This window comes from Camponotus vicinus, unplaced genomic scaffold (assembly GCF_025532165.1).
Source record: "Camponotus vicinus isolate PSW18456_S1 unplaced genomic scaffold, iyCamVici1.0 SCAF_3, whole genome shotgun sequence".
NCBI lineage: Eukaryota > Metazoa > Arthropoda > Insecta > Hymenoptera > Formicidae > Camponotus > Camponotus vicinus.
The window spans coordinates 13,064,910-13,136,998 of record NW_028141967.1 but is presented as its reverse complement, the minus strand read 5'-3'; the positions used below and the strand labels follow the sequence as shown (position 1 = coordinate 13,136,998).

General features: G+C 43.2%; 6 protein-coding genes and 1 pseudogene across 6 annotated transcripts in view; 4 read left to right on the top strand and 3 right to left on the bottom strand.

Annotated features, from left to right (window-relative positions):
* Window positions 1-627, bottom strand: part of LOC145969084 (uncharacterized) — a 1,254-nt gene extending 627 nt beyond the window's left edge. The window contains exon 1 of the mRNA XM_083094942.1: window positions 1-627. This exon is cut by the window's left edge and continues 627 nt beyond it. Within this exon, the coding sequence (XP_082951068.1) occupies window positions 1-627 (627 nt within the window).
* A 6,034-nt stretch (window positions 628-6,661) lies between these two features.
* LOC145969083 (uncharacterized) lies at window positions 6,662-6,979 on the top strand. The gene has a single exon (XM_083094941.1). It carries the CDS (start codon window positions 6,662-6,664, stop codon window positions 6,977-6,979), a length of 318 nt encoding a protein of 105 aa, XP_082951067.1.
* A 197-nt stretch (window positions 6,980-7,176) lies between these two features.
* LOC145969082 (uncharacterized) lies at window positions 7,177-11,030 on the bottom strand. Its single transcript, XM_083094940.1, has 2 exons — window positions 9,868-11,030; window positions 7,177-9,784 (listed from the first exon to the last, which is right to left on the bottom strand). The coding sequence occupies exons 1-2, from the start codon at window positions 11,028-11,030 to the stop codon at window positions 7,177-7,179; spliced, it is 3,771 nt and encodes a 1,256-aa protein (XP_082951066.1).
* A 24,340-nt stretch (window positions 11,031-35,370) lies between these two features.
* LOC145969080 (uncharacterized) lies at window positions 35,371-35,937 on the top strand. The gene has a single exon (XM_083094939.1). The coding sequence runs from the start codon at window positions 35,371-35,373 to the stop codon at window positions 35,935-35,937; it is 567 nt and encodes a 188-aa protein (XP_082951065.1).
* Window positions 35,938-42,894: 6,957 nt separating this feature from the next.
* Window positions 42,895-48,717, top strand: LOC145969079 (uncharacterized). Its single transcript, XM_083094938.1, has 4 exons — window positions 42,895-42,968; window positions 43,105-43,324; window positions 44,887-47,919; window positions 47,971-48,717. Exons 1-4 carry the CDS (start codon window positions 42,895-42,897, stop codon window positions 48,715-48,717), a joined length of 4,074 nt encoding a protein of 1,357 aa, XP_082951064.1.
* A 374-nt stretch (window positions 48,718-49,091) lies between these two features.
* Window positions 49,092-50,072, top strand: LOC145969078 (uncharacterized). Its single transcript, XM_083094937.1, has one exon. The coding sequence runs from the start codon at window positions 49,092-49,094 to the stop codon at window positions 50,070-50,072; it is 981 nt and encodes a 326-aa protein (XP_082951063.1).
* A 13,917-nt stretch (window positions 50,073-63,989) lies between these two features.
* LOC145969077 (uncharacterized) lies at window positions 63,990-67,467 on the bottom strand (annotated as a pseudogene).
* Window positions 67,468-72,089: the final 4,622 nt, after the last annotated feature.

Here is a 72,089-nt window from a genome sequence, read left to right as displayed (position 1 = left end):
CTTCGTCAGTTCCACTCTTGGCTCGTTTTCCTCGTGCGATATCAGACAATTGTGGTCATTTCGCGCTCGTATCAAAATCAATTCGTGACGCGCATTAATAACAATACGTTTGTAATCCTCGCAGAAACCTAATAGCGTGTTGAGAGGAACACAGAAGTTGAAGTCGTCCGTTGCTGCGACGCCGCTTGATCCGATTGCGAAATCCCATCCGGCATTCTTCAATATATTTCCTCGTTCGCTTGTCAATGACTCGTAATTCTTAATTGTACTTGTTATTCCGACATTGCGACTACGGTCAATTTCCACGCCGTCGAGTTCGTAGCGTATTTCTTCGAACATAAAGGCCACGCAGTTGTTTACCAACCGTGGCGGTATCGAGGGGATGACCGATTTACCCGATGCCGGCGGTTGTCGATCCGATGGAGCATTTTTCGTTAGTAGTCTGCCTTCAATATAGAGAAAACTCTCGCACGGCAACGTATACAGATCCTGTTGTTGAATGGGTATTCGTATCTCGTCACTGTATCCGAAAGTGGTGTTGGCGTACGGATTATACGTGTGACTCTCAATCTTCACGATGCGATCGTCGAAGATGGGTTCTCCGCCGATATTCAAAATGTCACGCATAATGTCGAACTATCGCGCGATTTTCGGTACAATAAAACCCATAGATCGTAGAAAAGCGATATTGGAGGCGGACAATCCTTTAACATTCTTCTCCCCCGAACGTTCGATTCGAGTTTCGACGATACGATTATGGTTACCGATGCCGCGACGCGCCTTTACAGCATTAAATTCACTCACGACGAGCATCGCGCGAATCGTTATCTCTCTCTCTCTCCCCTCCTTTCCCGTTTTCACATCTTACTCGCTCGCGTTCGTTTTATCGTCTGCGCCGTACGTGCAGACGAATCGTGATCTCTTCACCGCGAAAATCAATCGATCATTCTGATCGACGACGCGCAACGATATATCGGTTATGAGTCGCGCAATAACCGGTAGATAAATGATCTGCGTTGGAATCTCCGACACTTTATACCCCGGTGGAACGTTCGGCGCGAATTCGTGTATCGTATGCGCAGATTTTCCATTTACATACGCGCCCGTCGTCAAGTTGCATTCAACGCGAATCGTGTTAACCGCAATAATGCTCACAGGCTTATCGGACGCGTACCATTTATTCGGCTGTAATACGCGAGACGAGGAAAACCTAATAACGAGCCGATATTATTCGGTTTGTCGAAATTAACTCGATACGCGCATTTAATTTCACTTCTCATGGTATTGTCGTTACCGCGTAGCGAGAAAATGCGCTCGCTTCCGCCGCCATCGCCACCGTCGACACTCTCATTCTCCTCTTCGTACTCGATATCATACAGATATTCGCTGTCGCTGTCACTGTCGCTGTCGTTTTTTCTCTTAAACTTATCGTCCGGTCGTCGTTGTCGTCGTTTGTGAAGAATTGCCACTTTCAAATACGCGCCTATGTCGCGCAACTCGTATGATCCTACGGAAATCGAGATCATTTCGTCGTTATCGTCGAAATAAAATTTATTATTCGAGACATTCACATTCGGTATTGTATTGTAGGTTTCAAAATTAGTTAAACCGAGCTCGTAATCGTTGTCACTTAAATCTAAAGGTGGAAAGTAGTTCGCCGTGAGAACGCTGCTTCTCCCAGTTAATGTAAGAATCAACGACATAGTGACGCACGTTATTATAATTAGATACCGAAAGGTTTTTTTTCTCCCCTCCAATCGATTTGTCGGAGAAAACGCAGGCACAATTGTCCGCAAACACTCTGATCATAAGTTTGTTGAGAGTCACGATTATATGCGATACGCGTATCGCATCCGAGATAACGTTCTAGTTCTCGCGGCGGTCGAAGATTGCCGAAAGCGTCGAAGTAGATCGCCTCTTTTCCCTTTTTAGCATACGCCACCCAATGTGTACCTGGTCCCGAAGTGTCGTCCAGATTCACAATACCGCTCTCATTGCGACGAACTCGCGCGGGCAGTGCGTCACGCATAAATACACCTCTGAAGTGACGCACACGAACGCGCAAGGCCGCGCGATTCAATTGTTCATTCGTCGTAACGCCAATTGGAATTACAACGTTACTCAATGTTTGCGCGATTTTTTTTTTTCTTAACCACGCGTTTTCTCCTTCTCATGACGCTTCCGCCACGCTTGTAAGGCGCGAGATATAAACCGCGACCTTCCATTGCTCGATTGTGTCGTTGCAGTTCCTTCAATTGTCGACGCGACGCTTTGCCGTCGCTCACCATTTTCGCCACACCGGCCGCTCCACCGATTAACGATCCTAACGCCCCGAGTGCGGGTAACAGCGGTAAGAAGCCGCCGCGTTTTGCTATAGGGAGAATTCGGCTCCTCGTTCTCTTTCTCGTACTCGTTTTCCTCTTGCCGCCACTTCTTCGCGTTCCAGTCATACCCATTCCTAATTTCGTTTTCGCCTTCATAGCTGCCCATACGGCCGATGCCGCTAATCTTTCTCCGAAAGTCGAATCTCCGGCTCGGATACGCTCGAATGCTCTCGCTCCGAGCGCTCGATCCGCGATGTGCCGATCGACAAGATCGTCGCTTTGCGAATAAGCGATATCGTGCTCGCGACAAGTCGCGTCCAACGGATTAATTCCTCGATCGCCTCGCGCGAGCCGCTTCGCGAGACGAGTACCGGGACCGCAAAACTGATATCCAGGTATATGTAGTTCGAATGGAAGAGTATTTATAGCTTTATTGAGTAAACCTCTACCACCGATGTCCTCCGCGTAATTCATACGATCGTCGTCTTATTTTCTATGCACGCGTAACAATCTTTAATCATCGGTGGCGGACCATCAATGTGATCTCGTTGCCACGGTTGATTATGATGTTTATGACAAAGACGATATTGCTCCATATCGGGGTCGTTCTTCAAATGTACAGGCAATTTTTCCCACAGTTGATCGACGAAACGGCCATATTTATCTAGTAAGAGTTTTTTCGGAACGTATTGTAACTGATCGACACTGAGTCCGAGAATATCGGAATCGTTCACCAATAGAATAAACATATCGATTCGTTGTGCGCAGATAACGAATAAATCTATATACTGTTAGTATACCGTTTCACAATTCGTCGAGCGCGGACGTCAAAAGTGCGCGATTTTATCACGTCATCGCTGCCGTCATCAATCGAACTAACAACGCGACCGTTCTTCTCTCTTTTTTATCCGTTGTGCGCGCGCGAGTCTGCGCACTGGAGTCGCTCGCGACAACGGATGAAGAATCGTAAAAGAGAGAGAGAGAGAAACGATGCGTTTCGTGCGTCAATCGATCGCGATAAGAGTGTCGAATATCGACGGTAAAACGAGTTCGATGAATGAGAAACAACGGAAACACGGTTATTTATTACCAACCGCAATTCGTTGCGTAATCTGCGGTCCGTCTAATTGCGGTAAAACAAACGTGTTGATAAGTCTTCTGGAGAGTCCTCACGGCGTGAGATTCGAGAATGTATATGTTTACTCAAAATCGTTACATCAGCCCAAGTATCGATATTTAGAAAAATTATTGAAACCGATGGAAGATATCGGTTATTTTACGTATTCGAACAATACCGACGTCATTTTACCGAGCGATGCGCTACCGAATTCGATATTCGTGTTCGACGACGTGGCTTGTGATAAACAGGACGCTGTAAGGGAATACTTTGCTATGGGGCGACATGCCAACGTTGATTGTTTCTATCTGTGCCAGTCGTATGCTAAAATACCGAAACATTTGATACGCAATAACGCGAATCTGTTAATACTTTTTAAACAAGATGGCACTAATCTTAAACACATATATAACGATCACGTAAATACCGATATGTCGTATGATGATTTTTACGCGCTGTGTCGCGCGTGTTGGAAATACCGATACGGTTTTCTAGTGATCGACAAAGATAGCGCGTTACGTAACGGTAGATACAGGCGAGGATTCAATGATTACATCGTGCCGTAAGACGTTATAATTATCGCCGTTGTCGTCGCGGCTATCATAGAGAGGGAAAGGGAAAGGGAAAGAGAGAGAAAGAAGGCGAGACGTTGACGAACAACGCGCGATGACGGATGTGGATAGGCGTGAGAAAACCGCGAAAGAGATAGCGAGAACGCGCGCGTCAATTCGCAAGAAGCACAGAGCATTGAAGACCGGTAAAATGGAGAGTGAGACGGCTTTAGAAACGCGATTCAAACCGATTATCGAACCGTTGCGTCATATCGCCGAGCGTATGGGAGACGATTCCGCGCGAAAGGAATTGGTGAAACGCGAAATTGTGAGGAAGAACGAGATTGATAACGACAATGGCGAATATGACGATGACGCATTTGCGCGAAGTGTCGGGAAAACGACGATGCGAGAGGAAGAGGAGAACGAAGAAGAAACGGAAAGAGACGCATTACCGTTGCTATCCGCGAAAAATTTGAAGGCTAAACGATTTCAATGTTTGGGCGGTACGTTGGATTCGCCTGTGGCGACTTCCACACCCGCAGGAGCGTCAAATATATCGCCTGCAAAACGGCTTAAGTTCGCAGGAGAAGAATCTTTCGCGGAGCCGCTCGTCGAAGAGACGTTCGAGACGAGCGACGACGTCTTCGATTCACCCCCCGCAGTATTCGAAACGTCAATCAGACAGTCTCTGCGATCTCCTCGAGGACGGGATCTCTTACGCAGTCAATTAGGTCCGTTGGCGCGAAGATACGTAGGTACACTTCTCAGCGGTATATCGAGCGAATTCGATCACGTTTACGGGGTTTACTTTTCCGACACCGGCACTATGCTTGGAAATAAACGATTCGACGTAGGCGCGGACGATGCGATATTTATAGATGGAGTCAAATATGTCGGTACTCTTGGTCTGTTCGAATTGATCTTCAAGAGAATTCCCGACGATCTCAAGCCGGTATTAGGAAATAAGGGATACAAATACAAGCATGTTATAGCGCCGATTTTACAAATGGACAATCCGAGAAAAAGAATCGGCGGAGATCGCGTACCATCCGTCATGCGCGTGACCGTGGATTATGTTCATTGGGACAATCCGAATGAATTGGTGGATCGTCTTCGATTGCTAGACGCTTCTCGTCGAGCTGGCAACAACGCTCACGACAACGAAATCTTATCGATAATCGAGGAGCTTCGCGAAGCGGGCGCGATACTGTGAGATATCACGTCGAGACAGCGGCAAGCGCGCACGCGTACAACAACGAAATCTTATCGATAATCGAGGAGCTTCGCGAAGCGGGTGCGATACTGTGAGATATCACGTCGAGACAGCGGCAAGCGCGCACGCGTTATTCGACCGCGCGATGCCTGTAAACAAATTCGGCGTATCATTACAAAAAAAACGCGAACACGGTTATAGCGGTAAATTACGCGCGAGTGTAGAATCTCTACGAAATTACGTGCGCAATAACGCGCTGTGTCTGAGCATTTCCGACAACGACGCCTCTTCCTCCACGCATTACGACGCTCGAAATTTCAAGATACAGCGAGTAGCCTGGCCGATCGATGACGACGACGTGACGAGCAAGAAATACGTCGCGCGTATTATACGCGACGCGCAAACGGAAGAAGGAAAACAGCGCGAGAATATAAGATTTCTAATAACGAAACTAGAGAACAGCGCGAACTCGTTAACGAAGGATCTGTACGCGAAGATCGACACTGTTCAGAATGCCGCGAATGAAAGTACGCGTTCTCTGAAAAACGAAATTTCTCAAATTTTCACGAAAGAGAACGTTCTCGAGAGTCGACTACAAACGCTCGAGAATTTGCAGGCGCTCGTCGCGACGAAAATCGAGGTCGCTAAGCGAATAAGCGATTTAGAAAAGTTTGTCGAGACGACTAAAAACTCGTTAAATAAAGCATCGCAGGATCTGAAGATTTCGACGACGCAAATGGTGCGGAACGAAGTATTGCATCTAAAGAAAAACATAAACGAATTAGCGCGAAAAATAACTACGACGACGACGACGATTCCTAAAACGAGCAAATCAAGCGCGATAGTTATTAAAGAGGATGATAACATTGCGAATAAACGTCAACAGTCTAAAAAAGGGTAACAAAAAAAGAGAGAGAGAGTTAATGAAATGAGTGCCGCGAAACGAAAACTCGTAAATGAACTGCACGCACCTGCGAGAAAGAACTTCCCCCGCCGACGCGTCATCGTACGCGGATACGATGATTTGTGGCAAGCGGATGTCGTCGAAATGCGTCCTTACGCTAGACACAATAGAGGTTACAATTACATACTCACTATTATCGACGTTCTAAGTAAATATGCGTGGGCGATACCACTTAAGAAAAAAAGCGGCATCGAAGTTACTCGAGCTCTCTCAAGTGTAACACGTGCTTCCAAACGCTATCCGAGAAACCTGCAAACTGACAAAGGAAAGGAGTTCTATAACGCTGAGATGCGCGGATTCGTAGAAAAACATGGAATCAATCACTACTCAACGTATTCGGTGCTAAAAGCCTCGATCGTCGAACGTTTCAATCGCACACTCAAAAATTCCATGTGGAAGTATTTCACGTTGAACGGAACGTACAAGTGGCTCAACGCGCTACCGCATCTAATATCTGAGTACAACGCTCGTAAACATCGAACTATTGGGATGCGTCCAATCGACGTGACGCCCGCTCGAGTGTCGAAACTCCTATCGGTGTACAGCCGCCCGAAGATCGCCGCTCCAGGAAAATTTCGACCGAACGATCCCGTGCGCGTGAGCAAATACAAAACACTTTTCGAGAAGGGATACACGCCGAACTGGACCACGGAGATCTTTCGCGTAGCTGAAGTTCGAAAGATGAATCCCGTGACGTACATGCTGACAGATTCGCGCGGCGAACCGATAGCCGGAGGATTCTACGAGTACGAATTGCAACGAGTTTCCGATCCCGACGTGTATCTCGTCGAGAGAATATTACGTTAGAAGGGTAATATGGCGCTCGTAAAGTGGTTGGGAATGGACAAATCGCATAATTCTTGGATAAATAAAACTAACATATTGTAATACGTTATAATAATAAATATATTTTATGTGCAAATAGTGAAATAAAAGAAAAAAATACATTGTGTATATATTTACAAACTATCAACTCGCTCGCTCGCTCGCGATCATTTTTTTTCTTACAGAGGTATCTTATAATGTCTCCACGGTAAAGTGTCGACTGAATCGGGTATAACATAACGTTTATCGTCATACGGGCTGAGCGCAATTTTCGTCTCGCGGACAGTATACATCTCGTGTAATTTCGATCTCAAACACGATTGTTCGCGAATCATTTCGATCTCGCGTTTCAAACAGCGCGTATAATCGTCAAATGTCAACGTTTTCGCAACGACGCCTCTCTTCACTCCTTTATTCTTTTTAGTATCGCTTTTACCCTCGACTCGCAACGCATACATTTTCGCTCTGAGTCCTACGAATTCTAACATGAGAGCGCCGTTATTCTCATCTTTCATCAAACCGAGAACCTTCTTATTCGCGCGCGGCATACCGTAAGGATTGTCGTCGACATAATCGCTCGTATCGAATTTATCAATGTCGTATCTCATTTGTTCGTACGCGTCTTCGCATTCGATACTATACACGAAACTATCCGTATCGGTATATAATATTCTACACTTATCGCCGTAGAGCGGCAACATGTATTCGTAGTGAAAAGCATACAAGCGAATCTTAGATATATCGAGAATAGACATGCCGACGTAAATCGGTTTGTTAATTTTCGCATCCAATTTACGCAATTCCACAGCCATGAGAGTCTCCGAGAATACGCTTCTACTGTGAAAATTCGGTTTAGAGATCAACGCTTCGGCTCCATATCGCCCATCCCATTTAGTCACAAGTCTAACATCCACGCGATTACGCACGTTCTCCATAGTTTTACCGAAGACGGCGTTGTTCATCAACTTGTATAAATTTTTCTCAAAATCGTTACTCGCATTAGTACGTAAACGCGTATTAAATTCCACGTATCCGCGTAACCACGGCGACTGTAAAAAACGCAACGCTCGATGAATCTTTGTCAAATGCAGACCGTGACGAATGCACTGCTGCAAATTACGATAATGCGTGACGTATCGACGCTTATCGTATAGCGTAGTTAGAAGCTTGCTCTGCCGCTTTCCGGGCGGCGTGTCGCGTATCGGACAAAACGGTAAATCGGCATGGGTGTCGTGCGCATTAGTCGGATAATCTAGATCGACCTCCAGAATATAACCAACGGGCGAATCCTCCGCTATAGAGTTTACATCGAGATTCTCAAAATCTCTAACCCACTCGAATTGCTTATAGGGTAACGATTGACACATCGCCCAACCGTACAAATTATTAATATCTAAATACATCAGATAGATCGACGGTTGCGACGAATCGAACGCGCTCATGTATTTGTTGTTCGCGCGAGCGTATCTATTCGAACACTGACTGAGACCGCCGCGTATTCCGCGCTCCACAAACATCATCATGTCAATATCGGTGAGTAGCTCGAAACGGATTCCGCTGTATTTCAGCATCGCATCCCACGTGTATCCCGGCAACGTGAAATAATACGCGGGATCTAAACCGTAACTCTCCAGACAAGCGGCGCGAAAATTTTCGAACACGTCTGCGAGTAAAAGAACATCGGTCTTTAGATAGAGATCGCTGTAATCGCCCAACGTTTCGATGCGAAATCGCTCCCAAACGCGAATCGCGTGGGCATAATCGTTTTCAGATACAATGTCGTCAATCAACGAGCTGTAGAAGGAATCGCGCGGCGGAAGACGCGTCTCTCGCAATCTCTCGATGCTATCGATATACTCGTACGGAAACACGCCCTTGCGCGTGAGAAGTTTAAAGTCGTCGTCGACGAGACGGTGAAATTCGCCTCGCGTGATCGTCAACTTACTCTCGTCGAGATACGACGTTAGTTTTTCGAGACTAGCGTCTAAAAATTTGAACGAATCCACAAATCGTAATTTAACGCATCTAGAACGTATAGAGCTTCCGTCGCTTCGCTTATCGGTCGTCGTCGCGGTATCTTGAACGTTCTTCGTGAAAGCTATATATGATTCCTTCGTTACCGGCAACAACTGGACGCTACCGGGATAAGCATTAGCCACATCTCTAATAATAAAATGCGCGTCGTAACCCGACAGATTATGAAAAAACACGGGTATAACGTGAGAATCCTTGTAATTCAAATTACAATTAGAATGCGCCGGACCTCTGAAACGGCCGGTCAAATGACAATGATCGCGCACGCGAATGTCTCCCACCTCAAACGATCTATCGCACACGTGACAGCGTGTCGCGCTCGCGAATCTCTCGCATTCTTCGGGTGTAAGATCCACCATCGGTACCGCGGTATCGAGAATGATCTTCGCGCGCTGCGCCAATTCGTGCAATTCGCGCACGAACCACGCGACGCATCTCTCGCCGCGATAAGATCTGTACGCCGACGCGGCATCATCGAAGGAGCAGCGCGTGTAATAACCTACGCTGTGAACTTTATGATGTTGAGTGATAATCGTGTTCGCGGTTCTCCTCCTCTCACTTCCATCTTTCTTCTCCAGCACGCATTCCAAATCGGCATACACTACGAACGGAATTCGTTCCTTTCTCGAAAAATTATCGAACATCAACCACTTATCGTCCTCGCTGGGAAGAACGATCGCGCAATCGTTCAGTTTCTCGCAGTCCGCGCTATGCGCAATCAACTTCTCGTTCGTGTAAAAATAATGCATGCACCTACGAAAGAAAAAAATACAATGAAATAGACATTAGATCGATATTTCATTACCGAACTATTTTTTTACAATCAAAAAACTCACCTATCGCACACGTACGTCTTGTTTCGTCGTCCGCTCACTTGCGCGCCGACTAAACGAGAGAGATTCTTAACGCAAGCGAAATGTCCAATCTCATTGTCTTCGCGCGTCGTATCGCTCAAATACAGCAGATTAACGTGTCTCTCCCTCTTTCGATTCGTCAAACGAAGAGGAACGATACAAATTCTGCTGTCACCGTTCTTCCCGCGTCTTCTCTCTCCGACGGTATACACGTTCACCGATATCTCGTTCAATCGTTCAAATCGTCCGATTCCATTTAAAGTCATAGGTAACTCGCAATCCTCCAGTTTCAACACCGTGGAATAATGCGGATATCGCGAACTTCTCTCACTATTTCGATTAACGGGATACAAAGCGGCGATCACCGACCACGCGAAACACGCCTCATCGTTAGTTCGGACGTTAACCACCGCTCTCTTCATCTGAATTTCCCGCGGAACTCGCACGTAACAACCCGCGCGCATAGGATTATATCTATTCACGTTCACCGTTAAATCGAGTATGCGCGACAAGGCCCATCCGCTATCGCGTTCTTGAAATTCCTCCAAAGACGTCATAATATCGTCGATGACGCGATTGTCGTACCACTCGCGCAAATCCGTCGCGGGCAAAAGCGAATGATTTCTCGTGGCGATAGTCTTAACGGCGATAGTCTTATCACCCGATACGAATTCTCCGTTAAAAATCGTATTCACTTTAACGCTATGACATCGACCCATAACGTCTCGCACGCGACGAAGCACGATATCCCTAGCGTCCTCGAGAAATCGTAAAGGTTCAATATAATCTAGATTAATCACCGCGCCGGTCAACACGCGTCTCTTGAAAGCCGTATCGACTTCGGTCCACGTGAATCCCGCGCGCGACTCGACTTCACCACCATCCCCGTCTTCGCTCTCGCGTCTCTCGACACCCGCGCCCTCGCGCTCGAAGCGTCTCCGCAAATGATTCCTCGCACCGATCACTCGTAGAATTCGAGCGACCAAGGAAAAAATCGCCCCCGTCGAAACTCGCCGTCGCGCATCTCGACATCTCTCGCGCAATGTCGCGAGACACTCGTCACATCGTCTCACCCACGCGCGATAATCGTCCGTCGTAGCGACTTCGCGCGCGCTCTCGAGCACTCGACGTTCTTCTTCGCGCATGGCTGCGTCCTCTCCCGCAAAAATCGTCGCGTTTATTTTATACGTTCGTTCGAACGATAAAGATGACACTCGGAACCGCGAAAAAAACGGAGCAAATCACTCGGAACCGCGAAAAAAAAGAACGGAACAAATCAGCGCTACGTATCCAAAGGAAAAAACGACTAATCTATCGACGATACCGCATTCGTCCGGGATTCACTCGTTATCGCGCACGCACGCGTATCTCGAGGAAAAAAAACAAACGGTGAATTTCAGGATGTAAAATGCATACGCGATATGATATTACTAAGAATAAGCTATATAAAGCTTAACGATAATAATTTCTAATTAGTAACATATGAATAACGAAAAGTGCCACTACTATTAAAGGCATGTCAATTACTTCTGAGACGGATTCCGAAAAAGACCCGTTCGACGAACATTGTACGCATATGCATACGACGAAATTTCCATTAACCGATTTAAGCAAAAACGCGATAGGTAAAAAATTAATGGAATCTTGTTCCACGAAAACAGCATGTCGTCCTCTCGAGAGATTAATAATACCGAAGAGAATTTGCAATGTAACGAAGTATTACCTGCATCGTCAATATCAGGATCGTCGCAACATAACGACCGAACGGATACTCGAAACGTGCATAAGCACGCACGCGAGAGCGGCGAATTACAACTTCATGCTATTGATAGATCGTCCATATATAAGCGAGAAAAAATACGAAAATGTCGAAATTCCGTACCTACCGGAGTACGAGGACGGCGCATGGTTGTCGTGCCAGTGGGACAACAGGAAGAGCTGTATAAAAATTTAAACGTCGATCGTGAAAATCACACAGGTAAAGTAGCGCATTATTATAAAATTAACTAAAACTGTAAATACTCATATAGAGTGTTTAGATGCGGACATCGACAGCGACGACGAACCGTGGATAGATTGGACGACGAATCAAATCGCGCTGTGCGAAGAAAAAAAGTTGCAATGTGACGAAGTATTACCCGCATCGCCGATACTGGGACCGTCGCAACATAACGATCGAACGAATACTCGAGACGAGCGTAAGTGCGCGCGCGAGAATGGCGAATTACAACTTCGTGCTAATGATAGATCGTCCGTATATATAAGCGAAAAAAAAGTACGGAAAGGTAAAGTAACGCATTATTATAAAATAAGTAGATTACGCACGCAATGTCGTTTATTAACTAAAACTGTAGATACTCATACGGAGTGTTTAGACGCGGATATCGACAGCGATGACGAACCGTGGATAGATTGGACGACGAATCAAATGGTGTGGAAAAGACGTTTTCAACCATTAAACACGCTGTGCGAATTAGCGATCCACACTTTTTTCAAAAACCGCATTGTTTTGGACGATTCGGATATCAATACTTTACCCACAATCTTACAACGAGATATATGGAACGCTTGGCGGAAGCTGCTAAACGCGGAGGTCGTACTCATGCGTACGCGAGGTTACGCTACAAATTGGGAAAGGTGGTACCGCAACATCGTTCAATCGTCATTCAGGACAACGTGAAAAGACGTCTTTATTCGACAAACACGCTATGCGAATTAGCGATCCGCACTTTTTTCAAGAACCGTATTAAATAGCTAAGAAACCGAAAGATAAAGCGAGCATTGATCTAATAAAATAATAAAAAAATAAAAAATATTTTACTCGAAATTCGTCATTCTTCTCGTATTATTATTGTCCTCTTCCATCTCTCTCCCGCTCTCAACGCGCATAAAAAAATATAATACGCACGATTCGTATCTAAGACCTAAAAAATATACTTATTGTCGAATAAATACGCCGTATTGTTATCGGCTTCCGTCTCTCTCTCTCTCTCCCTTCCTCTTACAGAGGTCTCTCTCGCATGCGCTAACGAACCGGCGGCGGCGGGAACTCGCCGCTCGTCGTCTCCCCCTCGCCCCACCCTTCGCCGCGCGCCCGTCCTCTCGCGCGAACCGTTCGCCCGTACCCGCCGGCTACGTAAAATTTCACTTTTTTTCTTAGGCGACAACCACGACGATGTTGGACGGGTTGCGTCCGGGCGGCGCGAACGAGAGAGGGGACGGAGCGCGCGCCCGTCGTCCTCTCGCGCGCGACGTCACGGCGTTTACCCACCCGACGGCTACGTAGAATTTTGCATTTTTATTACCAACATAGTGGATAGAGAGAAATTCCCCCCCGCGCGGCGCATGCGCCGCACGGTTCCCCAGCTTCGCGCTGGGGAAATCTATTTTTAGAATTAAATAAGTTAGAACCAACATAGCCCCCCTACTAATACGCAATCTTTTTATTTCTACATCTATCAGGACATTCTCCCACATCTGGATTTTGATTTGCTGGAGGCGCTACTCACTTAGGAGGCCCACAGCCAGATTGAAAAAGAAGAAGCCGAAAAAACAGTCTTACTAATTATGTTAAAAATACTGCGAACGCCGAACAATTTGCCAACTTGGCATGCTGTATCGGTGCTCGAGAGAGTGCGAAAGCTATATTTAAGTTACATCGTTACATTGCAAAAGCAGGAAAATATGAGAAAGAAACGAAAATTCTGAGTACGACCAATGTTTATGCACGACATAAGGTATTTACAAGGTGTAAGTAACAATTTAATCGTTGAGATGCAAATAACCGATTGTGAAAAGTTCCACTCAGTCCAAAAAAAAGCGGTAAAACTTAAAATTTGGGAAAAAATTATCAAATTTCAAATGACGATAACTTCGTAAATAATAAAGATAAAAAAGTCTGTAAAAAATGAAAATGAAGCTTGGAATCTCTACTTTAAGAATCGATTTATTTCAATGTTGCGAGATAAATTTATTTAAAATGGCGGATAACAAAGCAAGAGCATGCGAAATTGAAAAATAATGGTCCGAGTTTGCCACGGCACATGGCGTGAGCCAAATGTCGCAACTCAATGGGATAAAAAGCATATGATAGTACAGAGTTTCTTCCTTAAAATGCTTTTTTATTCATCTCGATATGATGATTTTTCGCCGAGACATTCGCATTTTAATAAAAAGGCAGCGTTTTACTTTAAATGCGAATAACTCTCCAAAAAATCATTGTATGGAGACGAACAAAAAAGCACTTTAAAAGGGAGACTGTACTATCATATGCGTTTTATCTCATTGAGCTGCGACATCAAACTTTCGCCATATACCGTGGCGAACTCGAGCCATTTTTTTCAATTTTACATGCTTTCGTTTTGTCATCCGCCATTTTCAGAAAAATTGTACAAAATTGCGATATAAAATTTCGAAAACTAGAAATACGATCCTTTAAAATGCTTTTTATAAAATCCATCTAGCTGTATTAGGTGCTGAGATATTCAATTTTGAATTTTTAGCAACGCCGAACTGCAAGAATAAAAATTCCATGGTTTCGCTAGTACCGCGGTATCTTAAGACTCCAAACGGTACTCGTGGTTGTGTGCGTATGTGTGTTAGTGAGTGTGCCTGCTCACTAACACACATACGCACACAACCACGAGTACGGTTTGGAGTCTTAAGATACCGCGGTACTAGCGAAACCATGGAATTTTTATTCTTGCAATTCGGCGTTGCTAAAAATTCAAAATTGAATATCTCAGCACCTAATACAGCTAGATGGATTTTATAAAAAGCATTTTCAAGGATCGTATTTCAAGTTTTCGAAATTTTATATCGCAATTTTGTACGACAATTTTTCTGAAAATGGCGGATGACAAAACGAAAGCATGTAAAATTGAAAAAAAATGGCCCGAGTTCGCCACGGTACATGGCGAAAGTTTGATGTCGCAGCTCAATGAGATAAAACGCATATGATAGTACAGAGTCTCCTTTTTAAAATGCTTTTTTGTTCGTCTCCATACAATGATTTTTTGGAGAGTTATTCGCATTTAAAGTAAAAAGCTGCCTTTTTATTAAAATGCGAATGTCTCGGCGAAAAATCATCGTATCGAGATGAATAAAAAAGTATTTTAAGGAAGAAACTCTGTACTATCATATGCTTTTTATCCCAATGAGTTCCGACATTTGGCTCACGCCATGTGCCGTGGCAAACTCGGGCCATTACTTTTCAATTTCGCATATTCTTGCTTTGTTACCCGCCATTTTAAATAAATTTATCTCGCAACATTGAAATAAATCGATTCTTAAAGTAGAGATTCCAAGCTTCATTTTCATTTTTTACAGACTTTTCTATCTTTATTATTTACGAAGTTATCGTCATTTGAAATTTGATAATTTTTTCCCAAATTTTAAGTTTTACCGCTTTTTTTGGACTGAGTGTATTTCAAGAACTGCTTAATTGAATCACAGATTTAGAAAAAAGAAGTTTGCCGAATCCCAATTTCACCTCGTACAAGATTGCAGCTGACTTTATGCTGATTAGCATCCGGTGACAGTTTAGCAACTTATTCGTATAGATTTCGTATTGCAGGCAATACAGCATCCAAAATCGTAAGGGAGACTTGTGCTGCATTGTGGGAAATCTTGAAAGATAAAGTTTTTCTGCAACCCACTGCTGAAAATTGACAGCAGGTTGCTGACGAATTTCAGGAAATCTGTCAATTTCCAAACTGCATTGGATCTATAGATAGGAAGCACATTATCGTTCTGGTACGTATCTGATGCAACCATTTTTCGTACATTTTTTAATAAATCTGACATTATTGTATTCTTGTTAATTGTAGGCACCACCGAATAGTGACTCGTCCTGCTATAATTACAAAGATAACCATCAACTTACTTGCCGTGAGTGATACGAATTGTTGCTTCAGCATCGTGGATATCGGAGCGGAAGGGAGGCATAACGATGCTGGTGTGTTTGCTAGCAGTGACCTTGCTCGTCTATTGCATACGAATTCACTTCACTGCCTCCGGACAGACATTTGGATAGTAGCGGATTCAAATTTCCATATGTCCTAGTAGGGGACGAAGCATTTCTATTAACATCTTATATAATTTCTATAATTTGTAACGGCTCTGCCGTTACTAGAGCCAAATTTACGAACACGCTCGCGCCAAGCTGGCGCTGAGCGCCGCCGATTGAGCACCTCGGCCGAGCCACGGATTAAGAGCCGCCGATTGAGAATCGCGGCCTACCCCACTTCAACACGCATGACCGTGTGGGGGTAACGCGTGGGGATACCCAGCCGGGTATATAAGGCGGCCGCTCCGGCAGACCGGCACCTATTCCTGTCCCGACTCTCGGGACACTCGAAGCCTCAGGGCGTACTCAAGGCATCCGAAGTCTACCGAGTTCCTATCCTTGCCTCTGGTCCAGAGCACGGTCGTTGCCGTGCCCGGTCGGTTGTAACCGATGTCCAGTGGTATCCCGCCGAGCCACGGAAGACCCGGTCCAGGGTACGGGCGTTCTCGTACTCGGTCGGTCGTAACCGACGTCCGGAACTATCCGACTCATCCTCGAAGACCGAATAGCCGTTCTCACAGCTCCCTGACCGAATAGCCGTTTCCACGGCTCCTGGACGACAGCCGTTTCCACGGCTCCTGGACGATAGCCGTTTCCACGGCTCCTGGACGACAGTCGTTTCCACGGCTCCTGGACGACAGCCGTTTCCACGGCTCCTGGACGACAGCCGTTTCCACGGCTCTTGGACGACAGCCGTTTCCACAGCCGTTTCCACGGCTCCTGGACACCAGCCGTTGCTACGACTTCTGGGATAACAGCCGTTTTCACGGCTCGGAGGAACAACAGCCGTTTTCACGGCTCCTGGAACGAATAAAGGACAACCACCTTCGCAACCTCACTTCCTAGCCGTACTCCTTCCCTGTCGGCAACACCCGCATTCTCCGACCAAACCGACCGTTTCTTCGGCCCCACGTCACGTTAGTTCATACTCGTTACTTGTATTTCGGTGACCTGTCTTAACTCCCCTGGTCTAGAGCCCGGTTGTTACCGGGCCCGGTCGGTTGTAACCGACGTCCAGTATCCTGGTGTACTACGGGTGTTCTCGTGTACACCACCCGGAGGACGGGTGTTCCCGTCCTCAGCCGACCACGGTTGGCAGACCCTGTTAGACCCGTGTCCGTGCCTCGTGGCACGCGACCACCCTGTAGGTCTTTTGCGCCCGCATCCGCGACTAGGTTCGCGCGACCACCCTGTAAATATTTTCCATTCACGTCCGCATCTAGTCTATACTTAATGATTCTGTAAATATCTCGCGTCACTAGATTAAGGTTTGTATTCGTCAGTAAGTCGCGTCCAATTCACGATCACTCTGTGTACATCCGCGTCACTAGATTAAGGTTTGTGTTCGTAAGTAAGACGCGTCCGATTCACGATCACTCTGTGTACATCCGCGTCACTAGATTAAGGTTTGTGTTCGTAAGTAAGACGTGTCCGATTCACGATCACTCTGTATTCATCCGCGTCACTAGATTTAAGTTTGTGTTCATAGATTCGTCGCGCTCGAACCGCGGCGTGTTGTACGCGACCAATCCGCGCACGCTCGTTGCGAGAAATTCGTGTCCGTCACAAACCTTACGCGACCAGCGTGTAAAGATCTTGCGTCCGCTTAGAAATACACCTGTTTGTGAAACTTAGTTTTAAGGATTACGGAATAAAGGTTGTGTTCATAATTAACACGTGTAGTTCTGCGAGCCTGAGCCTCCCCTTCTCCCGAACCCTGACTCCGGCGAGCCGATCCGCGGCGTCGGGAAAGGTGCTCCGTTACATGCGCCCGAACAGGGACTCGACCGTTAGAGGCTCCGACTCGCAAGCTACGTCCGTCCGGCTCCATGCTCTCGGAAATTTACCGACTCAACAAGACCGAGATTATCGCGAGATTATCCGCGGCCGGATTAGAGACTACCGGGAACTTTGAGACCATACGCCAGCGACTTCGAGATCATATCATCACGGAAAACGCCGAGATGGCTAAGTCCGGAGGTGATAGATTCCAGAGCATACCCAGTACCCCGGAACCTCCGTTAGAGGATCTAGCACCAATCTTAAATCAGATGAGAAAATGGGGCTTACATTTTGACGGGAAAGATCCCCTTTCGTTCCTTGAACGTGTAGAAGAACTTAGTGCTGCATACGGCTATGAGGGCTCACGCTTGTTAACGGGCTTGCCCGAATTACTACGAGGCGATGCTTTACTATGATATCGAAATTGTCGAACCACCTGGCAAACTTGGGAACAGTTTTGCGAAGATCTAAAAGATCATTATCTACCCCGTGGCTACCAACGCCAGTTACGGCGAGAAATTCAACGCCAGAAACAATAACCAAACGAGTCCTTTAAAAGGTACGCTACGACCGTTCTGACGATGATGCGTAGAGCTGGTGGTTATACCGCCCAAGAACAGATTGATCAACTGTATGAAAATTCCGATCCGGATTTCCAACTCTACGCCCGAATTAGCGAAATAACTACCCTGCCCGAGCTATTCCGCCGGGCCGCAGAATACGAGACCATCAACCAGCGGCGCAAAGATTACCCGAAGGAGGTTAAGAAAACCCCCGAAGCCAACCTTACCACCGTTCAGTACGACCGCAGCACGTGTTGCTGGCGTTGTAAACAGCGAGGACACACCCGCCTCGATTGTAGGCGCCCACCTCGAAAGTTTTATTCGCGATGCGGAAAAGACGGCGTCCTAACTCGAGACTGCCATCCGCCGTCGGGAAACGACCCACGGGTCGGCGACAAGGCGACCGAGCCCCGACCCGCTTCCGAATAAGATACACACCACGGCCGCATATCCAGGTACACGCTCATGGCGTCGCTGTATGGGCACTCATCGACTCCGGGTCCGAAGTTTCGTTCATAAACGTCGAAACCGCTGAAAGAATGGAGACGGCAGGGCGACCGTCGCGAAGCGCGGAAGAGCCAATAATCCTGGCAGACGGCACTGAGGCCACGGTGAGGGCTACTATCGATCTCACGATTAGAGTCGAAGGGACCAGGGTTGATCATTGGTTCGGAGTCGTACCCACGGCAAGAAGCACCATGGTCACTGGCACCGATCTAGGGCTAAGTTGGGGATTGCCGTACCAGCCCCACCGCTTAGCCAGGATACATTCGCGCCTCAAGTAGCTACTCTCACCGGTGATATATCTACGGGGATTACCCCTCGATCCCACACGGAAGACCGACGTTTCCGTCAATTCCTAGAGGAAGAACTGTTAAAATTTGAGTCCATCCGAGGCCCCACTGACCGTATCACACATACAATCCGTTTAAAACCCGGGCCACCAATTAAACAAAGATACCGACCCAGGAACCCGGCGATGCAGGCCGTGATCAACACCGAAGTAGATAAGATGTTGGAAGCCAGAGTCATAGAACCTTCCAACAGCGCATGGAGTTCTCCCGTGGTTCTCGTAAAGAAAAAGACGGGACTTATCGATTTTGTATCGACTTTCGAAAGCTAAACCAGGCCTCGGAGAAGGACGCTTATCCTCTTCCACATATCACCGCGACGCTAGATAAGCTAAGGGGGGCTAAATATCTCTCCACGCTCGATCTAAAAGATGGGTATTGGCAAGTACCCCTCGAACCAGCTAGCCGACCCGCGACCGCATTTACGATACCTGGCCGAGGCCTCCTACAATTTCGTATAATGCCGTTCGGCCTTCACTCCGCACCAGCTACCTTCCAGCGACTCCTCGATAGCGTTATAGGCCCGGAGCTAGAGCCTCACGTCCTAGTGTACCTGGACGATATCATCGTCGTCAGCCACACCTTTGAAGAACACTTGGCGCATCTAGAGGAAGTCTTCCGTCGACTACCCGTTTACGATTGAACGTCGCCAAGTGTCATTTCTGTAGGGATCACTTAAAATACTTAGGCCACATTGTAGACCGAGAAGGGATTCGTACCGACCCTGAGAAAGTAAGCGCTATTAACAATTGGCCTGCACCGACCACCGTTCGCCAAGTCCGGCAATTCCTGGGAATGGCCTCATGGTACCGCCGATTCGTACCGAACTTCTCTACTATCGCGGCCCCACTAACGCGGCTCACGCGGAAAAACGCCCGATTCATCTGGGCCAATGAGGAGAAAGAAACTTTCGAACGACTAAAAGAAACGCTCACTACGGCTCCGGTCCTGGCCTGTCCCGATTTTAACCGGCCGTTTATCTTGCAAACCGACGCTAGCGCATATGGCTTAGGCGCCGTCCTCACCCATAACCTAGAACACGAGGAACGGGTGATTGCTTACGCGAGTCGGACGTTAAATCAGGCCGAACAAAACTATAGCGCTACCGAATTAGAGTGTCTTGCCGTAGTCTGGGCAATCCGCCGTATGCGAGACTACCTTGAAGGTTATCGGTTCACGGTAGTCACTGATCATCAATCTTTGAAGTGGCTACAGCGACTCGAATCTCCTACCGGTCGTCTAGGGAGATGGGTGTTCGAATTACAACAGTTCGACTTCGACATCTGGTATCGAAAGGGGGCTCTAAATAAAGTAGCCGATGCCCTGTCTCGACGGCCAGAAAGTAGTGCCATCCAAAGAACTAGAAAGTGCCCGTGGTACCAGCAAGTTTACAAAGGCGGAAAAATCCAATAGACTACCCAGACTTTCGGCTACAGGAAGGCAAGCTCTACCGACACGTCTTCCATAGCCTGGATTTTCAGGAAACTCCCGTACACGAGCAGTGGAAACGGTGCGTAGCTACTCCAGACCGACCAGAAATATTGCGCCGTTTTCACGACGACCCAACCGCCGGCCATCTAGGGATTTCAAAAACGATCGCACGGATAGCCCGTTTATATTATTGGACCGGGATATAGCCCGTTACGTACGTAACTGCTCAGGCTGTGCTATACAGGGTGACCCATTTTAACTTAGGCAGCCAAATAACTCGAAAAATAAGCAAGATAGAGAAAAATGTTTTAGACAAAAGTTGTATGGTTTCGAGGGGGCCATAAGATGGTATCATTGGTTTGACCTTGAAGAGTCATTTGAAGGTCACGTGAAGGACACTTCAATTTTTTTAAATGGAATACCCTATATATTTTTGTACATTCTTGTAGCTTATTTCGAGAGCTTTCCAAAACACTATAATTAAGTACCTTTCCGTTAAGTACTTTTTGAGTTATGATGCTTGAAATAATTTCTTAATTTTACATAAACCGTAAAATATCTTGTAAAATATTCATTTTTCGATTATCTTACCTTAATACTTTTATGTACAAAATAATGAGAGGAATCAATTGGTGTAAAGAAAACACATAGTTGTTTTTAAGAAAAAATATGGAATTGTTAATTGCAAATTACATATTTTTTCTTCGAAACAACTATGTTTTCTTTACACCAATTGATTCCTCTCATTATTTTGTACATAAAACTATTAAGGTAAGGTAATCGAAAAATGAATATTTTACAAAATATTTTACGGTTTATGTAAAATTAAGAAATTATTTCAAGCCTCATAACTCAAAAAGTACTTAACGAAAATGTACTTAATTATAGTGTTTTGGAAAGCTCTCGAGATGAGCTACAAGAATGTACAAAAATATATAGGATGTTCCATTTAAAAAAATTGAAGTGACCTTCACGTGACCTTCAAATGACTCTTCAAGGTCAAACCAATGATACCATCTTATGGCCCCCTCGAAACCATACAACTTTTGTCTAAAACATTTTTCTCTATTTTGCTTATTTTTCGAGTTATTTGGCTGCCTAAGTTAAAATGGGTCACCCTGTATATAAGGCCTCCCAATAACTACCAGCGGATCGGTTGCACGCCACCAACATAACCGCCCCTTGGCAGCAAGTTTCCATAGACTTAATAGGCCCATTGCCGCGTTCCACGCGAGGGCATACTTGGCTGCTCTCAATGCAGGACCGTTTTTCTAAGTGGCTCGAGTTAGCCCCGTTGCGCCAAGCTACCGCTGACAGCGTCGAAAGGGAGTTCGCAAACCAGATAATATACCGTCACGGGTGTCCGGACGTACTAGAGATACTATAAGAGAGATCCGCGGATCCGTTAACGATTTCTGATTGGCTCCCGTCGCTTGGGGTATAACCAGAAGTGTGAGAGAGAAAGATAGATATAACTGACAGAGAAAGCCTAGCCGACCTAACCTGTCACCTGTCAAAAGAAAACAGAGTGTCAAAAAAACCTTCTATCTAAGTACAGAGGTTGACAGCGCGGAAAATACCAAATAGAATATAAAATAGAAAAAAAAGAAAACCTTGGGTAATTAATTGTATTCTGTTTTATAAAAAGTAATTTATATATAATTTTTATTTTTACTTATATAAAGTGAAAGTATATAAAAGTGTTAACACTTGCGTATTTCCAATGTAATTTCAAAAATAATTTTTTTTTTGTTTAAAATAAAATAGGTGAATGAATCAGAAATGCCTAATAGTTGCTGTGCCGGTTATTGCACTAATACGAATAAAAAAGGTTATCAATGTGTCGATTTCCAAAAGATTCGGAAAGAAAAAAAATATGGATCCAGAATATGAACCGTACAGATTGGATTCCAACTTCAGATGCAAGATTGTGTGATGTAAGTTATAATCAAAAGCAAACTGTTATACCAAACTGTTTTAATTTTTGCTGAAATAAGTTTTGTAAAAATATTTTAAATTTAGAAAAAAAGTTCAAAACTGTTTAAATATACTACATCGAGACTAAATTGACTCTGAATATGATGAGAAAAATATAATTGCACATTCAAAAAGTTATATATATTTTCTGTGCAGGTCCATTTTGCCTCTGATATGTGGATGACAAGAAAAGATGGCTCACGCAGAGTGAAATCTGATGCAATACCAACAATATTCGGTGAGAATTTGGCAACATCCACAACAAGGCAGAACACAATGACCGAAGCTGCAGAGACTGATGTGTTTGAAAATATTTCAAATGAAATGGAAGAAGAAATGGAAATCAATGAAGATATTACCGAAGAAGAAAAATACAATGTATTAGGCATGTCATCTAATAGAACAGAAACTTCAGATCCATATGTTTTACAACGTTTGGAGCAATTGGAAATGCTTTGGAAAAAAAGTGAACGTTTAAGACTGCAAATGAAGAAAAAATTACAACAGGCGAAAAGGAAAATCAAGAGACTTCAAGTTGAAGTACGTAATAATAAAGTAGTTTCTAATATAAATAAGATTTTCAATGAAGATCAGTTAAACTTGTTGTCTGGAAAGTATAAAAAAATACCAAAATGGTGCAATAGTACGTTGATAAAAGCTTATAAATTAAAATTTGCATGTGGCACTGCGGGTTATGAGGAATTGTTAAAAGCAAATTTCCCTCTTCCTTCTATGCGCACTTTAAGTGAAAAGTTAGAAAATCTTAAATTCAAAAGTGGGATAATTAATGAAGTTTTAGAATTTATGGAAATTAAAATTTCAGGATTCGAGAAGGAGATTGATAAAGATTGTACATTAGTGCTCGATGAGATGAGCATTACCGCTGGTACTTTTTATGATGCATCAACAAACACGATCATTGGCAACGTTACATTGCCAGATCATGATACAAGTATTATTGCTACTCATGGTCTTGTGTTTATGTTAGCCGGAATTGCTTCAAGATGGAAACAAATGGTTGCGTATTATTTAACTGGTAATAAAGTAAACGGCGAAAAATTTAAACCTATAATTGTGAAACAATTATAAAAAAAGCTGAGGAAATTGGTTTAATTGTTCATAATGTCACTTCGGATATGGGACCAAGCAATCGAGCAATGTGGAGAGCGTTTGGAATAGAAGTTTCAAATATTATAATTAAAAATAGTTGTAAGCATCCTTGCTCTAATGAGGCTTTTGTACTTTTATTCGGACGTACCTCACGCTTTAAAAGATATTAAAACTGGCTTTATAAATAACGAAACCATAACCATTCCAGATTATTTTGTTAATAAGTTTGCATTGCCTACAAATGTAGCTAATTCTAGTCATTTAAACGATGTTCTTATAGCTGATAAAAATTGTGATATTAAGTTAGCTCCTAAGTTGAAATCTGAATATTTGTGTAGAAATAATCATTTCCAAAAAATGCGAGTGAATACGGCTACAACAGTATTTAGTGATCAAGTAGGGACAGCTCTTGAATTGTTAGCAAACTTAAACGATGCCAGGATAACGACTGCTTGATTTATTAAATTGATTACTCGATGGTTTCGAATAATGAGCGGAAGAAATTTATATTTAGCTTTAGGATTTAATAACATAGAAAAATTTGAAGAAACAATCGCTTTTCTAAATGAAGTAATTGAACTTTTCAAAGGCTTGAAAGTAGGACAGAAGGGAAATTGGAAGCCTTTTCAAACAGCTGTGATAATGTCTACAACGACCGTTCTTCAATTAATTTCATTTTTATTGCGTGATAGAGGTTTTAATTACTTTTTACCTTCGCGTCTTTTGCAAGACTGTATTGAAAACTTATTTGCCGTAATAAGATCAAAAAATGTTATTCCGAATGCATTTCAGTTCAAAAACAATTTAAAATTGATTAGTATTTCTCAATACATGAAGAATATATCCAATAGTAATTATGAAAGTGATGATAGAGAATTTATTTCTGAGTTTTTAGATATTTTAATGGAAAACAGCAAGTCTGTGAGCAAATCTGAACAAGTACAAGTCTTTTCTAATATAATGTCACAAAAAATTGTTTTCAATAAATTAGAATTAAACAAAATTTATTATGTTGCCGGATATTTAATGGCGAATATTATGAAAAATCAAAGTGTATGCAAGACTTGTATAAATGCAACAGGATCAATACAGTCAAATAATTATTATTACAGTGCCTTAACACGTTTAAGATGTAAGCATGTAAATACTTTATTTTTTGTAAATCCTGTCACGTTCAACTCTTTTCTTCAAATGACAAAAATATTTAAGACTTTTTATCCTCATATTCGAGTACAAAAACATGTAAACCTGAAAGAATTCTTTATAAAATTATGTAACCAAAGCACTTTTTCTCTACCTGCATGTCACAATTTAAAAGAAAAAATAATTAAAAGGTTTATAGCATTTAAATTAAAAAATTGTTCGCAAGCAATAACTCCATGTAATAAAAATGCAATACGTGCGAGCAAAAGCATGGTAATGCATGCATATATAAAATAAAATTCTTTTCTTATAGATTTGACCTTTTTTATTCTTATTTCCTGTTATTCGCATGCTACTTTTACTTTCATTGCTTGCATACTTTTTCTGATAAATATTTCTAATGAATTTCAATTTTAGGTACAATCATCGTCTGATATACATCCAGCTATTAAAGGAATACAATTTCATCCTTATAAATAGGATACGAGACACAACTGCAATTAAAATGACAAATTTGGGCCTCGGACAATCAGATCAACACAATATACATTTTCTCAATCAAGTTATATATTATACAAAATTGTACATAAGTAAATAGAAACGACAAGAAATAAATAATAAACAATTGTATATAAAAATTATATTCAAAAGTTAATTAGAAATAAACGAAATTATTCACATATTTTTTATGAATATTATTGCAATACTATTCTCTATAATTTGCACATATTTTTCTACGAGTCTAAATACAATGCTTAAATTATATTTATAATACATAATGTGTATATAAACTGAGACGCCTTTTATTTTTAATTTTTCAATCCTCCTATGGTGTTGGAGAGGAGGATGTTAAAGGGGGAGCGAAAACGCCGTCATAAAAAATACAAGGCGGATAGAGATACTCGCGCTCGGAGGAACTAAGATGGAGGGTGTTTTCGCGCGAGCCGCGGCGAAGCGAAGGCCGTCTCGAGATCTCGAAGTTGGGCGCCAGATACGGTCTTGCACGTATCAATTCGCAAAATCGTCAGAATAGCGCGAAAAACGTTAGCCTGTTTCGCCACGGGCCGACTAGCTCACCTAACGGTAGAGGGGCAGGGTCCGTTGAAAAGGATATTGACTTATTTGATGCTAGGCGGTCGGTGATTACGAAAATTGACGAACACCACGGGATTTAACGCTCACGACAAACGAACACTCAAATAAATTACGCGAATTTAATAGAAAAGATAATATAACAAATTTATTTAAATAAATGAAATATAATAGAAAAGAATATAAAGTAAAAGAAATAACGAGTTCCAGAAAGAAATAATAATAATGACATAAATTAGCGAGACTGAATTATCGAAATATAACTGTGGTTGACATAATTTCGAAGATTTGAAATAGCGGAACGTACCACAGAAAATTCTTCGACAGCGGTGATAACAATAGTCGAGACGATTAGAAAGCTGTGATATTCCTCGTCCTCCGGGCCCGTTTTTATGGCCGAACTTTGCGAAACCGAACGGCGTTTCGAGATCGTAACAGAAATTTCGATAATCTCATTAGCGACTCAATTTTACCGATCTCTATGCATTATTCTTTCGCTCGCTCATTTAGTCGACAGCAATAGGTTCGAAAAGAGGCTTAACATTTGAGCGAGAACAGCAATCTGCGAAGACAAGAAATTGTCGCTCGCGACGAGCGCGTTCGATTCGATCAATATTCGATAGCCGTCGGACGCCGCTTCACTTCTTCTCGGCGTAACGTTTTTTTTTTTATCTATGCGAAACCTTCGAATTTCGACACTTTCTTAATTCGCTGAAATTTATTGTACCCCGCGACACACTCACACGTACGACAAATACCTCGCAATACACGCCGATCATACAACAAGCGCGACAAAGACAGCACGACAGTTGCCACGTCACGATACGCACACGGTCACGCATTCACATACACGCTAATTACTAACGAAAATCGCCCGAAGATCGATTGCGGGGATGTCTTACGCGGTTTCGACAACTCTTTTCGACAGCACGGATAGCGAACGCATTCCCCGCGATTTACCGCGCACGTGGTCGATATACGAGAACCGGTCACTACGCGTTTTACGACACCCCGAATCCCGGAGAGAGACGAACGGTTCCTTATCAGCTACGGCCGACGCTGCGATCGTCCTTGATGCCTCGGTCGCTTGTCTCCGGTCGCCCGAAATACACGAAAATCGCGAACTCGGTACAGAGCCCGAGCGACACGAAACACGAAAATGACGACGGCGACAGAACGGCCGGTCCGCGGACAGAATCGCGTACGTGGCTTACAAATTACCGATGGGCAACCTCACCGATATTCGCTCCCGTGACAGGGGATGATCCTCGGTCTCGTCCTCCCGATCTGGTCTTCGACAACGACACTCGTACGAAAACGAACAAAGACTTTAGACAATCGACTTAACGCTGAAAGCGTCCGCACCAGAGTTATTCCCTGGATCTCGCGATCCAGGGTCGATAGCGGCGTCAATTCTGCGCGCAGGGGTGCGCGGATTCGCAGCCAATAGCGCCGCGACACGCGATGTATTACTGCGCCCCGCGACAACGCCGTACCGGGGGCCGGAACGGCCCCGATAATTTAAAATTCCGAATCTTGGTGACCCTGTTATCCGCGGTCTTCCGGATGTCGGTCCTTCGTCCTCCGTCCTTGGAGGGTGGCGCCGATCCGGTTATTTCGGCTCAAGACAGCTGTTTCTTGGCTGTTTTCCCTCCGTTATTTGCAGGGGGCTAAATCCCCTCGCGACTCTGCGCTGTCCTGACTCTCCGGCGTTGCCTTTGTTCCCGTCTCGAAATCCGTGAGCGCCGTGTCGGTTGTCGCACAAGCATCTCTCTTCTTCCTCCTCCGGTTTCCCTCCGGCGGGTTGCCCGACGTACAAAAATGATACAAAAAAAATAAGTCAATAAAGGCGCGAAACCTGACAAGAACTCGTCTCTCCGGGGATTTCGATACGGCTCTCGCTATTTCTTTCTCGGCTCGCGCCCCGAAAAGATTTCCGGGGTGGATGGACGCGCGTCGGGACGGCAACGTCACACCCCCCCCCCTGCCAAGAGAGACCGTATCGGCTCCGGTCACCCATCATGGCCACTAAATCGGACTTTTCCCTGGTCCGTTCGCACATGTTCGGGCGACCAAAGTCCCCGGAGCCGAGGCAGACACGAACACAAATCAACGGACTCCAACACCAACGAAAAGAAACAAACAACACAATCAACTATCTGAAACGAGAAGCCATAGGTGGTCGTCTCTCACTAACTCTTTACTCGCGCTGTCGTCTCTCGCGGGGGCCCGCGGTCCCGCTAACCGCGGGGACGTCCCGTCCGACCTCCGCGATCCGTTTCACTAAGGTTTATTTAGGCGGTTTAAGCGCAAGGAAGTAGGTCAAAAGAATGAGGAAAGACAGTTGCCGCCACTTATTTATTCACTCCGATACATATGTCTAGGCTTCGAACCGAAACGACAGCATAAAACAAAAAATTGGTGGTCTCGGCAAAACCCGTATCAAAAAAAAAAAAAAAATGACGGCAGTGGTGGAGGGCCGCGAGCGACAGCAGTTAATAGGGTCCCGGGTTCACCCCTCGCCCGGCGACCTCGTGGGGGATCTGGTCCCTGGTGGCCTCTCCCCTTTATGTATGGGCCTTGGGCCAGCCAGCCTTGGCGACAGTGGGGGCAGGTCTTGGATTACCAGAATATACGCGTTACCGTTTTTGCTCGGCGGAAAAGGACCCATAATATCCGCCGCCACTACCGTCCACGGAGTTTCGACAGCTCGGCGTCCCATTAAGCCCATCGGCACATTCTGTTCCACTTTCGTCCTCTGACAAACGTCACAATGTCTGACATACTTGGCGATCTCACGAAACATACGCGGCCAGAAATAACGAGTCGCTACTCGCTGATACGTTTTCTCGACTCCCAAGTGACCTGATTGTGGAACATCATGAGCCTCCCTAATAACGTTCGCGCGCGCTTCTTTAGGAAGTGCAAGTTTCCATTGCTTGAGATCGTCGACAACTTGAGATACGACAGCGTTCGGCTTTCGAAAATACAGCTGATCGTTTTCGATTTTCCAACCCGAGTTCTTACGCGGATTAGTTTCCACGTCTCGAACGCGTGCATCATACCAAGCGTCTTCGGTAATCGCAACAGCGCATAATTCGTCGGTAGTCTCATACATGCGCGACAACGCGTCTGGAACATGATGTAATGCTCCTTTCCGGTGCTCGATCGTGTAATCATATTCCAATAATTCCAGAGCCCATCGGGCTAATCGGCCGGTGGGATTCTTTAAATTATGCAGCCAGCGTAGACTACTGTGATCCGTGATGACTTGAAATTTATAACCCTCGAGATACGGTCTAAACTTTTTAATCGACCAAACGACAGCCAAACATTCCTGCTCGGTTGTAGAGTATTTCTTTTCGGCCTCCGACAGCACTCTACTCGCGAACGCGATTACATGTTCTACGCCTCCCGATTCTTGGGTCAATACCGCCCCTAAACCGACCGAACTCGCATCCGTTTGTAAAACAAACGGTACCTCAAAATTTGGGCACGACAGCGTAGGCGGTGACGTGATGCACGATTTAATAGAATCATACGCAGCTTTTTGCTCATCCCCCCACTCCCAAGAGAAACCCTTTCGGAGGAGACGAGTTAGCGGTTCTAAGCGCGTCGCACACTGCGGTATAAATCGGCGATACCAAGACGCCATCCCTATAAATCGTCGCAATTGCTTGATGTTTTTCGGTGGCGGATACTCGACAATCGGCGCGGTTTTATCAGGGTCAACCTTGAGCCCCTCCTGCTGTATCAGGAACCCAAGATATTTCACCTGTGACCGACAGAATTTACTCTTCTCAGGATTTATTGTAAGGCCTGCCTCTTTTATTCGATCTAGTACGCGTGTCAACCAACTCAAATGTTCTTCAAAGGTACGCGTTACGACAACGATATCATCCAATAAGCGAAAGCATGCGGTTCCATTTCTGGACCTATTAGCCGATCAAGTAAACGCTGAAATGTCGCGGGGGCACCGGTGAGACCATACGGCATTCGGGTGAAATGAAACAGCCCTTTTCCCGGTACTGTAAACGCCGTTAATTCGCGACTATTTCTTTCCAGCGGGATTTGGAAATAAGCTTGACTAAAGTCGATAGTCGAAATGTAACTAGCCGATCGCAATTTGTCGAGAATCGAGTTCATGTATGGTAATGGATACGCATCCTTTTTCGAAACGCTGTTTAATTTGCGAAAATCCAAACAGAACCGATAGCTCCCATTAGGTTTCTTAATCATCACGATCGGACTAGACCACTCACTCTTAGATGGTTCGATAATTCCTGCCGCTAACATGTTATCTACTTCCACGTAAATCGCTTCCTGAATTTTCGGCGAAACGGGATAATGTCTCTGTTTAATCGGAGCATGTCCGCTGACCTCAATTTTGTGCTCCGTCAAACTAGTTGCTCCCGGTTTACTCGGATCGCCTACGATATGACCCTTTAAGAATTTTGCCAATCGCTGGCTTTCGCGCGACGACAACTCATTCAAACCGCAGCAAATAAGCGGATCAGATTTCGACAGCCGAGTCCGTTTGGTTTTATAAACACGGGTCGTTTTCGCGGGAAGACTAATTTCTCGCGGGCCGTCCTCCGACTTCCGGTCTGCTGATTCCGCGCTTTCGGACACGAAAGAATTACCCAATTCGCGACTAGCCGAATTCTCGATTAAATTCAAGTGGAAAATGGGGTCCACTGGCTGGTTCTCGAAACGATACACCACGGCTGGTTCATTCTCAAAGTACCATTCTTGGCGTGGAAAATTGACCACCATACCAAATAACCGCAAAAAATCAAGCCCAAGTATGCATGATATTGCTAATGACGGTAATGCATACGCTCTCAAAGAAAGCGTCCTATTACACAATGTAAACGGAATATCCACCTCCCCCCTAACGCGTGTCATTTGGCCGGTCGCCGTAACCACTCGTCGGCCATCTGACTTTCGAAATTTTAATTTCAATTTGTTCACTAATTCGACAACGCTAGAACCTACGAAAGTTCGAGTCGAACCACAGTCCACTAGAGCGCTAATCTCGTTTCCTAATAAGTTAACACGAATAAATAACATCGACGAAATGTCACGACAACCAAAAGCACTGAACGAAAACTCACGAGAACAATTAACGATATGAGAAGGGGGTTGGGGTTGAACAAGAGTCGGATCCCCCCTATTATTCGACTCCTTTATTCTTTTCCCGAACAGTCGGGACATGTCCGTAAAGTTACCTCCGCTCGACCGCAACGATAGCAATGCAATCGCGGAGCGGCCGAACAATTGCGCGAAAGATGACCGACACCATCGCAATTCCAACACTTTAGTGTGGAATTTCGCGAGACAGTTTCTACGGCCGTCGCCCCTGAGGACGACGAACTTGTCTGAGCGGCCTCCGCTCCGATCGCGGCTCGAGTTGCGCGATTTTTGTTTTTCCTCTCCCTACGAGAAGCGGATCTCGTTTCTGATTCCGCATTAGACGTACTCAACGCGGCAAGAGTTTCCCGGCCTCGGGTGGACCGTTTCGTATTACGCGGTGCGTGGTATGCGAGATCCGGAAACAGAGATTTCTCCGGAGTCGGGGGAGCCCGATAGCGTTGCGACAGCTGATAACTAGCCTCCACGCGAGTCGCCAAATCTTCTAAAGCGTCTAAGTCTTCTACCTCATTTCGACGGATGGACTGTTGTATGCGCGGTAATAAATTTCGAAACGCGCTGCTTACTTGCTCTGATTCAGTCCACGGTGGCGACAACCGATCGAATATGGCTCGTAGACACGTCAAAAAATCAGCGACAGACTCATGTTCCCCTTGAGTCCTTCTCATAATTTCTTCGCGAAGAGCAAATTGAAAATCCGGGTCCCCGAATCGCGTTCTCCACGCATTTTTAAAGACGGTCCAATTCGACAGCCGATCGCGTTTACTACGGAACCAATGAAGTGCTATGCCCGTTAGAAAGAACGGCAAGCAACGCAAAATGTCTTCGTCGGGTACGGGAATTAACTCGCGACCTTCCTCAATTCTGAGTAAAAATGTTTCCGCGTCTTCCCCTCTTGCACCCGAGAATTTCAAATTCCATTTCCGCATGACATTGTACGCCGTCATCGCGGAATTTCCCGCGTTTTCGCGCGAGAAATCTCGTCCTATCGAGCACGGAGTATCGCGGGAGCCGGAAGGCGCACGAGATCTCGCCTGATCCATCGGGCTATCAGGTCGAGCCATCGCATCCGTAGGAACTTCTAAAAGCTCCTCGTCCGACATTTTGCCCGTATTAAATTTTCGATCTTTGCGTACGCGACGCAGCAAACGCGCGGTCTGAATCGAATAACTTCCTTCCGTTGAAAGTCTACGCCGCTGTAATTCCTCAAGTAATTGTTCGCGATTTAACACGAAAATCCAGTCGTCCTCTGGGTCGACTTGACTCATGCGATAAAGGAAGAAAAACTCGAAACAAAATAAATAAGCTCGAACTCAGCAAGACGTGGCAAGATCACCGCGATCGTAAACATCGATAGCTCAATAACACAAGACAAAGCCGTTATTGTCCAAACGATCGAAGGTCGACAACAAACACGTAAGGTCGGCGAAAGAAAAGAATTTCAAACGAGAGCGTTAACGACAAACGAAACGAATATACGACAAAAGCAATCACTCGACCAAATAATTTAATTCGTATTAGCTCCCCGAACTTTTCCTTCTCAACGCGTGGCCCCACGTTGGGCGCCAAATTTTTGTGACGCCTTTTATTTTTAATTTTTCAATCCTCCTATGGGGTGTTGGAGAGGAGGATGTTAAAGGGGGAGCGAAAACGCCGTCAAAAAAAATACAAGGCGGATAGAGATACTCGCGCTCGGAGGAACTAAGATGGAGGGTGTTTTCGCGCGAGCCGCGGCGAAGCGAAGGCCGTCTCGAGATCTCGAAGTTGGGCGCCAGATACGGTCTTGCACGTATCAATTCGCAAAATCGTCAGAATAGCGCGAAAAACGTTAGCCTGTTTCGCCACGGGCCGACTAGCTCACCTAACGGTAGAGGGGCAGGGTCCGTTGAAAAGGATATTGACTTATTTGATGCTAGGCGGTCGGTGATTACGAAAATTGACGAACACCACGGGATTTAACGCTCACGACAAACGAACACTCAAATAAATTACGCGAATTTAATAGAAAAGATAATATAACAAATTTATTTAAATAAATGAAATATAATAGAAAAGAATATAAAGTAAAAGAAATAACGAGTTCCAGAAAGAAATAATAATAATGACATAAATTAGCGAGACTGAATTATCGAAATATAACTGTGGTTGACATAATTTCGAAGATTTGAAATAGCGGAACGTACCACAGAAAATTCTTCGACAGCGGTGATAACAATAGTCGAGACGATTAGAAAGCTGTGATATTCCTCGTCCTCCGGGCCCGTTTTTATGGCCGAACTTTGCGAAACCGAACGGCGTTTCGAGATCGTAACAGAAATTTCGATAATCTCATTAGCGACTCAATTTTACCGATCTCTATGCATTATTCTTTCGCTCGCTCATTTAGTCGACAGCAATAGGTTCGAAAAGAGGCTTAACATTTGAGCGAGAACAATCCAGCAATCTGCGAAGACGAGAAATTGTCGCTCGCGACGAGCGCGTTCGATTCGATCAATATTCGATAGCCGTCGGACGCCGCTTCACTTCTTCTCGGCGTAACGTTTTTTTTTTTATCTATGCGAAACCTTCGAATTTCGACACTTTCTTAATTCGCTGAAATTTATTGTACCCCGCGACACACTCACACGTACGACAAATACCTCGCAATACACGCCGATCATACAACAAGCGCGACAAAGACAGCACGACAGTTGCCACGTCACGATACGCACACGGTCACGCATTCACATACACGCTAATTACTAACGAAAATCGCCCGAAGATCGATTGCGGGGATGTCTTACGCGGTTTCGACAACTCTTTTCGACAGCACGGATAGCGAACGCATTCCCCGCGATTTACCGCGCACGTGGTCGATATACGAGAGCCGGTCACTACGCGTTTTACGACACCCCGAATCCCGGAGAGAGACGAACGGTTCCTTATCAGCTACGGCCGACGTTGCGATCGTCCTTGATGCCTCGGTCGCTTGTCTCCGGTCGCCCGAAATACACGAAAATCGCGAACTCGGTACAGAGCCCGAGCGACACGAAACACGAAAATGGCGACGGCGACAGAGCGGCCGGTCCGCGGACAGAATCGCGTACGTGGCTTACAAATTACCGATGGGCAACCTCACCGATATTCGCTCCCGTGACAGGGGATGATCCTCGGTCTCGCCCTCCCGATCTGGTCTTCGACAACGACACTCGTACGACAACGAACAAAGACTTTAGACAATCGACTTAACGCTGAGAGCGCCCGCACCAGAGTCATTCCGTGGATCTCGCGATCCAGGGTCGATAGCGGCGTCAATTCTGCGCGCAGGGGTGCGCGGATTCGCAGCCAATAGCGCCGCGACACGCGATGTATTACTGCGCCCCGCGACAACGCCGTACCGGAGGCCGGAACGGTCCCTATAATTTAAAATTCCGAATCTTGGTGACCCTGTTATCCGCGGTCTTCCGGATGTCGGTCCTTCGTCCTCCGTCCTTGGAGGGTGGCGCCGATCCGGTCCGGTTATTTCGGCTCAAGACAGCTGTTTCTTGGCTGTTTTCCCTCCGTTATTTGCAGGGGGCTATATCCCCCCGCGACTCTGCGCTGTCCTGACTCTCCGGCGTTGCCTTTGTTCCCGTCTCGAAATCCGTGAGCGCCGTGTCGGTTGTCGCACAAGCATCTCTCTTCTTCCTGTTCCGGTTTCCCTCCGGCGGGTTGCCCGACGTACAAAAATGATACAAAAAAAAATAAATCAATAAAGGCGCGAAACCTGACAAGAACTTGTCTCTCCGGAGATTTCGATACGGCTCTCGCTATTTCTTTCTGGCGCGGCCGCTCGGCTCGCGCCCCGAAAAGATTTCAGGGGTGGATGGACGCACGTCGGGACGGCAACGTCACAAAACATAATATGTATATATATATAATAATATATAATTTCTTAATAATCAATTTATATTACCTAACCTTACATGGGAAAATTGATGAAATATATGTGTGTAAACCTTTTTTTTAAATATATTGTGTTTTAATATGCATTTTGTTCACGATTATTAAATATCAATAACTACAAATAAAAATATATATATATATTGTATTCTTGCATTTACAATCAAAATAAACCGCCATCGAAAACGTCATATCCGGTTTTACCCCAAGACGGCACATCCGCGGATCTCTCTTATAGTATCTCTAGGACGTACTAGTATCGGACAATGGCACTCAGTTTAAGTCCCGTCAATTCAAAGAGCTACTCCACGCGTTCGGTATCGTTCACCGCACTGCGCCGGCCTACGCCCCCCAATGTAATCCAGTGGAAAGGGCCAACCGGACGATAAAAACTATGGTCGCGCAATATGTGGGAAAGAGACACCGACACTGGGATAAGAACATACCCCAGCTACAGTTCGCCTTCAACACAGCCAAACAGGAGGCCACCGGATACACTCCTGCATTTTTGGTGCATGGGTGGGAACTTGCGCTCCCACACCCGGACGATCGGCGGACGTCACGAACCGCTACCACACCAGAGACCGTCCGTCAAAGTCTCGAGGACGCGTTCGAGGTCGTGCGCATCAACTTAGCCCGCTCGTTCCAACGGCAACAGCGACATTACGATCTGCGCAGGCGCGACTGGCGACCGCGAATAGGAGAACGCGTGTGGAAACGTGACCATCCGTTGTCCGACAAATCAGAGGGCTTCAACGCCAAACTAGCGCCGCGTTATCAAGGGCCAATGACCGTCCGGAAAATTATTTCATCCGTAATCGTAGACCTACGCGATGATTTCGGTAAGTGGCACCGCCGCGTACATTTTCGCGACTTAAAGAACGCACCACCGAACGATGACGAAGGGGAAGTCCCGCAAACGGTCACCCCACCACTCGACCCGACCTCGCAAGGTATATAAGGCGACACCACGACACCGTCCATCATTTCGCAATGGACAAGCGAGCGCTATTGAAGCAATTATTCGGGAGTCTGGGGAGAGGAGGATCAAGAAAGAAGGCGAGAGTGGAAGGACGAAGGCCGCCGACCACCACCGAAGCCGGGCACGCCGATCCAACGGTCGGACCGCGACCAGGCCCGAAAAGCGGCCATTTTTCTGGCCACGCCACCGCCACCGCCACCACGAGCACGAGGCCCGCCAGCTACGACGCCGCATCGCCGGGTAATCTCCGAACGAAGGGGTCAGCCGGAGCCATCAACATCGGCCAGTTCCGCGACAGCGCCACCGCCACCAGATACCATTCCAGTTTGCGCCGCAGCCACACGGCCAACAGCCGATCCGACCCTGCCTCCATCGGTCAGAGTCCACCTCCCGAACGGGGAGACGATAGAGGTCCTACTTCGCCGCGCACAAATCGCGAAAATATCGCGCGCGCACCCCAACAGGGCGTTGGCTGATCCGATTCGATCACCGGGGCCGCCAGCGCTCCTGTAAGAGGGTTCCGGACCCCGATCCCCCGTAAAGCGGGAAAGTGGTGTAACGGCTCTGCCGTTACTAGAGCCAAATTTACGAACACGCTCGCGCCAAGCTGGCGCTGAGCGCCGCCGATTGAGCACCTCGGCCGAGCCGCGGATTAAGAGCCGCCGATTGAGAATCGCGGCCTACCCCACTTCAACACGCATGACCGTGTGGGGGTAACGCGTGGGGGTACCCAGCCGGGTATATAAGGCGGCCGCTCCGGCAGATCGGCACCTATTCCTGTCCCGACTCTCGGGACACTCGAAGCCTCAGGGCGTACTCTAGGCATCCGAAGTCTACCGAGTTCCTATCCTTGCCTCTGGTCCAGAGCACGGTCGTTGCCGTGCCCGGTCGGTTGTAACCGATGTCCAGTGGTATCCCGCCGAGCCACGGAAGACCCGGTCCAGGGTACGGGCGTTCTCGTACTCGGTCGGTCGTAACCGACGTCCGGAACTATCCGACTCATCCTCGAAGACCGAATAGCCGTTCTCACAGCTCCCTGACCGAATAGCCGTTTCCACGGCTCCTGGACGACAGCCGTTTCCACGGCTCCTGGACGATAGCCGTTTCCACGGCTCCTGGACGACAGTCGTTTCCACGGCTCCTGGACGACAGCCGTTTCCACGGCTCCTGGACGACAGCCGTTTCCACGGCTCTTGGACGACAGCCGTTTCCACAGCCGTTTCCACGGCTCCTGGACACCAGCCGTTGCTACGACTTCTGGGATAACAGCCGTTTTCACGGCTCGGAGGAACAACAGCCGTTTTCACGGCTCCTGGAACGAATAAAGGACAACCACCTTCGCGACCTCACTTCCTAGCCGTGCTCCTTCCCTGTCGGCAACACCCGCGTTCTCCGACCAAACCGACCGTTTCTTCGGCCCCACGTCACGTTAGTTCATACTCGTTACTTGTATTTCGGTGACCAGTCTTAACTCCCCTGGTCTAGAGCCCGGTTGTTACCGGGCCCGGTCGGTTGTAACCGACGTCCAGTATCCTGGTGTACTACGGGCGTTCTCGTGTACACCACCCGGAGGACGGGTGTTCCCGTCCTCAGCCGACCACGGTTGGCAGACCCTGTTAGACCCGTGTCCGTGCCTCGTGGCACGCGATCACCCTGTAGGTCTTTTGCGCCCGCATCCGCGAATAGGTTCGCGCGACCACCCTGTAAATATTTTCCATTCACGTCCGCATCTAGTCTATACTTAATGATTCTGTAAATATTTCGCGTCACTAGATTAAGGTTTGTATTCGTCAGTAAGTCGCGTCCAATTCACGATCACTCTGTGTACATCCGCGTCACTAGATTAAGGCTAGTGTTCGTAAGTAAGACGCGTCCGATTCACGATCACTCTGTGTACATCCGCGTCACTAGATTAAGGTTTGTGTTCGTAAGTAAGACGTATCCGATTCACGATCACTCTGTATACATCCGCGTCACTAGATTTAGGTTTGTGTTCATAGATTCGTCGCACTCGAACCGCGGCGTGTTGTACGCGACCAATTCGCGCACGCTCGTTGCGAGAAATCCGTGTCCGTCACAAACCGTACGCGACCAGCGTGTAAAGATCTTGCGTCCGCTTAGAAATACACCTGTTTGTGAAACTTAGTTTTAATGATTACGGAATAAAGGTTGTGTTCATAATTAACACGTGTAGTTCTGCGAGCCTGAGCCTTCCCTTCTCCCGAACCCTGACTCCGGCGAGCCGATCCGCGGCGTCGGGAAAGGTGCTCCGTTACAAATTTCTAACTCTTTTTGTCTGTTACGTAGAGATCAGGTACAGCGCGTGCGCGCGCGCACACACATACGCAAACACGCACGTACACATGCACGCATATATAACAGAAAGGATTTAGAATCATTAAATATTGTAGAAGTGACGCACATTATATATAAATATTTTTTTTTCAAACATTTATATATTAATTTAATCTATATATTAAAAAACAGACGTTTTTTAAACTTCAATACTACCCACGTCAATCATCGTAAGTAGATATACACAAGGCGGGTTCAAACTCAGGTCCTCTCAGGTGGGGTGAGGTGCGAGGGGGGAACCGCGGCGCGGGGAAGGAGGAACTGCAGCGCGGGGGTGAGTGACGTCACGCGCGGGGAAGTGGGATCCGCGGCGCGACCGATGGACGAGGGGGTCCGCGCGGGGAAGGGGGATCCGCGGTGCGACGCTCGAAGCGACGTCACACGCGGGGAAGGGGGGATTCGCGGCGCGACCGATTGACGAGGGGGTCCGCGCGGGGAAGGGGGGATCCGCGGCGGGAGCGATGGTCGAGGGGGTCTGCGAGGAGAAGGGGGATCCGCGGAAAGAAGACAGTGGTGTGAGAAGGATAGCGCTACGTGCGGGAAAAGGACAGCGCTACATGTGGGAAAAGGATAGCGCTAAGTGTGTGAAGAGGACAGTGCGACAAGGATGACATCAACGTGCGACAAGGATGGCGCAATGTAAGATGGCGTGAGAAGGACGACGCAAAGGTAAGTGACAAGCATATGAAAGAGAGAGCGATGCCGTGAGAACAACGCGTGCGAGAGAGAGAGAGAGAACGATAGCGCGAAGAGAACGCATACGAAAGAGAGACTTATGATTAACGCGAGACTTACACCTAGCGCAAGAGAGAGAGAGAGACGCAAGGGATGGGAACGCAAGGAGAGGCGCGTAAATAATCACATTTTTTTTTTGTTAATTATAAATATACATTTATTAAAAATCTGTTATACATTTTTGTGTCATAGCGCGAGAGAGATTACTTATTCTAAGCGCGAGAGAAAGAGATAGCCCGGAAGAACAATGACGCATGCCGAAGATAGTGATACTTATGATTAACGCGTGCGAGAGAGAACGATATCGCTATACTTATAACTAGCGCAAGAGAGAGAGAGACGCGAGGGGAGAACGCATAAGGGAGATGAGAACGCAAGGAGAGGCGCATAAATAACTGCAATTTTTTTTCCAATTAAAATATATAAAATTTATTTTAAAATGTGTGTGCGTGTACTATACAATTTGTGTGTGTGTGTGCGCGCGCGTGTGTGTGCTTAAAATTAAGAATAATGATAATAAAAAATATAAAATTTAAAAAAATATAATAATAATTAAAAAACATAATATAGGGGGGGGATGCGCCGGGCTAAGGGGGAGGCCGCTCCTGGAACAGAAAAGACACACATTTCATTAGATTGAATAATTTATTTTAGGATACTTTTAATGTATTACAAATTGTAAGTTACTTACAATGTTATCCATATATTTTAATTTGTGCAAATGGGACACATATTGCGTGGTATTATTTGGTGCAAATTTTTCCTGCACTCTTTGCAATAACTGCCTATTAATAGAGCACAATAATCCGTTTTGTGTTTCCGGACGGAGTATACGTTTCGAAACGACGATGCCAATCTCAGAAAACAGTCTGAACAATACTTAGTTCCTTCTTCCGCATCATAATAATAGTATTTGATGCGACACATTTTTATGGTAACATCCAGATTATTTATTTCCATCGCGTTTAAATGTCCATACTTTTTCAGTCTTAATTCTTCATCATTATCACTAGCATAATCTGAATTCACTAATGATGGTATTTTCTCCTCGGATTCTTCCTCAGAGCCATCCTCGTCTGATTCATCAAGATTATCAACGTCCATTTGCTTGCCATCTTCGACGATAACAACCTCTTCAATGTCCTCGTCGACGATAATAACATCTTCATCTTCGTCATCGATGATAATAATTTCTTCATCAGCCATTGCACTAACGTAACACAAGACTAACGAAACGCAAAGAACAACGAAAGAAATAATATTCTAATGCTGCAGACTCCTCTTCATTATATATCTTTTAATATCTTTTGTCTCATTCCAACTAGAGCATCACGTCTCATCTACCTCAGCATTTCTCTACATCTTTAGCGGAGCGTGTTGAGAAAAATTGTCAACTATTCTTATTCGTATGGAAGGAAAGAATTAAAATCACAGATGGAATAAAAATAATTATTTATTGCAAGCATCGTAAAGAATATCATTTACAGCGCATGTTAATAATTTGCAATCGATTAATGATTCGCTGTTAAAGACATCACTCTCGCGTATCGTTTTTACAGCATCGCATACAGTAGTAATATTGTTACGTTGTAATACAGTTTCAAATTGTTTAAATTTTTCATTTACGAGATAGGTATTCTCGCATAACCAATTGTGCATATGATCGATACAATTTTCAAAATTAAATAAATGTAATAATGTTTGTGGTTTCATGTACAAAGAATTGCCACATAATGTGAGTTTTACAATTTTTGATTGATACATTTCGATCGATAAATCTCCAATCCTTAATGGGGGAGCAGTCGATTGTAGAATACAGTCAATGTCTGCTTGCTTCTGCATCAACAAATACCACGTTGAAAAAGGCAACACTATTTGATTGCCTCGATTATCGCCGAGAATCAGTTCCACGTACGATACAGCTCCAACGCTTATTCCAATGTCCAAATACTTGTATGACGTCGGGGTTAGAGCGTATCTTCTTCCAAGTATGCGAGTCGCACGACGAAGCTGAATGCTATATAAATATAAAATAATTAGACCAATATTTAAGAAAATTTTAATGAATAACAAAATTTTTAAATCTTTTTTCTTACATGTCACATTTTTGCTTCTTACACAGTGGAGTTTCGCCGTTTCGAATCGGAACGTAAAAATTCATGTTGATTTCTTCAGCAGTGAACCTTTCACACGCGCGATTGATGTAATACTAATCGTATTAGAATTATTATTAATTCAAATAGTATCGCAAATTGTGATGTAGAGGTGATTATTGCTAACGCAACATTTTAATTTCCTCTAAAATTTTGTCGCGCCGATGTACGGCTGCGATGATGTCATCCCCAGAACAAAGATTTAGCTGAATATAACAAAAATTTTCAAGCGCCGATGTACGGCTGCTCCCGATGCGATCAAATGTACGTGACAAATCGCGAAATTTTCAAGGTTAAATTGTGCATCAGAACAAAGATTTAGCTGAATGCGCTAAAATCAAGCGCCGATGTACGGCTGTTCCCGATGCAATCACGTTAGATTTTTCAAATGTACGTGACAAAATGCAAAAAAAAATAACCGCCAAGGTTAAAATGCGCATCACCCCTAGACAAAGATTTAGCTGAGTGCACTAAAATCGAGCGCCGATGTACGGCTGCTCCTGATGCAATCACGTTAAATTTTTCAAATGTACGTGACAAAACGCGAAATTATCAAGGTTAAATTGCACACGCTATTCCGGGGAATTTCTTTTTTAAGATGAAATCATTCTAGAATGTTCGGTGATAAAATAATGCAGGAGAATATAAATCATGATAAAGAGGCATACTCCGCCAGTAGCTAAAGTACATCCAGAACTATCATTGGAAACGCTAAATTTCGCAAGTGTGTGTTACAATATGGATGAGCAAATTTTGCGAGAGCAATCCACTTTGGTGAATTCGCTGGAAGATTACATTGCGTGGGAGCAACGATGCGACCAATACATCGAGTCGTTGGAAGAGCAAAGTCGAATCAAACGACCACGATTATCGATCGGAAATCGACAATCACTGATTGCTCGGATCGCGCGCCTCGAAGGGTTGAAAAATTCGGTACGTAGACGTTTCATACACGCGGGTGCCGGATGTAGCGCGCGTCAAAATGGACTTGTGTGGCGTGAGATTGATACGGCGTTCGAGAGTCGCGTATCGACTGGTGCGGTGATAAACTATAATCACATCGAACCTCGCCAATTTCTCGATGACGCCAAAGACATTGTGATAGAACATGTGCAGGACGTTATAAAAAGACACAATTGTGTGAAAGTGAACACAATATTTAACGGTGAATTTGCGGCTGGAGATAAACGTGCCAACAAAAGTATTAATACGAGAAATTATGAACTCTTTCGCACGTCCGATTTACGCGAGTGGTACGAACGGTGCGTTATCGAATCCACCCTAGCGTCGCTGGAAGAATTTCAAGAACGCGATAGCGGGTGGGCTTTGTCGCAAATATTAAATTTAATTGTAAATATAAATAAGTATAATCCTATGCGCGCGGGATGTCACATTAAATTACCGCGGGAAATTATGATGAAAAGAGCGGTGATTAACGTGCAATCAAAGGAAAATGCGTGTTTCGCGTGGGCAGTGGTCGCCGCACTATACCCCGCCGAAAGGAACGCGGAACAGGAATCATCGTACCCGCATTACGCGACAGTGATGAATCTCCGGGACATTGAGTTTCCAGTGACTGTGAACCAAATAAAAAATTTTGAACTTGCCAATGACATTTCTATAAATGTGTACAGCATCGAAGAGAAGAACAGCATTGTCCCGATACGTCTTTCGCAGCAGAAGCGGGATAAGCATGTTAATCTGCTATACGTGGAAGACGGCAACAGCGTTGGACATTTTGCGTGGATCAAGAACTTATCCTGGCTCGTGAGCTCGCAACTGAGCAAACACAAGAATTAAAAATATATCTGCGATCGGTAGGTTTAATTTATATTATTTGAATAATTATAGGTTATACACTTTGTTATATAAATCTTAATTAAAATTTTTCTTTCTTTTACAGATGCCTGCATTATTTTAGTTCCGACGACAAGTTGCAGTCGCATACGGTCGACTGCCGTGAGATGAATGGTTGTGCTATCCGGTTACCGAGCGATAAGGACAAGTGGCTCGAGTTCAACAACATTAATCGGAAGAAGCGACTTCCATTTGTGATCTACGCTGACTTGGAATGTGTTCTGGCCAAAACGGAAGAAGAGAAAAACGCATATCAACACCATCGGGTATTTAGTTTAGCCTATTATGTACATTGTTCGTTCGACGAATCTTTATCGGCGTATCATTCGCGTCGTAGCGCCGATTGTATAGCATGGTTCGTTGAAGACCTCAAAAATTTAGCGTTACGTGTAAAAAATATTTTAAAAACAAATGTCCCCATGGTAAATTTAACACCCGAGGAGTGGGAGAAATTCCATAGCGCCACTCAATGTCATATATGCGAAAAACCGTTCGCGGAAGACGATACACGCGTTCGTGATCATTGCCATCTGACCGGGCGATACAGAGGTCCAGCACACTCAAATTGCAATTTAAATTATGAAGAATCTTTTTGTATTCCCATAGTTTTTCATAATTTATCCGGTTATGATTTGCACTGCAGAAGCGTTTTTTTCAGAAAACTTAATCGCTGTGGAATTGCACAAACTCGAGGAGAAATTCTACAAACCGATTTACGTGGGTATGTGTATACTCGATATATCCAAGACATGTTTGTACGAATTTCATCACGAGTATATGACGCCAATGTATCGCGACAAATGCAAGCGCGGCCGTTGGGTTGCGCAGTCTATTAGTATAAGTCTATGGATATACCGCTTGTCACGTACGGACTCAGAGCAATTTTCGTCTCGCAGATCGTGTATACTTGGTGTAATTTCGATCTTATACACGACTGCTGACGCGTCATTTCAATTTCTTCGTTTAAACACCGCGTGTAATCGTCAAACGTTATCGTTCTCGCGACAACGTTACTCTTGACACCTTTAACTTTCTTCGTGTCCTTTTTCCCATCGACGCGTAACGCGTCTTTGCTCTGAGCCCGACGAATTCGGTCATTATGGCACCGTTGTTTTCATCCTTCATTAGACCCTGTTCGAAATGCGTCGAGCAATAAAAAATTAAGACTCGGGTAATCGTTCCCGATTAAAAAGAGAGTCGCGGGCCCGACTGTTCATTCGGCGCCCCTGGCAGCCGGTAGCAAGATATCGCCTTGTTAGCGACAATTCAAAACAGCCCTCGTCCTTCTCGAAAGATCTAATAACAACAAACCGCACATTAGATCGTTAAATTTAAACGTTGTCTCAACCACCGTCGAGTTGAGGAAAAATCGGGATCTTTCGAGAAGGGCTTGGGTATAAATTGACGCGATCGATGAGCACTGCGCCTTTTGTCTAAAAGTATCCGACGCGCTCATTTCGCTCTCTTAGATTAAAAGTTCTTTCCGTTGCTCGCGGAATCTATCGAATCTCTCCGTTGCTTGCGGATTCTATAAAATTCAGCTCGAATTTTTTTTGATCTCGTTAGTGTGACTTTATTAAGATAGTGCTTTTGTAATTATATTTAATAAAAGACAAGACTTTTTGTACATATATATATATATAAATTTGAACTTATCGCCTTCTCTGTTCCGCGTCGTTCTCTTTCTTTCGTGCCGCGCTCACTTCCCGGTCTATTCACGCGCTCTTTAAAACATTTGCTGGTCCTTCGAGCCGGATAGCTTGTCCGGTGCCGTGCAGTGGAGTGAGTGGCCGTGCCGCCCAGTGACCTTTTGTGCTGCTCCTGATAGAAGTCACCTGGAAGAAGAACCATGCCTAGAGAAGGTGAAAGTCTTTTGCGTACTCAGTACAAACTTCACGGGCGAATAGCCCGAGCGTACGAAAACCTGCGGAAGTCGGGCGCCGCTCACATGACCATCGGACTGGTGGAGGCGCGCTTACACGCGCTCGACTCGAATTGGTCAAAATTCGAGAACAATCATGGGAAGCTGATGGCTGGCTACTGGGAAGCCTTCGAGAAGCATGAATATTTCCGAGAGGACTTCTTGGCCACCGTGGAGGAGACTTACCTCGACCAGAAGGGGGAGGAGTTGCGTAAGGCCAAGGCGGCCGTTCTCGAGGTCACTCCTGCTGCCGCTCCCTTGGACGCGTCCTTATCGTCGTCCACCCACCGAACGACCCTGCCGCGGATACAATTGCCGCCGTTTTCTGGGCTTTACCAGGACTGGCCCTCCTTCCGGGACATCTTCAATTCTATCATCGGCCAGGACTCCGTCATCTCCCCGGTGGAAAAGCTCCACTACTTGCGGACTTGCCTGAAAGGAGAAGCAGCACTTTTAATAGGGGACTTGCCAGTTACCAGCGAGAACTTCGCCCGAGCGTGGACGGAGCTTACCCGCCACTACGAAAATAAACGACTTCTGGTTCGCTCGTATCTTGCCCGTTTTTCTTCTCTCCCGGCCTTAAAGGGTGAGTCCGCTTCCGATTTACGCAAGTTATTACACGGGGTGATTAACACGGTCAGTTCGCTGGAAGGCATTGGCCCTCCGATCACGAACAGCGAGGACTATTTCGTTTACTCCATAGTTGAACTACTCGATTGTCGGTCGCGCCGGGAGTGGGAACACTCTATCAAGGGTACGTCGGAGCCGCCGTCGTACTCCACGCTGAGAGCCTTCCTCGACGAAAGGCTACAGACTCTCGAGGCTCTTCAACCCCCGAAGGTCGCGCCGGAGTCCGTATCACCGAAACCGAGCGCGAATTCAAGTCGGTCCGCGCGCGTGCAGCACGCTCGAAAAGCCGAAACCAAGCGTGGTCGTTGCTCAGTTTGTAATCAAGAGCATTACATTATGTTTTGCGACGGGTACAAGACGAAGACTGCTGCCGAAAGAAAGCAGCATGTCGAGGCCGCTAACTTGTGCCTCAACTGTCTGGGCAAGCACAAGGTCAGCGAATGCTCTTCCAAGAAGGCCTGTTCAGCGTGTGGAGAGAGACATCACACGACTCTGCACGACGCGTGTAAGGAGTTTGCGGTCGCGAAAACATCGCACACCACGCGGTATTCGCCGGAGCCTCCTATCGCCGTTCTCCTCGCGACGGCACGCGTTCGCGTCACGGATCGATACGGAGTTTCGCACGTCGCCCGTGCCCTGGTGGACCAAGGCTCCGAGTCCTCGCTGGTCTCCGAGGCTTTGGTGCAGCGCTTACGACTAGCCCGAACGCCTACATCCGTCGCAGTTTTCGGCGTCGGCGGGAAGCGAACCGGATGTGCCCGCGGTAAGGTAGCCCGCGTGAAGCTATCTCCCCTAGGAGGTGGGACGGGGATGACGGTCGCCGCACTGGTGTTCCCCCGGCTCACCATATACGACGGTGGACTCAAGGCCGACACACGCGCGTGGAATCACCTCAGCGGGTTGGAGCTCGCTGATCCAGAGTTTTTGAAGGCGGATCCCGTAGACATCTTGCTGGGTGCGGACGTGTTTGCTGCCATCTTGCAGGAGGGTCTGCGCAAGGGTGAGCCTCATCAACCCGTGGCGCAGAGAACCTCTCTCGGGTGGATTCTTTCCGGCGCCGTCGGCTCTGCGGTCGCTCCTCGCCGCACTCTCACCCACGGATGCAGCATCGAAGAAGATCTGTCGGCTCTCGTCCGGCAGTTCTGGCAGCAGGAGGAACTTCTTGTCGGAGATTCGTCTCCTAATCCTGAGGAGCAGCGGTGCGAAGACTTCTTCCGCCAAACTCATACTCGCACGCCCGACGGCCGCTACGTGGTTCGCCTTCCGACAGTCGAGCCGCTGCCTAACCTCGCCGCCACAAGGCAATCAGCTCGTAGGGTCCTCTTGAGCATGGAGAAGAGGTTCGCTCGAGAACCACGCCTGCAACAACTTTACACGGACTTCATGAGTCAATATGAAGATTTAGGCCACATGAGCCCAGCGGGCCCTGCAGCCTCAAACAGGGTCAGCTACTTACCGCATCACGGCGTCATGCGCGAGGCAAGCTCCTCAACCAAACTGCGCGTCGTTTTTAATGGATCTTCACCGGTGCCGTCCGGAGCTTCACTCAATCAAAATCTCCTCGTTGGACCGAACTTGCTCCCGCAGCTCGCGGATGTCCTGTTACGATGGAGACGTCATCGCTACGTCCTAGCTATGGACGTCGAGAAAATGTATCGCCAGATACTCGTGCACCCTGACGATCGAGATCTACAGAGGATTTTGTGGCGTAATAACGAGGTCGGCGACATACGCGAGTACAAGCTAAATACAGTCACTTACGGACTTTCCTGTGCGCCTTTCTTAGCTATGCGTACTCTTCGTCAGCTCGCAGAAGATGAAGAGGCAAGATATCCTCATGGAGTCACGGTCATTCGCCGCGATGTATACATGGATGACGTCCTCACGGGCGCGGACACCATTGAAGAGGCGTTGACACTGCAGCGGCAACTAAATGACCTCTGCTTGGCGGGCGGCTTTCCACTCCGGAAATGGTCGTCGAACGATTCGGCTCTCTTGCTCAACGTTCCGGCGGAGCATCGGATGCAACGAGAACTTCGCGAGTGGCGGCCGCACGAGACCCACGCGATGCTCGGCCTTCAATGGCATCCTGTCGAAGACTGCTTTTCGTTTGCTAGGCGTCATATCTCCGTAACCCAGATTACGAAACGCACAGCTCTCTCTCTGACATCACGCTTATTTGATCCTCTAGGGTGGTTGGCACCCAAGGTGGTGTCTGCAAAAATCGCCTTAGAGCAACTCTGGCTTCAAGGCCTCGGATGGGACGAGTCTCTTGGCGATGCTCTCACCAGGAAGTGGCTCAATTATCAGGCTGAGCTCCCGCTGCTCGAGCGGATACGTGTTCCTCGATGGATTGGCTAGTACACGTCCACCACCGAATTAGAAGTGCACGGGTTTGCTGACGCCTCCGAAACCGCCTACGCCGCCGTAGTTTACCTGCGAGTAAAGAAAGACGCTTTATGGGATACTGCTCTGCTGGCCGCCAAAACGAAGGTCGCTCCGGTCAAACAAGTGTCGCTACCTCGTATCGAACTCTGTGCGGCCACGCTCCTCGTGCGGCTCGCTTCTCGCCTGCAAGCCACGCTCAATCTCTCCAGGACTCCTCTGCATCTCTGGTCAGATTCCACGGTGGCTCTTGGGTGGATAGGAGGTCACCCGTCTCGTTGGCAAACCTACGTGGCAAATCGGGTGTCCGAAATCCAAACGACCATTCCGGACGCGCTATGGCACCACGTCCCCGGTTGTGAGAATCCAGCGGACTGCGCCTCCCGCGGTCTGTCGCCGGGCGAGTTAGTCGACCACAAACTTTGGTGGCAGGGTCCAGCTTGGCTCAAAATGAACAATATCTCCTGGCCGAAAGCCGCTGGTCCGACTGAGGAGGAGACGCTGCCCGAGAAACGAGCCAAGGTCCACGTAACCGGAATCGCGTCAAGGGAGCCTGACGAGTTGCTGCGGTTCTCTTCTCTCAGCAGGCTGTTACGCGTGACCGCCTGGTGTCGCCGCTGGCTCAATCGACGAGATAATCAAGAGCAATCAGCCGCCGAACCTGATTCGGTCCTCGGAGAGTGCCTTTCCATGGCCGAGCTCGACGGCGCCCGACGGCAATGAATCCAGCTGATTCAAGCTGGAAAATTTAAAACAGAGTTATCAGCCTTACGACAAGGTCGAGCCTTTCCAAAGTCCAGCTTAACCGTCTTACCCCTTTTTTAGATCATCAAGGTCTTCTTCGTGTAGGCGGGCGCCTGAAGCACGCGCTCCTGGCATACGACGAGCGACATCCAATTATCCTGCCTAACGAGTCGCACTTCACTCGACTCGTTGTGGACGCTTGCCACCTTCGCTCGCTGCATGGCGGAGTTCAGCTAACCTTGGGACTGCTACGCCAACGATATTGGATTCCCCGCGGCCGCGCCGCGGTAAAGCAGCGGATTCACCAGTGCGTGACGTGCACACGATGGCGGGCGGCGACTCCACAGCAATTGATGGGCAGTCTTCCGAGAGAACGAGTGACGCCAGCAAGGCCCTTTCTCCACACCGGGGTGGACTACGCTGGTCCCGTCCTGCTGCGGACTACCAAAGGCAGGGGTCATCGGGCTTACAAAGCCTTTATAGCCATATTCGTCTGCCTGGCCACGCGAGCGGTGCACTTAGAGGTGGTCTCCGATTACACCGCGGACGCCTTCCTAGCAGCGCTGCGGCGGTTCACCTCCCGGCGTGGATTGTGCAGCACCCTCCGCAGCGACTGTGGGACCAACTTCGTCGGGGCCGACGCGCAGCTAAGGTCTCTTTTTGCCGCCAGCAATCCAGCACGACGCACGATCGAGCAACGTCTTTCCCAGGAGCACATCCAATGGAAATTCAACCCGCCGTCGGCTCCTCATTTCGGCAGTATATGGGAGGCGGCCGTTAAGTCGGTGAAACATCATCTGCGTCGGGTGCTGGGCGACGCCACGCTAACTTACGAGGAGATGAGCACCCTCCTTGCACAGATCGAGGCGTGCCTTAATTCTCGTCCATTGCAGGCTCTTTCGGACGACCCGGACGACTTCGCGGCTCTAACACCAGGACACTTCCTAGTGGGCTCAGCGCTGACCGCCATCCCGGAGCCGTCGCTGTTAGATCAGCCCTCCAGTCGACTCACTCGTTGGCGCCTCCTTCAGCAAATGCGAGATCACTTCTGGGATCAATGGTCTCAAGAATATCTTCACGGACTCCTCCATCGCCCCAAGTGGTGGAAAAAGGATGAGGGGTACACGGTCGGACGACTATGTCTCATCCGCAACGACGCAACTCCACCGACGCGATGGCCTCTGGCGCGAATTGTGCGAGCCCATCCGGGCGAGGATGGACAGATCCGGGTCGTGACCGTACGCTCCGCTACGACAGAGCTCACTCGTCCGGTCGTAAAACTCGTGCTTCTGCCGAAAAGTGACGACGAAATATCGGAAGCGTCACTTCTGTAACTAAACATTCTTTGTAAATAATTATTGTAAATAAGCGTCGTAGTTATAATCAAGTTATTAATAATTACCTGTTTGAACTTTTGTTAGATAACTCTTTCGCGAATCCTATCGTTACTCGCGCACTTAATTCGCGTTCACTTAAAAAGAAAAAAAGAAAAAAATCCCGCCGAGATTTCTACCGTCTTTGCGCATCTTTTCGCCCGATGCATCGGGCAAGGCGGGCGGGATGTTCGAAATGCGTCGAGCAATAAAAAATTAAGACTCGGGTAATCGTTCCCGATTAAAAAGAGAGTCGCGGGCCCGACTGTTCATTCGGCGCCCCTGGCAGCCGGTAGCAAGATATCGCTTTGTTAGCGACAATTCAAAACAGCCCTCGTCCTTCTCGAAAGATCTAATAACAACAAACCGCACATTAGATCGTTAAATTTAAACGTTGTCTCAACCACCGTCGAGTTGAGGAAAAATCGGGATCTTTCGAGAAGGGCTTGGGTATAAATTGACGCGATCGATGAGCACTGCGCCTTTTGTCTAAAAGTATCCGACGCGCTCATTTCGCTCTCTTAGATTAAAAGTTCTTTCCGTTGCTCGCGGAATCTATCGAATCTCTCCGTTGCTTGCGGATTCTATAAAATTCAGCTCGAATTTTTTTTGATCTCGTTAGTGTGACTTTATTAAGATAGTGCTTTTGTAATTATATTTAATAAAAGACAAGGCTTTTTGTACATATATATATATAAATTTGAACTTATCGCCTTCTCTGTTCCGCGTCGTTCTCTTTCTTTCGTGCCGCGCTCACTTCCCGGTCTATACACGCGCTCTTTAAAACAGACCCGGTACCTTTTTATTTACAAGCGGTATACCGTACGCATTATCCACCACATAATCGCTCGTGTCGAATCTGACGATATCACACTTCATATTCTCATACACATCCGTGCACTCAATGTGATATATGAGACTATCCGGTATCGGTGTACATTACCCGGCATTTGTCGCGATACATTGGCGTCATATACTCGTGATGAAATTCGTACAAACATGTCTTGGATATATCGAGTATACACATACCCACGTAAATCGGTTTGTAGAATTTCTCCTCGAGTTTGTGCAATTCCACAGCGATTAAGTTTTCTGAAAAAACGCTTCTGCTATAGAAATTTGGTTTCGCGATCATTGCCTCTGCGCCGTACCGATCATCCCACTTTGTTAATAATTTAACATCGACACGATTGCGCACATTTTCCATCGTTTTACCAAACACCGCATTGTTCATTAATTTATATAAGTTTTTTTCGAAATCATTTTTAGCCAACGTTCTGAAATGTGTATTTAGTTCTACGTAATTTCGAAGCCAGGGAGATTGTGAAAACTGTAAAATTCGATGTATTTTTGTGATGTGAAGACCGTGACGCGTACACTGCTGCAGGTTGCGATAGTGTATCACGTAACGCTTCTTATCGTATAGCGTTGCAAGCAGTTTGAATTCCCGCTTGCCAGGTGGTTTGTCGCGTGTCGGGCAAAACGGTAGGTCAGTGTGCGCATCGTGAAGATGTTGTGGGTACTCGAGGTCCACTTCGAGGATATAGCCTGTAGGCGAATTTAGCGCGATGGATGATGTCAAAATTGGTTACGTCGTCAACCCATCGAAAATCGGCGTAAGGCAACGGTTGACACATTGCCCATCCGTACAAATTATTTATATCAAAGTACATCAAGTATGATGATGGTTTCGATGGATCGTACGACTCCATGTATTTGTTATTAGCGCGAGCGTATCTACCCGAACATTGACTCAGACCGCCGCGTATACCACGTTCGATGAACATAACCATGTCGATGTCAGTAAGCAGCTCGAACGTAATTTTCGTATGCTTCAACATGGCATCCCACGTGTATCCGGGGAGAGTATAGTAATACGCGAGATCGAGTCCGTAACTTTCGATACATTTATCTCGAAAGGTTTCGAAAATGTCGGCTAATAACAAGACATCAATTTTGAGGTACAAGTCGCTATATTCGCCTAGCGTCCGAATGGAGAATCGGTTCCAGACGTTCTCGGCGTGCGCGTAATCGGTCTCGGATACAGTTTCACCGGTCAAGTAACTGTAAAATGATTCGCGCGGTGGTAAACACGTATCTTGCAACCTATCTACAGAGTCGATGTATTCGTATGGAAATACACCTTTTCGCGTTAACAAATTGAAATGTTCGGTTGATAAATTTTGAAATTCTGATTTTAAAATTTTGAGTTTGTCTTTGTCCAAAAATGATGCCAATTTATCGAGACTCGATGCGAGAAATTTGTATGAATCGATAAAACGTAATTTTACATGATTTTTTGATTCTTCTTCCATACAAACATTTTTGGTAAACGAAATATATTTCTCTTTAGTTATTGGTAATAAATCGATTCTCCCTTCGAACGCTGTGGCTATTTCCTCGATAATAAAGTGCAAATCATAACCGGATAAATTATGAAAAACTATGGGAATACAAAAAGATTCTTCATAATTTAAATTGCAATTTGAGTGTGCTGGACCTCTGTACCGCCCGGTCAGATGGCAATGATCACGAACGCGTGTATCGTCTTCCGCGAACGGTTTTTCGCATATATGACATTGAGTGGCGCTATGGAATTTCTCCCACTCCTCGGGTGTTAAATTTACCATGGGGACATTTGTTTTTAAAATATTTTTTACACGTAACGCTAAATTTTTGAGGTCTTCAACGAACCATGCTATACAATCGGCGCTACGACGCGAATGATACGCCGATAAAGATTCGTCGAACGAACAATGTACATAATAGGCTAAACTAAATACCCGATGGTGTTGATATGCGTTTTTCTCTTCTTCCGTTTTGGCCAGAACACATTCCAAGTCAGCGTAGATCACAAATGGAAGTCGCTTCTTCCGATTAATGTTGTTGAACTCGAGCCACTTGTCCTTATCGCTCGGTAACCGGATAGCACAACCATTCATCTCACGGCAGTCGACCGTATGCGACTGCAACTTGTCGTCGGAACTAAAATAATGCAGGCATCTGTAAAAGAAAGAAAAATTTTAATTAAGATTTATATAACAAAGTGTATAACCTATAATTATTCAAATAATATAAATTAAACCTACCGATCGCAGATATATTTTTAATTCTTGTGTTTGCTCAGTTGCGAGCTCACGAGCCAGGATAAGTTCTTGATCCACGCAAAATGTCCAACGCTGTTGCCGTCTTCCACGTATAGCAGATTAACATGCTTATCCCGCTTCTGCTGCGAAAGACGTATCGGGACAATGCTGTTCTTCTCTTCGATGCTGTACACATTTATAGAAATGTCATTGGCAAGTTCAAAATTTTTTATTTGGTTCACAGTCACTGGAAACTCAATGTCCCGGAGATTCATCACTGTCGCGTAATGCGGGTACGATGATTCCTGTTCCGCGTTCCTTTCGGCGGGGTATAGTGCGGCGACCACTGCCCACGCGAAACACGCATTTTCCTTTGATTGCACGTTAATCACCGCTCTTTTCATCATAATTTCCCGCGGTAATTTAATGTGACATCCCGCGCGCATAGGATTATACTTATTTATATTTACAATTAAATTTAATATTTGCGACAAAGCCCACCCGCTATCGCGTTCTTGAAATTCTTCCAGCGACGCTAGGGTGGATTCGATAACGCACCGTTCGTACCACTCGCGTAAATCGGACGTGCGAAAGAGTTCATAATTTCTCGTATTAATACTTTTGTTGGCACGTTTATCTCCAGCCGCAAATTCACCGTTAAATATTGTGTTCACTTTCACACAATTGTGTCTTTTTATAACGTCCTGCACATGTTCTATCACAATGTCTTTGGCGTCATCGAGAAATTGGCGAGGTTCGATGTGATTATAGTTTATCACCGCACCAGTCGATACGCGACTCTCGAACGCCGTATCAATCTCACGCCACACAAGTCCATTTTGACGCGCGCTACATCCGGCACCCGCGTGTATGAAACGTCTACGTACCGAATTTTTCAACCCTTCGAGGCGCGCGATCCGAGCAATCAGTGATTGTCGATTTCCGATCGATAATCGTGGTCGTTTGATTCGACTTTGCTCTTCCAACGACTCGATGTATTGGTCGCATCGTTGCTCCCACGCAATGTAATCTTCCAGCGAATTCACCAAAGTGGATTGCTCTCGCAAAATTTGCTCATCCATATTGTAACACACACTTGCGAAATTTAGCGTTTCCAATGATAGTTCTGGATGTACTTTAGCTACTGGCGGAGTATGCCTCTTTATCATGATTTATATTCTCCTGCATTATTTTATCACCGAACATTCTAGAATGATTTCATCTTAAAAAAGAAATTCCCCGGAATAGCGTGTGCAATTTAACCTTGATAATTTCGCGTTTTGTCACGTACATTTGAAAAATTTAACGTGATTGCATCAGGAGCAGCCGTACATCGGCGCTCGATTTTAGTGCACTCAGCTAAATCTTTGTCTAGGGGTGATGCGCATTTTAACCTTGGCGGTTATTTTTTTTTGCATTTTGTCACGTACATTTGAAAAATCTAACGTGATTGCATCGGGAACAGCCGTACATCGGCGCTTGATTTTAGCGCATTCAGCTAAATCTTTGTTCTGATGCACAATTTAACCTTGAAAATTTCGCGATTTGTCACGTACATTTGATCGCATCGGGAGCAGCCGTACATCGGCGCTTGAAAATTTTTGTTATATTCAGCTAAATCTTTGTTCTGGGGATGACATCATCGCAGCCGTACATCGGCGCGACAAAATTTTAGAGGAAATTAAAATGTTGCGTTAGCAATAATCACCTCTACATCACAATTTGCGATACTATTTGAATTAATAATAATTCTAATACGATTAGTATTACATCAATCGCGCGTGTGAAAGGTTCACTGCTGAAGAAATCAACATGAATTTTTACGTTCCGATTCGAAACGGCGAAACTCCACTGTGTAAGAAGCAAAAATGTGACATGTAAGAAAAAAGATTTAAAAATTTTGTTATTCATTAAAATTTTCTTAAATATTGGTCTAATTATTTTATATTTATATAGCATTCAGCTTCGTCGTGCGACTCGCATACTTGGAAGAAGATACGCTCTAACCCCGACGTCATACAAGTATTTGGACATTGGAATAAGCGTTGGAGCTGTATCGTACGTGGAACTGATTCTCGGCGATAATCGAGGCAATCAAATAGTGTTGCCTTTTTCAACGTGGTATTTGTTGATGCAGAAGCAAGCAGACATTGACTGTATTCTACAATCGACTGCTCCCCCATTAAGGATTGGAGATTTATCGATCGAAATGTATCAATCAAAAATTGTAAAACTCACATTATGTGGCAATTCTTTGTACATGAAACCACAAACATTATTACATTTATTTAATTTTGAAAATTGTATCGATCATATGCACAATTGGTTATGCGAGAATACCTATCTCGTAAATGAAAAATTTAAACAATTTGAAACTGTATTACAACGTAACAATATTACTACTGTATGCGATGCTGTAAAAACGATACGCGAGAGTGATGTCTTTAACAGCGAATCATTAATCGATTGCAAATTATTAACATGCGCTGTAAATGATATTCTTTACGATGCTTGCAATAAATAATTATTTTTATTCCATCTGTGATTTTAATTCTTTCCTTCCATACGAATAAGAATAGTTGACAATTTTTCTCAACACGCTCCGCTAAAGATGTAGAGAAATGCTGAGGTAGATGAGACGTGATGCTCTAGTTGGAATGAGACAAAAGATATTAAAAGATATATAATGAAGAGGAGTCTGCAGCATTAGAATATTATTTCTTTCGTTGTTCTTTGCGTTTCGTTAGTCTTGTGTTACATTAGTGCAATGGCTGATGAAGAAATTATTATCATCGATGACGAAGATGAAGATGTTATTATCGTCGACGAGGACATTGAAGAGGTTGTTATCGTCGAAGATGGCAAGCAAATGGACGTTGATAATCTTGATGAATCAGACGAGGATGGCTCTGAGGAAGAATCCGAGGAGGAAATACCATCATTAGTGAATTCAGATTATGCTAGTGATAATGATGAAGAATTAAGACTGAAAAAGTATAGACATTTAAACGCGATGGAAATAAATAATCTGGATGTTACCATAAAAATGTGTCGCATCAAATACTATTATTATGATGCGGAAGAAGGAACTAAGTATTGTTCAGACTGTTTTCTGAGATTGGCATCGTCGTTTCGAAACGTATACTCCGTCCGGAAACACAAAACGGATTATTGTGCTCTATTAATAGGCAGTTATTGCAAAGAGTGCAGGAAAAATTTGCACCAAATAATACTACGCAATATGTGTCCCATTTGCAAAAATTAAAATATATGGATAACATTGTAAGTAACTTACAATTTGTAATACATCAAAAGTATCCTAAAATAAATTATTCAATCTAATGAAATGTGTGTCTTTTCTGTTCCAGGAGCGGCCTCCCCCTTAGCTCGGCGCATCCCCCCCTATATTATGTTTTTTAATTATTATTATATTTTTTTAAATTTTATATTTTTTATTATCATTATTCTTAATTTTAAGCACACACACGCGCGCGCACACACACACAAATTGTATAGTACACGCACACACATTTTAAAATAAATTTTATATATTTTAATTGGAAAAAAAATTGCAGTTATTTATGCGCCTCTCCTTGCGTTCTCATCTCCCTTATGCGTTCTCCCCTCGCGTCTCTCTCTCTCTTGCGCTAGTTATAAGTATAGCGATATCGTTCTCTCTCGCACGCGTTAATCATAAGTATCACTATCTTCGGCATGCGTCATTGTTCTTTCGGGCTATCTCTTTCTCTCGCGCTTAGAATAAGTAATCTCTCTCGCGCTATGACACAAAAATGTATAACAGATTTTTAATAAATGTATATTTATAATTAACAAAAAAAAATGTGATTATTTACGCGCCTCTCCTTGCGTTCCCATCCCTTGCGTCTCTCTCTCTCTCTTGCGCTAGGTGTAAGTCTCGCGTTAATCATAAGTCTCTCTTTCGTATGCGTTCTCTTCGCGCTATCGTTCTCTCTCTCTCTCTCGCACGCGTTGTTCTCACGGCATCGCTCTCTCTTTCATATGCTTGTCACTTACCTTTGCGTCGTCCTTCTCACGCCATCTTACATTGCGCCATCCTTGTCGCACGTTGATGTCATCCTTGTCGCACTGTCCTCTTCACACACTTAGCGCTATCCTTTTCCCACATGTAGCGCTGTCCTTTTCCCGCACGTAGCGCTATCCTTCTCACACCACTGTCTTCTTTCCGCGGATCCCCCTTCTCCTCGCAGACCCCCTCGACCATCGCTCCCGCCGCGGATCCCCCCTTCCCCGCGCGGACCCCCTCGTTAATCGGTCGCGCCGCGAATCCCCCCTTCCCCGCGTGTGACGTCGCTTCGAGCGTCGCACCGCGGATCCTCCTTCCCCGCGCGGACCCCCTCGTCCATCGGTCGCGCCGCGGATCCCACTTCCCCGCGCGTGACGTCACTCACCCCCGCGCTGCAGTTCCTCCTTCCCCGCGCGTGACGTCATTCCTCCCCCGCGCGCGTGACGTCACTCCCCCGCGCTGCAGTTCCTTCTTCCCCGCGCGTGACGTCACTCCCCCCGCACGTGACGTCACCCCCCCGCGCCGCGGTTCCCCCCTCGCACCTCATCCCCCCTGACAGGACCTGAGTTAGAACCCGCCTTGTATACCTACTATCGTATCTTTTATACTTTTGATTTTTTGATTTTTTGCCTCAGGAAACTTTTGATCAACACCACCTAGACTATAACATATTTAAATTTCAGCCAATTTGACCGAAGCCACTTTTTTCATATAAAATGTACGGAGACCTCTATGTCTCCGTCTCATGTCTGGATTCTTCTATGAAGAATCAGCGCGATATAACAATTTATTAAGAGTTATGAAAGGTATGAAGATTATCAATTAATTATGAAAATCTATGAGATGTGTCGATTATCGATTATTCAAAATTAGCTCACCTTTTTTTTCATAGTCTACAATCGTCCGAACTTTCTGCTTTTTCAGGAATGTCTGGCGTGCTACAACTTCTTGGAGAAGACACATTATGTTCCTGGAATTCCGAATCGTTCAGGCTCAGTGCACTATTTTCGTCACGACATATATTCCGTAGTAGAGAGCTCATTGTACTAAAATTGAACAACAAAGATATGTAAGAAAAATATACATTTTTCATATTCTAAAGCCTATATACATATAACACAAGTTACGTATAGAGTTTCTTGTGCAGCCTCGTCTAGAAATTGTATTCTTGCATAGAAGCGGAATGTACTTTTCCGCTTCTGCACCCGATCCGCTGTGTACGTAATCTTTTATTTTTTGCGAGCTTTTGAGTAGCAGTCCCTCAGGTTCATCGAGATTTCATCTACGCTACATCTTTAAAACCTGAAAATCCCTAGTTCAATTTACGAATTCAGCTCGCTTACATGAATATAAACATACATTAGCCCAGTTTCGAATGGAGATTAAATATACATTCATGATAAAACGAAGTAAAATGATTATATATTACCAAGATTATTAAAGTCTTCATCCCACAATTCTCCTCATACACTTCGCCTTTTAACTGGCAACTTTTGATTCCATAGACCTGGTCTCTGCTCTACGGCATCGATGAACATCTCATCCATGATGTCTGCCGAGTACGGAGTAGACTCATTGCTACTTTCCGATGGTGGTACGTCTCTCTGTGTACTTTCTTCTACTTCCTTCATTCCTGTTTATACATAGATGAGTATACTTCTTGAATACATTTAATATTTAGAGACAAATGTTGAAAAATATTTTCTTGCAAATAAAATACTCATTGTAGCATGTTCCTTCTCGTCGACAACGATAATATGGATACATTCATCGTAGTTTTCGAAGCAGTTATGGGCTTCAATCTTCGCACAGGACCCGAACATTATCCACCCACAGTAATCGCATTTTACAGCCTGCAAATATGAACACATGTAACATGAATCGCATAATATTTGATATGTTGTCCGTATTGAAAAAATCCACATACTGAAAACCATGCGGTGAAAACCATATGGAAAAACGATATAGTGAAACCACATTGTGAACAAAATCGACATATATGCGTTCAAATAAGTTTAATAATATAGAAGAAAGTATTGCTACCATGTGGTTTGTCGACGTGGTTTTCCACATACATTTTTTCAATAGAGATGTCAATTTCAGGCTTTCTTTGATAAACAAACAAAACTATAATCATATAACCTATTAATACGCGAACATAATTCTGTGATACGTTCTGAATAATAATAATTAATGAATATAATGAACAATGTCTATTTAAAATTATTATTACCAGCCCTTTTCCATGATTGTTGATACTCATCTCGGTAGAATTTCAACTTGTTGTTACGTGCGAAATCCTTTAATTCGGAATAAAACCAGACACCCTGATGATGTTTTTCCAATACAACGGTTCCAATACAAAGTTTTAAAACTTGCGCGGTCAGAAACACTTGCCCAATCCGTCCGAAATTGAGGAAATACGCGTTCCGATCGGAAGGAATAGCAGGATCAAGAATTCACTAGAATTCCCTAGCTGAATTCGATCCGTCATTCCGATCCGTGCTTAATGGGACTGAACTCTAACCCAAAGATACTCTCCATCCTCCATTAATAGCTACTGCCATGAAAACAAGAGCATTTTTGGCTTCGTGAATGACATCGAAATTATTTTGTTTTAGTTCCTAAATCTATTCCCCCCAAAAAATTGATTATTATCATAACCAATTTTTTGTCGTATTGACATTTCATCAATATAACAAGATTGACAATAAACTTTTTTTTGTGAAGGGAAATAGCATTAAATGCTTCTTCAGTAAATCCTGGTTTACCAACAATGACAGTATATCAACTTCTTAGGATGGAAGGGTGTGGTAATAAGTTTTTCCAAATTTTCCTCACATATTTGTAGGCTTTTGCAGAATAAAATTGTAAAGTTAAAGTAAACCTTCTTATTTCTAGAGAATACTTCATTTTCGATTTGCCATGCAACTTTCGAGACAATAATCCTTTTATATTTTCGGATATTATATCCTAAAAATATGAAACTCTTTCCTCCTCTATTGAGGTTTTCAAAATAATTTAAACATATATACTATTATTCAAAAGTATTTGCCCAACAATTTTACAATGTAATTTTTATTCTTTTTATTACCAGCATAAGAAATTCTAATATACACACACAGGGCGTCTTAGATTACGCTTAAATCAGGGACGGCGCGCGCACAGCATGTGTGAGGTTTGAGCGTATATGCTATTTTAGCTTTAGGGCTATCACACACGAAATTGCATAGCTGCATATGCATAACATAAGACCATATGGACCAATGAGCATCGAGTATTATGTTATGTAAGTCAATGGCCTGGTTTACACCGTACGTCTTTTGATACGCGAATCAAAAGTAATGCGCACCAAACGTTTAATTCGACTGCGTTTACATCAAATATATAAATACATGCGCGCGCTTTAAGGAATCCAGCTAAAGTACGCAATAAAGTACGAAGAGTCGACAAGTGATACACGCAGGAACGAAAAATGGCCGACCAGTTAGAAATAATCCTTCGTTCTTTGATGCACAAGTGTTTACAGCGCTACACATATGCTTGATACGCGTATTATTTTGATACGATACGCCTTCTCGATGCGTATCGTACCAACTCAAACGGCATTGTTTGCACCATACATTTAGTACGAACATAACATTTGATACGCGTATCAAATGATCGGTGTAAACCAGGCCAATATGGCGACTTAATACTCGATGCTCATTGATCCATATGGTCTTATGCTATGCATTGCAGCTATGCAATTTCGTGTAAGGGCCCTTATTTATCAAAATCCTATAGAAACATTAGAAGATTTGGAAGAACAACTTCATTGTGCAAAATAGCAACTGTCACATCAGAAATGTTCCAACGAGCACAAGAAAATCTTATCCTCAGAGCTAATATGTGTATACAAAATAAAAGGTCTGCATTTTGAGCATATACTCTGAAGAACTTAATCGGCCCTTTTCAGAGCCAACAAATTTTTAAAACGTTGGAACAATAATTTTAGGTCAAAATTATTTACAAGTAATTTAATCTTATTTTCTCTTCAGCTGTTGCTTCGGGATATCAATTAGAAAATCTTGTTAAGTAAGTTGTATTGAAAATAACGATATTTAGATGCATAATTCTTGTAACACTAATAAAATAGTAAAATAGCATATACGCTCAAACGCCACTCATATGCCGTGTGCGCGCCACCCTTGATTCAAGCGTAATCTAAGACGCTTATTCGTTAGTTTAAAGTTGCTCTCACTTAAAAAATAATGCTCAGACGCAATTTTGCCAAAGGAAAAGTTGTTTGTTTTGATACGAGCAATCACGCTGTGGAGTCCGTATCCGCGAATTCTGAAACACCCTGTATATTACATTAAGCGAGTTAGAAATATGAAAAACAAATATTTCAAGATAATTTTCTTTAAAGAATATTTAAAAAATTTTGGGTAAACAAATATTTATTAGCGGTAATATAAATAAAGGTCGTTTTTGCTATATTTTATTTATTATAAGAATAAATTATAATTAATTAGTGATTGTTATTTGTTTGTATGTACAATTAAGGAGAATTTTAATTAACACTAAACATTTGATATATTAATGATATCCAAATTTCAGATGCATTCTCGATCAATAATCGTATCCTCTGACTTATGATGTTTTCGAATGTAACCATTACATTTTTCAGAAGAATGGCTGTGATTGATCAATGACGTCAATGGATCAAACCCATTCGAATATGCCATTAGGTCCATATTCTGAATCTTCTTTTATCGATAAAAGCCTTTAGAAGTGACTTGTAGCCAATCAGAAGGCTTATAAGCCACTTTTAGAGGTACTGTTATCAATAAAAGAGGATTCAGAATATGAGCCCTAATTAATAGAAGACAAACATACAGTTAATATATTTCCAATCATCTTCTGAGATTGGATTTTTTTAAAATGTTGAATCAAATCCTAGAGAGATGTAATTTTTTCCACTAATCTTTTGTTTTTCTGCTACAGTAGTTTAATTTTTATACTTTGATTTTTTATGATATTCTTTGCTATAAAGAGAAATGTTTTGGCTCGTCTAGGAATTGCTATATCTGGTGATTTAATTTCATTTACATAACGTGGATGAAAGCATTTCTTTTTTATCGTGTATAGTCCTTCATCGATAGATTCTTCATCAATAGGTTTTCCATCTATATCTTAATAAATATAAATATAATAAATTAAAATGTTGTCATTAACGCAAAATTAATTTGATTGTAAACTTTTATTAACAAATGATGTTAATTTTATAAAAAATATTCGAATTTTTGTTTGGATTTATCTTTCAATTTTTCTCTATTTTACTGTTCAGTATGTTTCTTATTTTTTTTCTTCTTATTCCTTTTGTTCGATTCCGAACATAGTGATCTTTCTCTTTCATATATCTGTGTTGCGCACCTGCGATTATCACACGTATATGGGACCTACAGTTTAATGCCGATTCCGAACGGCTGTACATTAGAGAGATGTTCTTGGCAACATTTCTTGGTGATTTGCCATTGCCTTTCGAGAGAGGAGCGAGCGTATACAATTTTTCGGTTCAACCGGGAATCGAACCCAGGGCCTTTGGCTTTGTAGACTAGTGCATTGTCTACTATGTCACGCTTCGCTCTACTACTATTTTTTGATTAATAAACACTTAAAAAAATGAACGCATTTACACGAATAAAATCAAAACGTATAAAAATAAAATACAAATACAAATATTATTAATCGTAACAAGTATGAACTGCATCCGCTGTAATTTTGACTATTTCAACCAAAAGTTCTATAAAGATAAATAAATACTTATAATTTGATGCTGACGCTTCAGCTGATGCTCATTAGCTGACTCTGAAATCTGTTCACCTTTTGTAACTGACGATTCTTTCCGTTTCATTGCACATGGTACAGATATCGAAGGTACAGAATCATGCTTTAAAATTAATTGTCCATCATACTTTAATACATTAAAGTTTTGAAAATCTGTTTCATTAAAATGACTATCACAGATCTTAAGTTTGGAAACATCATCATCTTCTCTTAAATTGCAGATCTGCTTCCATATGTAGATATGCTTTGGAAATCTATCAATAAAAAAAACATAGACAGATTTTATACACATAAAAAATAGTACAAACCTAACCTTTGATTATATAATCATGGACTGTTAGTCGCTTTCAAAATAATGCTAAAAAGAGAATCCAACATTGATTCGATATATCGAGATTTAAGCTCCGTCCCGATGACCAAAAAGCGGAAATTCAAACATAGGTTATATTTAATGTAGAAATCTTTGAGTCAAAGGTAAAAATAAAATACACTTTCGAGTATTTATTCATATAATTTACTGTCCCTTAAACAGAACGATTTTTATATAAATATGTCACAAAATTATCATGCTCTTTCAGAGAAATAATCTTAGTTTCGTATTTTAATTTTATTTCTAAGTATTCTAATATAATTAATTTTATCAATTCATATTTATGGTTTTCTAATATACCTAATTCTAAAATATGTGCCTCAAAATTAATAAAAATTATATGTAATTCTAAATTTCTGAAAACATCACTCACTATTCGCATATTTACATTTTTAGATTTCAACTTATTTTCCAATTTGTATATGTTGAAAACTTTTTTTGTTGTGGAAGTTACGGTATACAATACGGTATACAAATCTGCTCGTGGGTGTTTTAAAAATCCATAACTTATACGTTTAATAAACGGTGAAATAGCTTCTTCGCATTCATTCTTCATTTTGAAGATCCTTTTCCATATTTTCAGTTTCCAAACTATGAAATGCAAAATTAATATGTATAACGACAACTAAAATATCATACAATAAAAATTATCTTATTACCGATCCATGAATGTCCTCTTTGGAGTCATTGAATTGATGACTTCTTCGATAACTTGAATTGTTGAATCAATGCTATCAACTTCTTCATGAGGTTTATGTATTTCGTTATTATTCTCTACATTAATTTTGAACGATTCAACTATTTCCTTCAATGAGTTGTCATGTGTTATTAAAAAGGTAAAAAAAGGGCGCCAAGTTCATGCACTAATTGTATCCAACTGTCATATTGTCTACAAAAGTAGTGATATAAAAAAATTGCGCCAATTAAGAATAAAAATTTGTACAAGATAAATAGAAGTACAAGGAAGAAAACGTACAAGTTAAATAGAAATATTTTAATTGAAAACATTGTTATACAAAATGGTTGTTTTAATTTTCAAAAATAATAATATTAAAAAATTAAAAATTTATTTAAAAATTGAAAACTGAAAATTAATATAAAACAAAAAAGTAAAAAAAATTTTAATTAAAAAAACGGCGCTGCCAATTTTACTAATGTATTGTTCAGCTTAAAAGTCTAAATTTCCAAATGTAAATCAATATAATTAATTAAAGAAATTAGGTCATTAAATTTAAATGTTAGACTAATAATTGGAATATATTCCAATCTTTTAAATTTCCATACTATATAGTTGATAAAATAGAAAAAACATAAGCTTGAATAAATCTCATAGAAATTTCTAAAGTAAAAAGTATAATTTGTGAAAATAATATAAGAATTATAATAATTAAATTATTAATTGAAGATCCAGAAGATCTTAAGAGAGTTAATAATAAATGTTCAGCAATTATATTTGCTGTTAAATATATATTTAATTGGAATATATGCCAATTTTATTGGCAGCGCCGTTTTTTTAATTAAAATTTTTTTTACTTTTTTGTTTTATATTAATTTTCAGTTTTCAATTTTTAAATAAATTTTTAATTTTTTAATATTATTATTTTTGAAAATTAAAACAACCATTTTGTATAACAATGTTTTCAATTAAAATATTTCTTGTACGTTTTCTTCCTTGTACTTCTATTTATCTTGTACAAATTTTTATTCTTAATTGGCGCAATTTTTTTATATCACTACTTTTGTAGACAATATGACAGTTGGATACAATTAGTGCATGAACTTGGCGCCCTTTTTTTACATTTTTTTAAAAAGGTAAGTTTTTGGGGATTATATCACTTCTTTTTTTAGTCTAATTTGCTAAGAGATATTATATTAAAAAAAATATATATATATATATATATATATATATACATATATATATACAGGGTGACCCATTTTAACTTAGGCAGCCAAATAACTCGAAAAATAAGCAAGATAGAGAAAAATGTTTTAGACAAAAGTTGTATGGTTTCGAGGGGGCCATAAGATGGTATCATTGGTTTGACCTTGAAGAGTCATTTGAAGGTCACGTGAAGGTCACTTCAATTTTTTTAAATGGAATACCCTATATATTTTTGTACATTCTTGTAGCTTATTTCGAGAGCTTTCCAAAACACTATAATTAAGTACCTTTCCGTTAAGTACTTTTTGAGTTATGATGCTTGAAATAATTTCTTAATTTTACATAAACCGTAAAATATCTTGTAAAATATTCATTTTTCGATTATCTTACCTTAATACTTTTATGTACAAAATAATGAGAGGAATCAATTGGTGTAAAGAAAACACATAGTTGTTTTTAAGAAAAAATATGGAATTGTTAATTGCAAATTACATATTTTTTCTTCGAAACAACTATGTGTTTTCTTTACACCAATTGATTCCTCTCATTATTTTGTACATAAAACTATTAAGGTAAGGTAATCGAAAAATGAATATTTTACAAGATATTTTACGGTTTATGTAAAATTAAGAAATTATTTCAAGCCTCATAACTCAAAAAGTACTTAACGAAAATGTACTTAATTATAGTGTTTTGGAAAGCTCTCGAGATGAGCTACAAGAATGTACAAAAATATATAGGATGTTCCATTTAAAAAAATTGAAGTGACCTTCACGTGACCTTCAAATGACTCTTCAAGGTCAAACCAATGATACCATCTTATGGCCCCCTCGAAACCATACAACTTTTGTCTAAAACATTTTTCTCTATCTTGCTTATTTTTCGAGTTATTTGACTGCCTAAGTTAAAATGGGTCACCCTGTATATACATATATATATGTATATTTTTTTAAGATATATAAGCAAATTATATAAAAATATATATAGAATAAGTATATATAATATATATTTTATATATATATATATATGTATATATATAATTATATTATATATATTTATATTTGGCTTGTAAAATAGATATATTTATTTATCTTGCGCTGCAATTATCATACCTTACTGGCTCTTGCGAATTTTTAATTAATAATTTTATTATTTATTATTTAACTTGCACTTTATTATTTATCACTACTCAAAATGCGGTTAATAATACATGTCACTAATGACACATATGACACGTCATTAATATCGCAAATATCGCAAAGCGTCATTAGCGCAATCTTCCGTCGAGAGTAGGAAATGTACGTTTTCTCTTTCTATGTGTTGTGTACGTGTGCGTTGATGACGATGATGATGATAAAGATGTTTCTTAATTGAAAATTTTCATATTTCGACTTTGCGTTATGATATCTCCGTTTATATCACGCAGCACAAAAATAAAGATACTTTCTTTATACAATTCAAACCCGCTCTATCGATTAAGGCTAGTAAGAATTCGATCCGTTCAGCCGTTATTGAAATCCGATAATCTGAGTTACTCTCAACTGTCCGACTCGCGTACAGATACACGGAGTGTCGCGCTAATGCTTCGCATGAACTTGGCGCGAAACACTACCGTGTCTCTTGATTTATCCAAACTACGAACACAGACATAATTAAAACAAATATGATAATTGTAATTAATTGTAATTGATTGTAATTGGTTTTATAAAAATAAAACTGTATTATTACCTATCATTTTGCATACGTGAAAACTTTGATGGTATTGAATTTAGTTTTAAGCGGACATGACTAAAACCAAATTGTTCGAAAGTTGTCTGAAAAATGTAATTTGTAAATTTTGCTTGTTTTACGTATCTGTGTACTTTCTTGTTTGTTCAAATTAAACAATGCCTCAATCCATTTTTGCTTCAGATCTGGATTTGTTGGAAATCTACAAATAAATGAAAAAATGATTTTTGATCTTTTTAAAACTATAAGGTGAAAGTGTTTTATAATTATACAATAAAAAATAAATAATGTATTTTAGATTAAAGCAGAATCTTCAAATACTTTCCCATAAAATGTTTCTTTGGTATAATTTTTATCATGTTTTTTTTATATCTCGTTGATTTGCACCCTTCCACAAAACAATATAATATCATTTTTATATAAAATAATTTAAAAAAATGTAAATGATACACTGTGGAATTTTCGTATGACACAATTTCACAAGAATTAGTTGCTACGTTCACCACTTGGTCATTGATGTCGCAACTTCTTGACTTTCGATATCTCTCGATATCAGTTAGCACTAACAGTCCATATTTTAGTCAAATGTACAAACCATGATATGAAAATAATATTAATATAAATTAAATAAAAAACAATCAAAGGCTATAGGAGCCAACGCAGGTTTTATGCGCACGCATTATGTAATAACAAATAAAACGAACAAATACAATGTATATAATTTATTCTAACATCGTTCATTTAATAAACGCGGACATTTCGGCCTTTTTTTGGCCATCTTCAACGCAAAATAAAAGAACCAGATATACAGATAATGTCAATAGTTAACGCAATCAAAAAACAAAACGGATCATGTCGGTATGCCGCAAGTAAAGTTAAATTAAATCGCACATCTTGTCAAGATCACCATGTCGCAGGTAGGATCCCTCCATGATTGAAAGACCAAAGAGGTGTAAAAGATTCAAGTTGAGAGTCGAAGGATAAAACTATAAGTCGATAAATTAAAAGGTGATCCACCCGAACATAAGTGATACATAACAAATAAGACTTACAGATAATCGAAGTGCAATAGGGTGCAGAATAAGTAACGGCGACATTATAAATGTTAACTATCGTGATCTTAGTTTTTTTACTCCTGGGGGGGGGGGCTTGCTCCTGGATTTTCTTTGAAGCCTCGGGAGATGGACAGTGGCCGGGATGTCTTGGAGATTAAGTTGGAGTCCAACAATTTTAATGAGGATCAACCCTTCTCCAAGATTTTTAAAGGTTGGTTTGTGAACTTGTCCTCCGCTCCGATACCTGATAAGATTCAGTCTCTTCTTCAATTGGGTGACAATTTTAGCTTACCGGTCTCATCCAGTTAAACTCACGACTGAGTTTATAAAAAATGTTGAGCACAACATCAAACACTTACCCACTAACGAACAGGGGACAATAAGAAATCGTTCTTTGCAGATCATTGAGAGGTTGTCTTCATATCGACCTCACAATTCGGCGATTCATTTTAAGCTTAATCACCTATATATTAAGACTAGGAAATTTTTGAATAGCAATCGTAATTTAATTCTAACGAGAGCAGATAAAGGGAATGTAACAGTAGCTCTAGACAAAGATAGTTATATCGCGAAGATTGAAAGTTTGTTAAATGATAGAGACACGTACAACATCTTCAATAAGGATCCTACTAAAAAGCTTTCTAATCAATTATGGGATTTACTAAGTAGATGGAAAAAATCTAATTATATATCAAATTCTACTTATAGGGCACTATATACTAGCGATGGGACTTTACCTAGGGCATACGGTGTTCCTAAGATCCACAAAACTAATTGCCCTTTCAGATCGATTGTGTCTTCGTTGAATAGTCCGCTTTAGAACCTGGCATTATATTTACATCGAATTATGATCAAGAGTTTCCCTTTAACACACAGCCATGTTTTAAATAGCTTTCAATTAGTTGAACGTTTGTCGGGGGTTGTTGTTGACGGAGATAGTGAGTTGATTTCACTGGATGTCATCTCCCTCTTCACCAACATTCTCATTGATGCAGCCATTGACAGTGTTAAGAAAAGATGGATATTTATTACTGATAATTGTACTATTCCTCAGCTTGAGTTCATCTCGGCAATCAAATTCGTGCTGAACTCAACGTTTTTCGTTTTTAATAATGTCATTTACCAACAAACTTATGGCACACCCATGGGTTCTCCTTTGTCTCCCATTATTGCTGACATCGTTCTACAGGATTTGGAGGATAAAGCTCTGGCAGTCTTGCAATTTACTCCTTCATTCTACGTTAGATATGTTGACGATGTGGCTTTATGTGTCCCGTTTTCTTCTGTCGAATATACATTAGATATATTTAACTCACTTCATCCTAGAATCCAATTCACCGTGGAAATGGGTGAGAATAAGAGACTTAATTTTTTGGACGTCACTATGGTTCTGCGGGGCAATTCGCTGATTTTTGACTGGTATCACAAGCCAACTTTTTCTGGTAGATATCTCAATTTTTTATCACAGCATCCTCTTTGCCAAAAAAAGGGCACGATAATTGGTTTAACGGATAGAGCCTTCTCTCTGTCTCATCCCAATTTCCATCAGAGAAATCTTAATCTTATTGTTCAGATTCTTCAGATTGTTCAGAAACAATAACTACCCCTTAAATTTTATATTTCAGATCATACGCGAACGTTTAAAGTTTTTAATCCATAAATCAAATAATAAAGACAAGATCGAGGATAGCATGAGTGATGGAGCGGTTGGATATTTCGCGGTACCTTTTTTACCTTCGGTCTCGGAAAAATTTAATTATATAATGAGAAACATTGATAACGTTAGAAAGTCTTACTTCAGCTTGAATAAATTAGATAAGCTAATTAAAGGTCATAAAGATCCTCTACCTAAAGCGTTGTCAAGGAATGTCGTTTATAAGATAGACTGAAATGATTGCAATGCGTCCTACGTGGGCCAAACGGGTAGACGGCTTCAAACTAGAGTCGAGGAGCACCGTAAACATATCAATAGAAACTTTTCGAGTCGCTCGGTTATCACTGATCATAAGGTAGAGTTCGGTCACGATTTCAAGTGGGAGGATGTTAGGATTCTGGACAGTGAACCGAGGTTTCAAAAACGTCTGATTTCTGAAATGCTTTTTATTAAACGGCAAAGTAATGATTTGAATTTGCAGACTGACATTGAGTGTCTACATCATAGGTATATATCGGCTTTAAGCAAGCTCCCAAACATTTGATGTCTATCTCGACCATGTTTATAGTCTTTCAGTACAGCGTGAGTCGTACCAGCTCAGTCTTCACATGTTTGAACTCTACCGTTAAAAAACTAAGATCACGATAATTAACATTTATAATGTCGCCGTTACTTATTCTGCACCCTATTGCACTTCGATTATCTGTAAGTCTTATTTGTTATGTATCACTTATGTTCGGGTGGATCACCTTTTAATTTATCGACTTATAGTTTTATCCTTCGACTCTCAACTTGGACCTTTTACACTTCTTTGGTCTTTCAATCATGGAGGGATCCTATCTGCGACATGATGATCTTGACAAGATGTGCGATTTAATTTAACTTTACTTGCGGCATACCGACATAATCCGTTTTGATTTTTGATTGCGTTAACTATTGACATTATCTGTATATCTGGTTCTTTTATTTTGCGTTGAAGATGGCCAAAAAAAAGGGCCGAAACGTCCGCGTTTATTAAATGAACGATGTTAGAATAAATTATATACATTGTATTTGTTCGTTTTATTTGTTATTACATAATGCGTGCGCATAAAACTTGCGTTGGCTCTTATTGCCTTTGTTTTTTATTTAATTTAAATTTTTAGAGCCATTTAATTTTATTATAATAATATTAATATAATTTCCTAATAATATTAATGAGTCTAGAAGCTTGCCACGGTCTTATTTAGGGTCCATCTGCCACAGTGGAAATATTATTATTTACTAGAAGGATCTTGAGGGATGTGGTCACTCTACGGCGTTGTACTCGTCGATGCCGTTTTTTATGAAAGGCTAGTCGGAAGCCAGCATGCAGTGCACGCGAATACCTCCACCGGCACTTATTTCGTCAGCGAGCAATTTTTCAAGGATCCTCCATAGCAATCGGCATTGCATCCATTGAGCAAGATACCAACATCGCTCTGGAGTCGCATATCACTGTGTTAAAAAGCAGCATTAGGTGTGAGGTCTGGATAGCTCAGTGGCCTAGAGCAGTTGCCCGGAAAGTGAAAGACTCGGGTTCGATTCCCGATCCGGTCACTTGCACCTCACATATTTTTCTAATCTACGAATATATTTTAGCAATTATTCGTTGGGCTGAAAAGTGTGTAAATGCTCTCTTCATAGGATATGCGTCGATGCCGTTGCCACGGATAGATTCTGTCGCTCGATGACCAAATGGGCGTATAGATACGTCTGACCTCCTCCCACATACATCCCTATCTTTTCTGGAAAGACAACACTATATGCGACTCCAGAACGATGTTAGTATCTTGCTCGATGGATGCAATGCCGATTGCCATGGAAGATACTTGAAAAATCGCTCGCTGACCAAATAAGTGACGGTGGAGGAAATAAAAATATGCAGGTTTCTAGGTTACATTTAGAAAATAAATTTACTATTTACTTACGGATAAAGGCTTCTTGACGAGCTTTCCTGTCACACAAATATAATTTTATACGAGAATTCATTTTGAACCGAACTGAGAAATTTATCAAATTCTATAATAAATATATAAAGCATGATATAAACAAGCGTTTAATCACAATAATAAACATAAACTGGCTGCCATAACTGATGCCTCCTCGTGAATTTTGTCATTATGCACATGCGCATATCGCTCAATGTTTCCAGATTGAGAGAGAGAAAATGATATGTCTGCACTCTAATGTTGGCTTCATCTTTTAAGCAGTATCAGCAGTATATACTTTATAGGTATATGAGTTCATATCTGAACTGAGGTGGACAGAGTCAGACAAAAACGGACAATCAATCGTTTTAGCTTTG

Coding starts and splice junctions, on each gene's coding strand:
- LOC145969083 (XM_083094941.1), top strand. CDS start 6,662: ATGCGTCCAATCGACGTGACGCCCGCTCGAGTGTCGAAACTCCTATCG.
- LOC145969082 (XM_083094940.1), bottom strand. CDS start 11,030: ATGCGCGAAGAAGAACGTCGAGTGCTCGAGAGCGCGCGCGAAGTCGCT. Junction 9,785..9,867: donor AAGACGTACGTGTGCGATAG/GTGAGTTTTTTG, acceptor TTTCTTTCGTAG/GTGCATGCATTATTTTTACA.
- LOC145969080 (XM_083094939.1), top strand. CDS start 35,371: ATGGTCGCGCAATATGTGGGAAAGAGACACCGACACTGGGATAAGAAC.
- LOC145969079 (XM_083094938.1), top strand. CDS start 42,895: ATGTTAATCTGCTATACGTGGAAGACGGCAACAGCGTTGGACATTTTG. Junction 43,325..44,886: donor ACGCATATCAACACCATCGG/GTATTTAGTTTA, acceptor TGCTCCTGATAG/AAGTCACCTGGAAGAAGAAC. Junction 47,920..47,970: donor GGAAGTGGCTCAATTATCAG/GCTGAGCTCCCG, acceptor TGGATTGGCTAG/TACACGTCCACCACCGAATT.
- LOC145969078 (XM_083094937.1), top strand. CDS start 49,092: ATGGGCAGTCTTCCGAGAGAACGAGTGACGCCAGCAAGGCCCTTTCTC.